Raw genomic sequence first — 72,089 nt, 5'->3', positions numbered from 1 at the left:
AGCTCAAAGTACACATTGCACCTCACACAATAATAGTGGGAGATTTCAACACCCCACTCCCATCAATGGACAGATCATGGAAACAGAAATTAAACAGAGACATAGACAGATTAAGAGAAATTATGAATCAAATGGACTTAACAGATATTTATAGAACATTCTATCCTAAAACAAAAGGATATACCTTCTTCTCACCACCTCATGTTACTTTCACCAAAAATGACCATTTAATTGGTCATAAAACAGGCCTCAACAGATACAGAAAGATAGAAATAATCCCATGCATCCTATCAGACCACCACGGGCTAAAGCTAGTCTTCAATAACAATAAGGGAAAATGCCTACATATACATGGAAGTTGAACAATGCTCTACTCAATGATAACCTGGTCATGGAAGAAATAAAGAAAGAAATTAAAGACTTTTTAGAATTTAATGAAAATGAAGGTACACATACACAAACTTATGGGATACAATGAAAGTTGTGCTAAGAGGAAAACTCATAGCTCTGAGTGCCTGCAGAAAGAAACAGGAGAGAGCATATATCAGCAGCTTGAGAGCACACCTAAAAGCTCTAGGACAAAAAGAAGCAAATACACCCAGGAGGAGTAGAAGGCAGGAAATAATCAAACTCAAAGCTGAAATCAACCGAGTAGAAAGAAAAAGGACCATACAAAGAATCAACAGAACCAAAAGTTGGTTCTTTGAGAAAGTCAACAAGATAGATAAATCCTTAGCCAGAATAAGAGAGGACACAGAGAGTGTGTCCAAATTAACTAAATCAGAAATGAAAAAGGAGACATAACTACAGAATCAGAGGAAAGTCAAAAAATCATCAGATCCTACTACATAAGCCTATATTCAACAAAACTTGAAAATCTGCAGGAAATGGACAATTTCCTAGACAGATACCATATACAGCAGTTAAATCAGGAACAGATTAAACCATTTAAACAACCCCATAGTTCCTAAAGAAATAGAAGCAGTCATTAAAGGTCTCCCAACCAAAAAGTGCCCAGGTCCAGATGGGTTCAGTGCAGAATTCTATCAGACCTTCATAGAAGACCTCATACCAATACTATCCAATCTATTCCACAAAATTGATACAAATGGAGCGCTACCGAATTCCTTCTATGCAGCCACAATTACTGTTTTACCTTTACCACAAAAAGACCCAACAAAGAAAGAGAACTTCAAACCAATTTCCCTTATGAATATCGACGCAAAACTAATCAATAAAATTCTGGCAAACCGAATTAAAGAGCACATCAAAACAATCATTCATCATGATCAAGTAGTCTTCATCCCAGGATTCAGGGATAGTTTAATATACAGAAAACTATCAACGTAATCCATTATATAAACAAACTGCAAGAACAAAACCACATGATAATTTCATTAGATGCTGAGAAGGCATTTGACAAACTTCAACACCGTTCATGATAAAAAGCCTGGAAAGAATAGGAATTCAAGGCCCATACCTAAACATAGTAAAAGCCATATAAAGCAAACCAGTCGCTAACATTAAACTAAATGGAGAGAAACTTGAAGCAATCCCACTAAAATCAGGGACTAGACAAGCCTACCCTCTTTCTCCCTACTTATTCAATATAGTTTTTGAAGTTCTAGCAAGAGCAATCAGACACCAAAAGGAGATTAAGGGGATACAGATTGGAAAAGAAGAAGTCAAAATATCACTATTTGCAGATGATGTGATAGTATATTTAAGCGATCCCAAAAGTTCCACCAGAGAACTACTAAAGCTGATAAACAACTTCAGCCAATTGGCTGGGTATAAAATTAACTCAAATAAATCAGTAGCCTTCCTCTACACAAAAGAGAAACAAGCCGAGAAAGAAATTAGGGAAATGACACCCTTCATAATAGACCCAAATAATATAAAGTACATCGGTGTGACTTTAAAAAAGCAAGTTAAACATCTGTATGATAAGAACTTCAAGCACCTGAAGAAAGAAATTGAAGAAGACCTCAGAAGATGGAAAGATCTCCCATGCTCATGGATTGGCATGATTAACATAGGAAAAATGGCCATTTTACCAAAAGCAATCTACAGATTCAATGCAATCCCCATCAAAATACCAATCCAATTCTTCAGATAGTTAGACAGAACAATTTGCATATTCATCTGGAATAACAAAAAACCCAGGATAGTTAAAACTATCCTCAACAATAAAAGGACTTCTGGGGAAATCACTATCCCTGAACTCAAGCAGTATTACAGAGCAATAATGATAAAAACTGCATTGTATTGGTACAGAGACAGACCGATAGACCAATGGAATAGAATTGAACCCAGAAATGAACCCACACACTTGATTTTTGACAAAGGAGCCAAAACCATCCAATGGAAAAAAGATAGCATTTTCAGCAAATGGTGCTGGTTCAACTGGAGGTCAGCATGTAGAAGAATGCAGATTGATCCATTCTTATCACCCTGTACAAAGCTTAAGTCCAAATGGATCAAGGATCTCCACATCAAACCAGATACACTCAAACTAATAGAAGAAAAGGTGGGGAAGCATCTCGAACACATGGCCTTTGGAGAAAATTTCCTGAACAAAACACCAATTTCTTAGGCTCTAAGATCAAGAATCGACAAATGGAATCTCATAAAATTGCAAAACTTCCATAAGGCTGTCCTGCGCTATCGTCTCGCCAGCAAGAACGCAGGCGGACACCAGATCCTTCTGCAGCAAAGCGTTTACTGCATCTTGAAGAGGAGAGACGCTGAGGCCCCAGAGATCGTTAGCTTTATATCCCCAAAAGCAATGTGTTCCTTCCTGGTTGGCCGCATAGCCGTGATCTCATTGGCACGCCCCGGGGTGGACAAAGACTTGGCGCAAACACACCCTTGCGCATGCGCACTGCGTCCTTCGGGGGTGGACAACCTCTGTGCCCTGTACTAACAGACAACAGCTGGTACGGGTGGCTACCAACATCAGGCAAAGGACACTGTGGTTAGGACAAAATGACAACCAACAGATTGGAAAAAGATCTTTACCAATCCTACAACAGATAGAGGGCTTATATCCAAAATATACAAAGAACTCAAGAAGTTAGATCGCAGGGAGACAAATAACCCTATTAAAAATGGGGTTCAGAGCTAAACAAAGAGTTCACAGCTGAGGAATGCCAAATGGCTGAGAAACACTTAAAGAAATGTTGGACATCTTTAGTCATAAGGGAAATGCAAATCAAAACAACCCTGAGATTTCACCTCACACCAGTGAGAATGGCTAAGATAAAAAAACTCATGTGACAGCAAATGCTGGCGAAGATGTGGAGAAAGAGGAACACTCCTCCATTTTTGGCGGGATTGCAGACTGGTACAACCATTCTGGAAATCAGTCTGGAGGTTCCTCAGAAAATTGGACTTTGACCTACGTGAAGCCCCAGCTATACCTCTCTTGGGCATATACCCAAAAGATGCCCCAATATATAACAAAGACACGTGCTCCACTATGTTCATAGCAGCCTTATTTATAATAGCCAGAAGCTGGAAAGAACCCAGATGCCCTTCAACAGAGGAATGGATACAGAAAATTTGGTACATCTATACAATGGAATATTATTCAGCTATCAAAAACAATGACATTATGAAATACATAGGCAAATGGATGGAACTTGAAAATATCATCCTGAGTTAGGTAACCCAATCACAGAAAAACACACATGGTATGCACTCATTGATAAGTGGCTATCAGCCCAAATGCTTGAATTACCCTAGATGCACAGAACAAATGAAACTCAAGAAGGATGACCAAAATGCGAATGCTTCACTCCTTCTTTAAAAGGGGAACAAGAATACCCTTGGCAGGAAATAGAGAGGCAAAGATTAAAACAGACACAGAAGGAACACCCATTCAGAGCCTGCCCCACATGTGGCCCATACATATACAGCCATCCAATTAGAGAAGATGGATGAAGCAAAGAAGTGCAGGCCAACAGGAGCCGGATGTAGATCTCTCCTGAGAGACACAGCCAGAATACAGAAAATACAGAGGCGAATGCCAGCAGCAAATCACTGAACTGAGAATAGGACCCCCATTGAAGGAATCAGAGAAAGGTCTGGAAGAGCTTGAAAGGGCTTGAGACCTCATATGTACAACAATGCTAACCAACCAGAGCTTCCAGGGACTAAGCCACTACCCAAAGACTATACATGGTCTGACCCTGGGTTCCAACCACATAGATAGCAATGAATAGCCTAGTAAGAGCACCAGTGGAAGGGGAAGCCCTTGGTCCTGCCAATACTGAACCCCCAATTAACGTGCTTGTTGGGGGGAAGGTGGTAATGGGGCAAGGAGGGGGAGGTGAAGCCCATATAGTAGGGGAGGTGGAAGGGTTAGTGGGATTTTGGACCAGAAACCGGGAAGAGGAATAATAATGGATATGTAAATAAGAAATACTCAAGTTAATAAAGATTAAAAGTAAAAAAAAACAAAACCTCTCTTTCTAGTGCATCTGTGATTTGATTATCCTATTTGTTTATTTACATAGTCATTTGTCAGTAGGTGCCAACACTGGAAGTTCAACCAGAAATCCTTTTTTGTTTTGGCAAAGTAACAGTGTAAAAATAAAAAAGAAAATGTGAAGTTCAATGAGTTTCAAGATGACCTCATGATTGCTTTGTGTAGCAATAAACCACACTCAGTATAGGTAACTTATTTATATGACTGCTGTCTTGTTATATAACTGTACTGTGTGTCTAGAATCCCTTTATGTCCATTATACTTGAGTGAAATTTTAGCGGAAGTGACAATGCTTAAATGTATAAACATAGGTAGTCAGTGGCGCCAATGAATAGCTAGAAGGTGACGAGGGTAAAGTGTAGCATGTATTGTGTATAGGTATCTACTGAGTAGGAAGTCCTAAAATAAGCAATTCACAACCAGTGTAAGGCTGCCTGCCCCTCAAGATCAATGTCATGGCTGTGGTCATCCATCACTCCTAACACCAGCAGGAAGCAATCAATGGCAATCCATCTTCTTCCTGTTGGACGATTGATTTTTTTTAAAAGATATGCGGTTGATCTTTTTTTCATTTTAAGGAACTGTCACTGAATAATACAGTAGTCTCAAAGGTAGAAGAACAGGGGTTAGTTGCATTAACAAAATCTTAATGCTATTAGATATAATCATCTTCATCTCTGACTCTCCCAGTGAATAACTATGAAGTTTTTGCCTTTGGTGTTTTCCTGTATTTCCAGTTCTATTTGGCCTATTATTTTAGCTGAACATAATACCTTAAAATACTATTTCTATTGGTGTTGGTTGCTTTTATTAATGATATGACTGGTGCTGGTACTTTAACCTTCACTTAAAAGAGTAAAAACGCTTGCAGAGACAATGAGGAGAAATACATAAAATTTCCCACATACCTGGATACAGAACAAGGGATTTTGAACATTCTGTAAATGTATTTTACCATCAGTTGTATGCAATTCTATTTTCAATAAAAATATACAAGCACTGGATTATAAAGCGACTCTTTTAATTTGTTTCAACCTCATATTCCATGCAGGAATTATGCTTAAAATTATGCTTCATATTAATTTGGTCACTCATTCTAGAGTTTCTAGTTTAGTGGCTGGAGTGGTTAACAATACTTTATATAGAATCTTGCTATACAAACATAAGAACTAAAGTTCATATCCCAGAACATACATAAAAGCTTTGCATAGTTTCAAACACATCTGTAATATCAGTTTTTAATACTGCTATAGCAAGAGGATTGTTAGTGTTTGCTGACAGCTAGCCGAAAGAAACAATGCAAACTTGAGTTTCAAGGAGACCTTACCACCAAGAAACATAGAGGACAGTAATAGAGATATCCATCACTCTTTTCAACATGGTAATACATAGATACACGTAGTGCAAATGAATGAATATATGCACATATATCACACAAATGCATATATATAAACACACCTAATGTATATAAAATATATCCTTATTTTAATTTGTTTTTGAAGATTTTATTTCTAATTTGATCTCTATGTGTATCATGCGTATTCTCTCTCTCTGTGGTGGTGGTGGTGGTGGTGGTGGTGGTGGTGTGTGTGTGTGTATGTGTGTGTGTGTGTGTGTGTGTGTGTGTGTGTGTGTGTAGAAGCACAAAAATTCAGGTTTCTGCAGATGTCCAAAGAGAACTTTGGACTCCATATATCTTTAATTACAGGCAGCTGTGAGTCACCTGATGTAAGTTCTAGGAACTGAACTCTGGTCCTCCACAAGTGCAATCCATGCTCTTGAGCCATCTCTAGAGTTGACGAATTCATATCATGTTTTTATAGGTAACGGACATATTTTTGACTGCCTTGCCAAAACTGTACTCTTCCTCTCTAACTTGGAAGGGTGCTATCAGTGGGAGTCACGGAGGTCACAGAATTTCTCACTTTAGAGAATACTGAGGGCAACTTCCATCCTCATGAATGTTTGTCTCTCGCAATCTTCATTCTCTGTTTGATTTAATACAATGACATCCTAAATCTACAAACTCAAGCCTATGCTCATAGGAAGTGGATATTGAAAACCAGTTTGCATGTTGGATGGAGGAACAATGAGCCAGAAAGAACTCTTGCAATCATGAAGCTTGAAAACACTCAACCAAACTGCCTTTCAACATACTCTTCCAACTCCAGAGCACTCATGATTTGCCAAATAGTGCCTTTTAAGGAATCTGTAGTAGTCTTACCTTATTGTGAGTTTTCCCTGAAACTTGCAACAGAGACCAAGAATGCTTATTTTCCTGCCAACTCTAATGAACACCAGTACTGTTCTTAGAGCGAGAGACTTCATGTAAGGGAAGAAATCACTGAAGCCTGGGGTGGCTGTGAAGGCACCCAGACAGGGAGTAGCCTTATAAGGTTGGATGACTCTGAATACATTCAAAAATCAATGGCTCACATTACTGGAAACGGAACGCATTTTAAGCAACAAAGAAGAAACTGATGGGGGTTAAAGTATTTAGAAAATGGGAGAGAAATTTCAGGGTTCAGTATAGCATGAAGTACAGATTTGGGGAATTTTGTTCAAGGCAGTCACACAAGGGTTCTGATAGCAAGAAAGACAGCACCAAGCGCTAAGACAGTAATGTACGTACCTGTCTGTTTCGTATTAGAGAAACAACTTGCTATCTCCAATCTTAAGCCCAGGAACTTAATGTAACAATATTTTTATTTGTTTTTTTGTTTTCCCATAATTATCTCACCAGTTACTCTCGGTTGACTGTTTTCCGGTTATCCTTGTTTATTTCCATGAGTCTTGCACTTTATCAGCACAGTTTCTGCTTAGTCTTTCTAGTGCTTATTGTTCCTTTCAGGAAAGATGCTGGGAAAATATTGTTAAGTTTTTAAAAGTATATGCAGCTATTCTTACATATTCATTTTAGATAGATATTTTTTCATGAAAGAAACTGATTGAATATCCATCTGGTAAACCTTTAGCTAGATATGTAATTCTTCCCACTGCATGAGTAGCTGCCGAGACACCATGGGGACTTGATGTTTGTATAACATCACTGCTGCAGGCCACGGAAAGTCCAGAGCACAGCTTTTCATACTTGCTTGGCAACAGCTGGTTCTGATTTGTGTGTTTTGGGGTTTTCCAATGCAATTATTTCCTACTTTGTGTATACTAAATGGGTCTGCCTCTTTCCGTTTTAACTGAAGACTGGTTAAATAGGATTTGAAATCTGAATAGAGCAATTATACATTTTCAATGTCCTAATAGACTAGAGGAAGCTCAGAAAAACTGGAGCAGATCTCAGAGAAATGATTCTTAAAGCAAGAGCTACAAAGATTATTAAAAAGCTATTTTTCCACATCAAAGGCTTCTTTATGAGTGTGCATGCTTTTGTTTATTTAGAGTGTACCATTGGAGAAAATAATTATTTCCTTTTTCTGCAGGAAGAATTCTCTCACCAGGAGCATGATGTATTCTGCCCAGACCTGACAGATCCATCCTATTCCTTCTAGATCAATATGTGCCTCAGTCTTGTAGTCACTGTGGCTGTTGTTCGATTTCAGTAATTCTCAGATCGACTCCTCACAAATGCAGTGAGGAGGTGCCAATTACTGTGCACAGCCGCTGGCTTGTTATTCCTGTGCACAATTATTGGAGGAGAGGTATGCAGCATAACCCCAGGGATGGTACCAAGAAGGAATGGCCTTTTCATCATGAGAGTCTCAATAAAATCTGGTATTACTCCATCAGCTGGCCTTTTAAATGAAGGACCGCATCACTTTACTGAAAATATGTGTAAAATGCCTGGCTACTGACAGAGCAGACCCAAGGCTTCTAAGTATGCAAGCAAAGCATTTTATATATTAGCACTGTTCTCCTCTTTGCTGACAATACTGCTGACAGCCAGTGAAATAGATTGGCCTTTTTTCGGCTATGCAAGTCCCACCTGCAAACACGATGATGGATATTTGCTTGGGACACATGTTCTGCTGTTTTCTGACAAGCATGCATTTAGCACAAGCAAATGCTGAATTGTGATACATTAACAGCATGTGTAGAGTGTTGGAGGTGCCCCGTCTTTTAGTTAATAACATGACAGTTATGTAAACAGCACTTTTAACTTCTTCCCTTACAGATTTCCAAAGAAACGTATCAATTAAATATAAAAACAGAAAGACATGTTTTTGAAACAAAAGGAAAGAAGTGCAGATGACAGAAATGCGTAGTCTTCTGAATTCAACACACAACTGAACTAAGGAACAGGCTATGAATGTTCTCAAGAGAAAGATCCATGAGACAGAAAAAAAGAAAAACAACCCAGGAGGTTATCCAAGCAAAACCCTATGTGTCTGTTATCTGCCTGCCTGTCTGTCTTTTTCTCTGTGTTTCTCTGTGTGACTTTGTGTCTGTGTTCTCTCTCTCTGCCTCTCTTTGTTTCTCTGTCTCTCTGTCTCTGTCTCTGTCTCTCTCTCTCTCTCTCGTGTGTGTGTGTGTGTGTGTGTGTGTGTGTGTGTGTGTGTGTGTGTGTGTGTGTTATGAAAGATTATAAGAGAAGTAGAGGCACTGAGAACTCAGAAATCAGATGGTAGAAATCTGAGTACCATTAGGAAACCAATCCTTAGTTAGGCATGGTCACAGAGGTACTTATCATCTATTCACACCTGGCTTGGTTCTTCATCCCAGGCAAACATAGAATTTATACTATGTCTGGCTGGAATGAGCTAAACAATGCCAAGAAGAAGAAAATGGATTAGCCTATACACAGAAGGGTTTTAGCACAAAGAGCATGCCACTGCATGTGCCTTGTATTAGGTTAGGAGTTCTTTTTATTCTGCCTGCTTTTTCAATTAGCTGAGGCTGATCAAGTAAAGAAAATGCTGTATTAATTTTGAATATTGCACTGCTTATGTCATCTGTGCCTGATTTAGGAAAGGCTCACACTGAACTCATGTAAATACAGTTGAGATCAAATGACAATGAGGTCATTGTTTTTAATATGTCTAAATATCTGATTACATGGAACTAAGAGGCAAATGACTAACTTTAAATATCTGGAAGAATCTAATGAAGGATAAAAAAATTAAATTGAATTTTGTATCCACATATTTTTCAAACATAAATTTAAAATGAGTTAACACATTCATCTAGAAAGAACCATAATAAAAAATGAAAAACTGCAGAACAAATTACTGTGAAGAGGAGAAAATAATTTTAAAATATAAAATGATGTGATAGAATTTGGTTTTTAAGAAAATGAAAAAAATGTTGATAGAAGCAACCACGTAATTGTAAATACTACTAACTAATATCTTTATTATGATCAGGAAATATGTGCAAATAATCTCCCCTTATGTAATTATTTTTCCTAATTTTAAATAATAAATGCATGAAAAGAAATGCAAATGTCATATATTTTTCCTCTCATTCAAAAAATCACACACACACACACACACACACACACACACACACACACACACACACACTCACACTCTCATACAAACAGAGAGCAAATGAAAAGCATGTAAACCCTTAAAGTGGTAAGCAGACCGTACCAGCTGTATTGAACTAGGCTGAGTGGTTGGTGTAGGGCACCTCTAATGAAGAGCAATGGTGCCCTCCTTCTAGAAAGCAATTTGTCATGTCATGGAAGATATTATGTATGCATAAGCCTAATTAGATATATGTACTCAGAACTCTATACTAGACTCTATCATACTATTAGTAGTATAAAAATGTATGCTAAATGTTAATTGCTGGGCATTTATTTTTCAGGAATAAAATTTATATAAACTAATGTGCAATTACTAAGATCATTTTAAGAATAAATTTTAATGAAATGACATTATAATTATAACATGATATGAAATATACATCAGAGGAAAAACTTTGCCTATCCTTTAACAGCATGATTCAAGAAGGGAGATCATTCAGTGTTAGCATTCTGCACACAGTGAGGTCAGAAGGTCAGTGGGGTAATGTGCATGAGTGATGATGTCACAATGGATACTTATGGTATTAAACATTCTCAATTATCTGTTTCTGAGTTATAGATCAAATGGTTCTCAATCTGTGGGTCAAGACCCCTTCAGTAGTTACATATCAGGTATACTGCATATCAAATATTTATATTACTATTAATAAAGATAGCAAAATTATAGTTTAAAATAGAAACAAAATAATTTTATGATTGGTGTCTCCACAACATGAGAAGCTGTATTAACAGATTACATCTTTAGGAAGGTTCAGAGCCACTGTACTAACCTGTTTTTTCTTTAGGCATGCAGAGATATTTATCGCTGAGTTAGCCAACACACTGACTTGGTCTCCATTTTCCACAGATATTTAGCCACAAATGTGCACCAATGTCAAGTGTATAATAAAACATTTAAAGAACTCATTACATAATTTTAACATTGATTAAATCAAAATGATAGCATGTCAATAACCAGCTTTGGCATCTGTGGGGTGGGAAATCTAAGAAAGGTAGCCAGTGGCGGTCAGTGCTAAGAGTAGGTGTCAGTCCAGTTACCAACAGGGGCTACTGTCTATGGCAAACCGCAATTAGAGAAATTACTCAGCAGACATTTCTTTGAGGAAACAAAATATTGGGGCAAGCTGTTCCTGTGGCCAGCAAAACTCTCAATTCTTTTAACTCCTGAGGGCCAGCGAGAAGGAAAAGGAAAGAGAAAATTTATACAAACACCTACATACACACTGAGCAAATGAAGCAAAAAGCAGACTTCAATAACTTTATGCCTTCAAATACATACATACATACATATATACAGACAGACAGACAGGCAGACAGGCAGGCAGAAAGACAGGTGGACAGATATATCCTCAGAATGCATATCTATTCATCAGCATTTTTTATCAAATCATACCAAAAAGCTGAGGGCAAAAATGGGTATAAGAAACCAATCATGTGACTCAGTGAGAGTCACATCAGCCAGTACTGTTATTGTTCTTGTTCACTGATCATAAAGGTCCCTGGCCTAACTAATAAGAGTGTGCCTTTTTGAACTTCAGATTATTCCCTAAGATTTTTTACATCAGAGCAAGTAGAAAAGTATATTAACCTAGCTTCACTAACAATGTTATTTTTTCAAATGCTTTCTAAGGGTGGTGGTCATAGCTGACAATCTACATTTATAAGTTCTCTCCTAGGGTTGTGGTTGAATCATTAATCTGATCCAACAGCAATGTCTGAGAGAGATCAGGTATTATTGTTTTGAGTAGCAGAGATGCTGCACAGTGAGGGCCTGGAAACCCCCTTAGAATTTTCATGCAATTCGTAGATTGAGAGGGAAGTGAGGGAAGCAAGCAGAGCAGAACTCCGTAACAGCATGAAGTCCTCAGGATACATAGCCCTCAGGTCATGCCTAAACCAAAGCACACCTATAGTGGCTGTGCTAACCAGAGGACTGCATTCTGTGACTTCTAAAGCAGTGTATTGTGCCTTCTGCATGACCCTTGACAATAACATGTTTTTCATATAAAGTGAAATATTAAATGATTAAAGAAGCTCCACACATTTATTTTTCCTGTCCATATGGCTATAATAAAATGTCTAAAAATACCTATATGATCTCCCTCTCTCTGTGTATGCAGACACACACACACACACACACACACACACACACACACACACACACACACACACACTGGAATGCATGCTCGGTAAACCTTTACGTACATCATATGTGTTTTCTCCAAGCATTTAGCAATCTTTCTTTAAGTACTATTAGCTCTTGGAAGGTTCTTTAGCTGAGGAAATAAATATAGAAAATTGAGCTGGCAAGATTTTTAAAATTAATTTTGAGAAATTGTTACCTTTCACATGAATGGACATTAAGAACTGTTGTTTCCTAAGTTTCCACAATAGAATGTGAAGAAGAAAACTTTGTAAAACTAGTCATAGTTTTATCTGGCCTGTTCCTTCTTGGCAAGTTCATTAGTTTTTAGTCTTTAATATATAATGTCTAATCTGATAATCAGCAAGTCTTAATACCTCTTGGACTTTCTTTCCCTTTTTTCATTCTAAGAGGAATAAAAAGTTCATCAACTGTAAATATGAAGAGATGACATTCAAAAAGTTGTCAGGAATGTCGATATATAAAAGTGATTAATATGCATATAAAATTAATATACTTCATCAAAGATTGCTAAGTTTGTAAATTCACATACAAAATCTTATGTTTTTTTTGTTCAAAACTTCAGCACATGAGTCAGGTTATAGACATGATAAAAATGCCAATTATTTCAGCTCTTTAGGAGGCTGAAGCAAAAATGAGACCCTGATTTAGAAAAAAAAATGAAAGTTCTTAAGAAAATGTGACCTTATTAGATAGACAGCTCATACAAGAAATTAATAGCATAGGCTAATAGCTTCCAACTCTGGTGGCTCACATAGAATCTGAGTTTTCTTTTCTTCTCTATACAGTGAAGTTAGAGGAGTGAAGGGGATAAGTGGATCCAAGACTTAGCCTACTGCACTGTACAGCTAAACACCTAAGTTGTTTTCCCTCATTGCTACTCTTGGGGAGAAACTTGCCAACAGATCCCTACATGCTCAGAGAGAACAAATAAAACCACCTGAAACATGGACAAATATCGTGTATGGTGTTCCCAAAGTAAAATTGGGAGGGTTCTTATTTACAAACTTTCTGAAGTCAGGCAGAGTGCCTGGCTAAAGCTTTCTTACACAGGATCTGTGCAGGCCAGAGAGGGATGTGACTGTAATTGCATGTATTTAATAAGCGTCTATGTGATGGTGAGGATGCTGATTATTCTATCAGTCAAAGGGCAAACAGCTATAGCAATGCTATCCACCTTGATGACAGCAGTCATTAAGATAGGCTAAGAGCAACAAATGATAGCCCGTCCCAGTTTCCAGTTTCCACGCGACTGCTCACACTGAGATGCATTAGCTTTTTCCTCTTTTAATTGAGTTCATCTCATAAAGTTGGACAGGGTGGGTCACCATTCTGTTACAGAGATTATAATTCTAAAGCATTCACAATTCATGAAGTATGTTCCAAGTTGCGTGTCAAATAATTATATAATAAGGAATAACTGGCTCAGACAAAATGTAGCTTGCTGAGACAAACAATTCTTTTAATATGATACATTGACTGGACCCTTCTTTACCCTGTGTTTTCTTAACACTAGCCATTGAGTTAGAAAACTTCTCATCATGTCAGTGTGTAAAGAACTGTGCAGGTGAGTTGGGATCTCTCAGATGATTTTCACACACCTATATATTTTCTTAAATCTTGTAAAACAGAGGAGTCAGAATTAAAGCTTTTCAAGTGCTAAGCACCCACTGTCATTGCAAAAATTCAGCTTCATCTCAGCAGTTGTAAGGAAGCATTTACTTTGCCAATATTTTGTTTGACATGAAATGTGCTTATCCTGACTTTGATATCAAGATTACAAGAATATTGTAAAATTATTTGGGTGGACTCCCACAGTTCAGTCCCTGGGTGAGATTATAAAGGATTTGTTCCTTGGGTGTTACCTTTCATTTTCAGCAATGTAGATTACACTGAAGTCCAGGGTGGTTTGCTAACGTCCTCCATATTTACAGAGCTCACCTGTCCAACAAGTTTTAGTGCAATTTGATTTCAGGTACAATCAAGCTTTACATTTGGAATCGGGGTGGGAAAGGATGCTGAAGACTGTAAGAGTCAGAGGTAGTAGGTGACAACAGTAACCCAGTGCTGTCCGAACTCAGCAGTGTAGCTCCACTTGTGAGCTCACAGTAGTTCTGACCTGGGCAAAATCAAGCTAGACAAAGTCATACCCAGCAGTGCCGTGCTATTAGCAATTGATGGCAGCTAGGAGGGGGAAGATTCAACTTTCTTCAGGAATGTGGCCCCAAAGAGACTAACATGCCCCAGTAAGAGTGCCTACTGTCATGAACATCACTAAGTGGATTCTAGTGAATTTGGGACTGAATAGAGGATAAGAGGATTGTGAAAAGAATGGAAGAAGGAATGGTGGGTACATTTAATGCATGAAAAGGCTCAGACAATAGAAAGAAAGAAAGAGAGAGAGAGAAAGAAAGGAAGAAAGAAGAAAGAAAGAGAGAAAGAAAGGGAAAGGGAAGGAACATATATACATATATCTTCTTAGATAACATATATCCAATATATAATTATATTATAATATAATTTCTTATAATGTGTGTGTGTGTGTGTGTGTGTGTGTGTGTGTGTGTGTGTGTGTGTGTGTGTGCGATTTCTGTACGGGTGTCCTTGAACATGCTTGACAAGCCCTTGTGAATGTTAAATATCCACTTGTACTTAAACATAGATGATGAAGAATCCTTTCGTCCCACAGGATCTTCAGAAGCAATTGCTGCAGGAAGAATTATCCCAAGAGTCTACTCCTCCGCCTTCCCAAACAATCACTTTTGCCATTATTTATTTAGTTGGCCAAGTTCCAAAGACTTCATGCTCATTTATTATCTTCTATAATCCTCACTATTACCCAGAAAAAGAAGAACTTTTTATGTTCTCCTTTGGCTCCAACAGCATATTGCACATCAGAATGGCGATTTCTCGGTGTTAAAGAATGTGGGAGTGAGGACTGCCCATACCCAGGTCTAGAATATGGAGACTTGTAATCTTAGTACGAGTTTAATGTTGATGCACTACCGACATTTCCTCACCAGTAGTCATCAAGAAGTCCAAGATTATTGGTCTAGGAATGCTAGGGTTGGGATCTTATGGGATGGACTTTTGACTGAGTCTACTCATTTTTCATGCCTATTGACACCCTCGTGTTTTGTTGCAGATCACCAGAAACTCAGAAGATAGCATACAGTGAGGACCGACTGCCAGCCCACTCACTCACTGACAATGATATGCTCCTTCATTCAGACATTTTCCTCAAATCTTCTGAGCTTAAATTCTAATGTCATTCTTCATCGCATTTACAATGCTGAAAGCTATATTTTGTTGAAATGAATAAATCTAAGTAAAAATGAGGGGTGGGATGGCAGCAGATAATTGAAATAATTACGAACATGTAAGCTTCACTAAAGCTTGACCAAAGAAGCCAAAGTAAGGGTCCTGTAAAGAGAAATGGCTCTGAATGGCTCATACTACTTGTCTCCTTGCAAAGATGCCTTCTAATTTCAAATGCTATTGCATTTACATTCCAGTCAATTTTCCACACTATAAATGTCAGTCAACATTGGTTCATCATTTCTGAGGATGATTTAAAAAAAATTTAACAACAGTAAAAGTCATGTTTGCATTTTCATTACGTGCCCAAGCCTTTGCATTGTAAATATTCCCTCTGAGCTAATATCTTAGAATTCAAGGTCATTTACCAGGGTGTTTTCTTTCCCTGCTAATTATAAAATAGATTACTCCACTTGAAATTATGTAAGTGGAAATTCTTCCCCAAGGAATCCATTTCTTTCAGATGTATTTGATCATGTTCAATATTTTTATCTATATTATATTTGTTTTCCCCTCTCACTACAGACATTGCCCAGAATGCTTAAAGATTTGAACTTATTATTCTGACATTAGTAATAAAGTCATATTAAAAATAATGTACTAGAAATCTTTCACCTGAATACAATTTTCCTTATTCGATTTAGTTATTATTTCACTTGTCAAATTTCACTGCATCTAATGCTCCTTTTGTATATTTATAAAAGAGGCTTTATTGCAGGCATGTCTAATCACTATGGAAATTAGGTAGTTATTTGGTGAATATTAACATTTTATCCTATACAAAATAATTTGTATATTTTGAGTCTTCTTTGCTTTTGGGAAGAGTATAGAAATTAAAGCAGTTTTTGAACCCTATTTGCATGCAAATGAGGCAAGAAAAATAGCATATCAGAATATGCAAAATATATTTAATTTTCAATTTATTGTGTACTTTTTTTGTTCTCTAATCTACAGTATTTTCCTGAAATTTTCTTTGGGTCTTAGGATCATGTTTCATAAAAAGTCTATATTTTTTTGGTGACTACTTGTTAGTATGCAGGGCTTTTAATTTCTATAGAGTATTTTATGTGAAGAGAAAATAAATGTCCTTTCTGTATGAGTGATCATCAGCATGTTGCACTGATTAATAACCAGACAGCATACAGTATGGCTTAATATTATATTGGATTGCTCGTTTGTAAAGCTGAGAAATTGTTATTATGAGGAAAATGCTGATTTTTTTCTACGAGGCAATCATAAAAATTATTGATCAGAGTACTGCTTCTCAAAGAAAATAATCCTTATGCCCCTGGGTAAATGGTGAGCAGATGTAAACAAACTGAGGCCTTTCTTTGTTTTCTTTTTTTTTTCTTTTTTTTTTTCCGGAGCTGGGGACCGAACCCAGGGCCTTGTGCTTCCTAGGCAAGCACTCTGCCACTGAGCCAAATCCCCAACCCCGAGGCCTTTCTTATAAAAAAGAAAACTTGTGGTATTGATAATTCCATAAATGTGAATGGTGTAGATAGTAAATAATACTTGGATCTCAGATGCTGTCAGTCCAGAAGAATGGGCATGTATCTTGGCTTTAAAGAAAAGTATTACATTAGAAAGTAACAAAAGGATTAAAGGAGGGAGGAGCTGAGGGATGCTGGACCTCAGTCTTTAGTAAACTTGAATGTATTCAAGCCTTGTGTGATCAGTCTTCTAGTGTGTCTTTTAAATTTCACTTAGAGGAAGTTCAAGTGTGAGCTGAATGCTTATCAGGCCCTTCATACAACAGTGATATTTCTGTGTGGTTGTTGGAAGGCATATGCAGAATTCCTGAACAACCCACCCTGCCTTGGTCCTGTGCCAGAGTTTGTGAAATTGCTATTTTCATAAAAGACAGAGCACATTTCTCATGTGGTTGGCTCATGTGAGTAATTTCACCTCCTGTATTAGACATTGCCCAGGAATCAAAATATCATTCCATAATTAATGATCTATTGTAGAAGGACAATGAAGAGGTTGGGGAACAGCACTTGTTAGAAATGGCTGAGACAGACAGCTATGCCTCCAGAGAGCAGTACCTCTCATGAGGGAAAATAAACTAAAACTGATTACCAAGATATTGGAAGTCACTGAGGCTGCTATGAGGCCTTTCCCCAAATTCTCTTACGTAATACTATGTGTAAAAAGTTCACAGACAAGAATGATAGGTCTAACCCAGGGTCACCTGAAAGAACAGAGGAGAAAGAGAATATTTCCTGAAATAGAACTGATAGCAGAAGATACCAAACACCAACAAAAATCTTTGCATTGTGTCCCTGGAGAATCTATGCCCTTATTGAGGCAATCAGAATTGTCTGAAATAACTTTCTGTTGCTTAAGCCTGCCAATCTGTAGTACCTCCCTTCTTTCTTCTTTTTCCCCTTCTCCTCCTTTTCTTCTCCTTCTTCCATACCTGAGTGTGTGTGTCTGTGTGTGCGTGCACGCGTGTGTGTGTGTATGTGTGCACATGCATGTGCGTGTGTTCTTTCTGAACACTAGAGCAAAGGTCATTAAATTGAGAGTCTTTAGAGAGAAAAGTTTCTCACAGTGCTGAAGTCTGGCAATGCAAGGTGTAGGTCTAGCAGAAGACTGTTTGATGAGTACACACTGTGTCTGGGTCATAGATGGCAGCTTCTGCCGAGCCCTTCTTTCGATAATCAAGGTCAAGAGAGCTCCTTTGGGTCTTTTCCATAAAGGCATTAGTCATTCTCATGGGAATTCATACTTCTTGCCTTACCTCCTAATATATTTCAGAGACTGGATAAAGCTGTAGACTGTGCTATCGAGGGAATTGAGACTCAGAAGTACATGTATCATGGTTTCTCTTATTTGCTGACCCCTAATCTTATAGTGACACAAACAAGAACATATGTATGCATGACTTTCAAGTATGAAGAAAACCCTGTATGATGGCAGAGATGATGAATGGGAAAGTAAAAGGGTGGAGAATGGCTAAGGCACCTCATATACTTATGTGAAAATAGCATTATGAAACTGAGTACTAAGTGCAATTATAACAGTAACGTGCTTTATGTGAGTAAAAATATTGAAAGAAATAAAAACAAGAGTGAACAAGTAACTATTTACCCATAGGAATTCAATGGGATTGTTGGGGAAACAGCATTGCAGTATCCTCTTGTCTTCACAGAATACCACAGGAAACCATCAGTCGTTTGTTTACCATGGGAGCTGTGCAGTATAAAGGTGATTTCATTTCATGCACTAAAAAGTGCTGAATTTATTAGCTCCTCCCTTCATTCTTTTCTTAACTTCAGTTGCAATTGCCTCCAGTGAACTCACTGACTATCAATCATAAACCAGCTCATTATTGGTGAAGAGGCGAAATAAGGTTAACAGGGGATTTGCTTATAAATTGAGAAGAGATAAATCTTGGCTCCCTCAAGGGTAGGAATATATTTACAGGTTGGAAGCAGTAGCCCTTTCCAAAAGGCACTTTATAGGAAGGTAAAGTCTTCAAGACCTTGGTGTTTATGAGCTCTGAAGCTTGTGTATCTGTAGAATTGTAAAGTACACTAATAAAATAAAATTGGAGGTTGCCTTATATTTGACTGTGTTACCACCTGGAGTACTTGAATGCGTCTTATAGAGGCTCTATAAAGCAACTTTACAGCTGAAATTGAATTCTTTAGATGTAGGAATAGGAGACTTGCTATTTTTCATTTAAAGATCTATAAGCTTTATAGATAAAAATAACTAAGAGAAGATATGATGTAATTACAGTCTAACCCCCCCTCCAAAAAAGCCTTACAGGAAACAGCATGAACCTTTTTCAACTCATTTTACTATGTCCAGGTTGCTGAATGGCCAGAAATAATTTCCATCCCATAAAGATACCTGCAATCACTGTTGAGTTGAATATATGTAATTAATCTCATCACTAGTATGACTATTCATGGAGTAAAGGAAACATGGGAAAGGTCTTGAATCTAGTTTGTTTGTGATTGGTTTGTGACACTGGAATTTCAAAAAGGTTGTATATTAAAAAACAAATTTGTTATATAAAATGGCATTAGAATTTCATAGAAATATTCAAATATATATATTTTTAAACCAAATACTAAACATAGGTACCAGGTACAGTAGCTCAGGTCTGTAGTCTCTGCACAGCGTGAGGCTGAGACAGGAAGATTGCTCTGCCTTTAGGGACAACCTGGTCTACAGTGTGAGTCTCTAAAATACAAAAGCATAAACCAAACCAAGTGACTAACCTAACAAAACCCCTGTATATCCTGCAGAACAATAGTTCAGAATTTTTAAAGTTGCCTAGATTAAAGTTTGAGCAAAATAAGTCATTTTAATTCCTTCTTTGTCAGCTTTTTGAATAACGTGATCTATTTCTGTTCCATTCTAAGGCATTAAAACAAATATAACATCTGGTAGAATATTAAAAATTTGAGTTGATGAATCTTTACAGATATGTGCACTACATCACAGCCCCAGGCTGTGCTTTCCTTCCACACACTTATGAGATGATCTGTTGATTTCATAGGGAGGACGCCAATGTTGCCCATGCTGCATATCCCCTGATGTTTCTACTTGAGAGATCAAACTTAAGTTATTCAAACTGTGCTCCAGATCTGCTCCTTTGGAAACCTGTTTCACTCACTGGCTTCCCATCTATGTGCTTCTTCATCTTTCAACTGTTCAGTCCAAAGAATGACGTCCTTAACATAGTCTTTTTCTTCCTTCCAACATTTAACTATCCTGTTGGCTCATGTTGCCTTTGCTGTCATGACATTTTCCCAGGCTCCTTTCCCAAACTACTTTACAAAATCCTTCCCACACAAATGGTAGAAAGATTATATAAAACCTGGGAAAAAACATGCCTTTCTCTGTGTAAATCTTTCCAGATTGTCCTCATTAGAAACGATAACCTAGTCCATCTTTACCTTTTTGACTCTATCCCCTGCCTCTTGCCTGCACCCTTCAATAACACCATTTTAGTTTCCCTGCTCTGCTATGTTAGAGAACACTGATTACAAGATCGTCTCACTACACCCTTCACCTGAAGATATCCAGTGGTTACAATCTTTACTCCAAGGTCAACTGTTGTCTTAATGTGGCTGACAAAAACAACAAAAATAATAAAAATTCTCATGTCTGGTCTCTTGTTGACTTTTATTTTTATAACTTTAATATTTCCATTGTACTTACAAAATTGAGAGTTTATTCTCATTCATTATTATGTGTTACATAATGATTCATTTTTGCACCTATTACAATGCAATCTTACTGAAAACCCAGATATCTATTGGGTTGACTGTCTGTCTGCCTATCTTCCTGTCTGTCATTCTATCTACGTATCTATCTATACGTCTATCTTTTTTTCTTCACACATAAATACAGCTTTCTTTTCCCATTATTTCTTCCTTCTTCTTCTTCCTTCTTTTCTTCCTAACTTCTTTTTTTCTCTCTCCCTCCTTTTTTCCCTCCTTATGTGCTACTGTTTCCTTATATGTGGACATCTTAAAACTGAACTCTTCACATAAATAAAGCTTAGTATCTATTTATTCTGTGATGGTGTAATACTGAAGCTGTATGGATCTATGAGCTGTACCATAAACCAGTTATGTTCTCTCATTGTCTTACACTAAGCAGGCTCAAGTCTCTGGGCACCAAATTTGTCTAGAAAAATGTTTTTAAATTGGATTTTGAAGGATATTTTTAAATATAGTTTTTCAAATGAAGTCGTAAGAATATCAAAAATAAAAGGAAAGATCATCTCACAGTGACCACCACACAATATTTATGCCACATTGTCATCAAACAATGACCATCACACAGTGGCCATTATTCAGTGGCCATCACAAAGTGATCATTGCACAGTGATGATTATACCGAAATGATTTTATTGGAGAGTCGAGGTAAGAGGCAAGGGATAGAGTCGAAGCAGTAAAGATGGACCATGTCACTGCTTCTAATGATGAGAACTACCTGGAAATACTTGCACAGAGGAAGGGCATGTTCTTTCTAGGGTTTTCATCTTCCTACCAATTGTGTGGAAAGGATCTTTTAAGAGTAGGTTGGGGAGGGGGCCTGGCAAAAGTGTCATGACAGCAAAGGCAAGATGAGTCAGTGCTTTATTTCATTTAGTATTTTCCATTCTATTCGATCTAAAAGCTATTGTTCATTAGTATTCTAGAAAACAACCTCTTTCTGGGACAGCTCAGCTTCTATTCTTCCTCCATTTTATTACAGTTAGGGGCCTCTATTCCCTTTGTGGTGGTTTTTTTTTTCAGTTCAAAATGGCTTCCTCTGCATATGATATCCCTTCTCCTCCAATTGATATCAGTATGGTATGTTCTCAAACACCTTTGGCAGGATGACATACCTTATTGGCTTAAATGATGTTCTTTGCCCCCCCCCAAATAAAACAATGAGAAGATAAATACAATTTGAAAGCCCATTTTCTTTCATTTCCAGCTTTATTTTCTTCTTCCCCACTGACATGTGGTGAGCTGAGTCATCACTGCGTGGATCTGGGGACTGAGATGGAGCATTCACTCACCACAAACCTGGCTCCTCTTTATCAGTACACGGTAGAAAGATAATTAATCAAGTAGATTGGAAACATCCAACTTCAATGTTTTGTTTTAAAAATATTGCTTAATACTGAGTCTATACTAAGTGTCCATAATATATCAATGTATTGAGTACAGGGCTTGAAGCATGATGCCAATGTGGTGCTGAAATGTCTCAGGGCTTCTCTGCCTTTCCTGTCATTTCCATCTTCTATCAGTATGCTACAGAAAAAAGGAAGGAAGGAAAGAAGCAAGGGGAAAAGGAAGAAAGGAAAGAAGGGGGCAGAAGAAAGATTCTTATAAGCATTATTTTATGAAAAATCACCCCACTGGAAATTCATAAAGAACTACTTGATCATTTCTAATTTTTGATTTTTAATGAAAACTCTCAGTGTTCATATTTTAAGACACTCTTGTGAATAATATATCCAGTATTCATTTTGGATTAAATAATTCTTCGTGTTGTAAAACCCACAGACTATGTATTTTTGTTGGCAGCTACCTTATGACTGGTATTTATTTCTATCCGGTTAACATTGATTGAACCTGTCTACAGATCAAGTGTAAAATAAGAAAATTCTGAGTGAAAGGGCAAGAGGCTACTCTCCAGAAGATGGTTTTTACTCTTCTTGTTTTTAAATAGCTTTCTCTGAAGAGTTTAAAATCCTAGCAAATTTTTATTTGGAAACCATTTACATTCTACCCTGTCTGTGTGTTGCCAAACATCTGGTCTGAAAAGTGGGAAACAAAATTGCTCATTCAGAGTTTCTATTAAATCCAGGATATAAGCACATTACAAACCAAATATCCAAATAAAATATAAAACACCTAAACTTACAATTGGCAATTTTCTAGATGTTACTGTATTAGAAAGAAATTATTTCATATGTAAAGTGGATTGGAAAAACTAGATGCCCAGATATTTGCTGGAAGTCTTTCTGTTTTTATCTGTGAGGCATTTTGAACAAAATCAAGAACTGAATTTGCACTCTGAACAAAATATATTGACCTTCCTAATATGGATGGACCATATATAACCAGTTAAGGATCTAATAAGGGGTAAATAAGAGAGAAATCTGTGACAGATTGATAATCTGTATGGGGGACCACCAATGTTGGCCTGCCTCACTTGGACTCCTATGAGATATTAAGCTAACAGTCCTGGTTTTTGTTTGTTTGTTTGTTGTTGCTTTTCTTTCAGGTAATGTCAGGGCAGGGAGGTGAGAGGGAATGGGCGGGTGTGTAGGTAAAAGAGTACCCTCATATAATCAGGGAGGGGGGATGGGATAGCAGGTTTCTGGGGGGAAAACTGGGAAAGGGGATAACATTTAAAATGTAAATAAAAAATCCAATGAAAGAAAAAAACAGAAAAATTTATATATTCAAGCCTTGTACAATTCACAGTTTGTATATAATTATACTCTTCTCTCCACCTCCTTTTGTGTGTGTGTGTGTGTGTGTGTGTGTGTGTGTGTGTGTGTGTGTGTGTGTGTGATGTAGATGCCAGAAGAGAGCATTAGTTCCCCATTAGCTAGAGTTCCTGGTGTTGTGAGCACCTCAACAATGGTGCTTGAAATGGTACCAGGGTCCTTTGACAAAGCAGCAAGTAGGTATTAACCACTCAGACATCCTTCCAGTCTTCTAGTTAAGATCCTAAATGTCCCTTTGAATGTTGTATAAGTGGGCGTTTGTTGGTATTTTCCATAACAAAACCATGAAGATTATGTGATTGAGGGTTTAAAACACTGGTGTCAATATTTACTCTTATTTCCTCTGAATGTATTACCAAGCTAATAATTTCATTAATACTCTTAAACAAGTTTTGTTTGTGAATTACAGCAAAATCAAATATCAACTTTTAAAATATCTTGAATTAGAAGATGCTTTTTACTTCTAATTACAGTTTTATTTTGTAAAGACAGGAAGGTTTACCCCAGTTTAGTCAAGGATATGCTTGATATATTTTAGCCCTTTTATTGCATAATGGTTTTGCATTTAGTAAAAATAAACTCTAGTACAGGGAGAATGGCAAAGAAAGAAACCATACTTTAAACTGTGTTGCAAGATGCACATCTCACCAGTGATTGTTATGTCTCCATAATTCAGTTATGAAATTTGTCAATCTAGTCTATGCAGGCTGAGTGTCTTTTCCCAGAAGCATAAGAAAACATTTTAGCTTTTATTGCCATGTGTATCTCTCTGTCTCTCTGTTGCCTCTGTCTCTATCTCCGCCTCTGTCTCTGTCTCTGTCTCTGTCTCTGTCTCTCTCTCTCTCTCTCTCTCTCTCTGTGTGTGTGTGTGTTTGTGTGTGTGTGTGTTTGAAATGTAGAATGATGTACACACATGATACTTTGTCATGCATCATGTTCATTTTGAGCATGGTTTCAGCAGAACACTTGAGCCAACTATTTCCACACTCATTTTTCTCATGTAACATAAAGGTTAGTAACAGACTCCTGGTTTGGTAAAGTATGTAGAACAAAATGTTCAATAGTTCTGTCATGGTTGGATTTTGGTCAGAAGATAATGAGTAAACTGGTTAGTAGCTACAGACTCTTTAAAATATTCTCCGGCTTCATCCTTCCCTTTATCTCTCTGCCTGCCCAACATGTGTCTTTCCATTTTCTCTCTTCCCCTTCCCCCTTCTCCTAGTCTTCCCCCAATCCCCTTTTTCTTTTCAAATGTCTTTATTTATTTTAGACAATGTATTTTAATCATGGTTTTTCTGCTCCTCAAATTCCTCTCTGATTTTCTCGATCTCCTAACTTACCAAACTTCATGCCCCATCTCTCGCAAAAAAAAAAAAATAAATAAATAAAAAAATAAAAAATTAAGACCAACTCACAAGAAACTGGTAAAACAAAGAAGCAAACAAATAAAGCAAATAGTGTTCAACAAAATTCTCACAAACAAAAATCAAAGAAATGAACTTGGACTTTAATTTTTTTGTGTTGGCCAACTGTTTCTGGGCATCGGGCCTTTCTTTTCCAGAAGATATCAATTAAAAATAGCTTTTAGGTTAGGGGGAGTGTAGAGAGCGGCGCGGCGAAACAAAGATGGCACCGACATCCAGCCTTGTCTGGATATAAACGACTTACTGCGCATGTGCAGGCTTGTCCCCTTGCTAGGGCTCCCTCTAGTGGTGAACAGCGGTACTGCACATGTGCGGTTTATGCACCAGGTGTTAGTTGACCGTTAATATGCTAATGAGGTGATTCATTCTCCGCCAATCCCTGGAGGACAAGTGGTGGGGTGATCCAAGCCCCACCAATCCCTGAGAGATAATTAGCATACTGTTGTCTATATAAGCCCAGCGATTTTGCTGCTCGGAGTCCCTGTTCAAGAGAGCTGTAACACTGAGAAGAGCTGTAACACTAAGAAGAGCTGTAACACAGTAAAGGCTTGCTCGCAGAAGAATCCTGTTGCCACGCGTCGTTCTTGCTGGCGGGACATTGGGCGCGCGACAGGGGAGAACTTGTGCTTCCTTCACCCTCTCAACACTAGGACTCCATCTGGTTTGAACCTGTCCAGGTCTTAGGCATGCCATCCAAGTCCTTGAGTTAATGTGCACATCTGTCCTGTTCTGTGTGGATGACAGTGTTTCCTTAGAGTCATCTATCACTTCTATCTCCTCCGGTCTTTCTGGATTCTAATCTGTATAGCTCTTCAAGCTCTAAGGGGAGGATTTGCTAGAGACATCCCATTTAAGGCTGCGTCTCTCGCTCTCTTCACACTGTCCAGTTATAGGTCTCTCTGTTGATATTCCATCTCTCTTCAACCTTCTTTTATTTCTACCAAAATTGTCAGATAGTTTAGCCATGCATTTTAATTCTACTATTTTCAGGAAACCTCTCTAGTTGACTATCAGTTTAATATGAAACTAAATATTTACACATATCAAATATAATATAAATTCTTAACTCTTATAAGACAAAGAATTTAGCAGTGCTCTCTTCACCAACTTTTCTTTTATTCTTTAATATTACAATCTCATCTTTCCTTAAGAAGATATTTTAAACATCGAATTGAATTTTATATGTGAATATGCTTTAATACTAGGACATTATGTTAATTAGTTTAAAAATTTTATTTTTATTTTTATATGTCACATTATGATGTGTGTTGATCTTTTTTTGAGATTACAATATAATTATATAATTATTCATTTTAATTTCTTGCTTTCTACAGGTATTCCAGGATTTGTACTCACCTCCAAAACTTTGTAGGTATGATCCGTCAATAAAGGAGACTATGGGATGTTTGTTTTTGGGCCTGGGTTACACTGTCACTCAATACAATCTATTTGGGTTCCATCTATTTGCCTGAAAAGTTCGTGATTTCATTTTTCTTTACAGTTGAATAGTTTCCATAGTTTAGACGTATTAGATTTTTATTATCTATTCATAAGTTGAAGGGCGTTTCCTAGCTATCATGCATAGAGTAACAATGAACTTGGGTGAGCGAGCATATGTAGAGAAGAATGCCATGCCCTTTGGTTGCAAGCCAGGAGGTTATATACCTGGATCATATGTTAGACTTATTTTTATTTTTTGTAGCACTTTCCACACTGAACACTGATTTATGAATAGATCTGGTTTATTTTGTTTTTTGCTTGTTTGTTTTTTTATTTTTTCTCAGAAATATTTTTGCTATCCTGGAATTTTATGGTTCAATGTAAATTTTAGGATAGGTTTTTCTACTTTGTAATTTCAGTGAAGAAGGAGATGGGTGGTGGTTGACTGTAATTGCACTGATTTGCAAATAGTTTCTAGTAGATTGCTCATTTTCACAATATTAATTTGACTGATCAATAAGCATGGAATTCCCCTTGCATTTTCTAAAGTCTACTTTCTTTATTCAAAGGTTTAGTGCTTTTATTGTAGAGGTCCTTCACCTCTTTGATGATTCCTTGATATCGTATTTTCTTTGATGATATCGTCAACTAGAATGTGCTCAGGATCTCTTTCTCTGTATGTTGCTCGCTGATACTTAGTAAGATTACTGATTGGTGAAAGCTGATTTTAAATCTCTCCAGATTACTGAAATTCTTTATTGTTTCTAGATTTTTGGTACAATTTTGGGAACCCTTTATGCAAATAGGGATAATTGGGTCTATTTTTTTCCTTAGTATCTTGTTAATTTTTCCATCTCATCTTATTGCTATATCTAGTGCTTTGGGTGCAATAATGAAAAGGAGTGAGGATCAAAGACAGTCCTGCCTCATTTCTGACTTCAATGGGATTGTTTGAAATTTTTCTCTGGTTAGAAGTATGCAGGTGGTGGGCATCTCATAAATAGCTTATATTATGTGGAAATATGTTCTTTCCAGTCCAAGTCTATCTAAAACTTTTATCATAAAGGAGTGTTGAATTTATTAAAGAATTTCTTGACATCTATTGAGATGTTCATATCCTTTTGTTTTTAAGTCCATTCATGCGGTTTATTACATTTGTTGACTTGTTAAAGTGTAGCCATTGCTGCATCTCTGGTGTAAAGAAACTCAGCCATGGGTAGATAATCTTTTATTTTCTTTTATTAATTATCTTTAATATTTTTATCCCCCTCCAGGTCCTCCCTCTAGACAGTTTCTCATTTCCTCATTCCATTCCTCTTCCTCTGTTTCCAAGAGGATGTCCCAACCCCACCCGAATAGACCAGGCCTCCTCACTCCCTGTGGCCTCAAGTCTCTTGAGGGTTAGGAGGATCTTTTTTCACTGAGGTCAGAACAGGTAGTCCTCTGCTATACGTATTCAAAGCTTCATATTAGCTAGTTTATGATGCCTCGTGGCTTAGTGTCTAAGAGATCTCGGGGGACCAGGCTTATTAAGACTGTTACTCTTCCTATGAGGTCACTCTTCTTTTCAGCTTCTTTCAGCTTTTCCCTAATTCAACTACAGGGGTCACCAGCTTCTGTTCATTGGTTGGATGTAAATATCTGCATCTGATTCTTTCAGCTGCTTGTTAAGCCTCTCAGAGAGCAGCCTTACTAGGCTCCTGTTTGTAAGCACAGCATAGGATCAGTAATAGTCTCAGGCCTTGGAGTCTACCCTTAAGCTACATCACAATTTGGGCCAGTCACTGTGCCTCCTGTCCCTCAGTCTCTTCTCAATTTTTGTCTCTGAAGTTCTTTCAGACAGGGTCAGAGTTTTTGACTGTGGAATGGTAGCACTACTCCTCCACTTGATGCCATGTCTTTCTACTAGAGGTGGACTCTACAAATTCCATCTGCTCACTGTAGGCCATTTCATCTAAGGTCCCTTTGAGTCCTGGTAGGTTCTCTCACCTACCAGATCTCTGGTACATTCTAGAGGGGCCCCTACCTCCTGCCTCCCCAGGTTGCCTTTTTCCATTCTTTCTGCTGGCTCTGAAGACTTCACTCATGTGCCCCCAGTACCTGATTATGTCCTTTCCTTGTCCCTTCTCACTCCCAGTTCCCTCCCTCCCTCTGTGACCCTGTTGTTTTCTTCTCCTTCCCGAGTGGGATTGGGGCATCCTGACTTGGACCCTTCTGCTTGTTAGCTTTCTTGAGTTCTGTGGATTGTATTCTGGTGTTCTGTACATTTTGAACTAATGTCCATTTATTAGTGAGTATATACCATGCATGTATTTTGGGGTCTGAGTTACCTCACTCAGAATGATACTTTCTAGTTCCATCCATTTGCCTACAAAACTCATGGTGCCCTAGTTCTTAATAGCTGAATAGTATTCCATTGTGTAAATGAACCACATTTTCTATATCCATTCTTCCATTCTAGGACATCTGGGTTCTTTCTAGCTTCTGTCTTTCACAAATAAGATCATGATTAACATAGGGGAGCACATGCATCTGAGGCATACTGGTACATCTTTGGGTATATGTCCAAGAGTGGTATAGCTGGGTCTTCAGGTAGATCTATTTTCAATTTTCTAAGATCCTCCAGGCTGATTTCCAGAGTGGTTGTACCAGTTTGCCATCCCATCAGCAATGGAGAAGTGTTCCTCTTCCTCCATATGCTCTTCAACATGTCCCGTCACCTCAGTTTCTGATCTTAATCATTCTGACAAGTGTGAGGAGGTATTTTGGTGGTATTCATTTGTATTTTCCTGATTACTAAGGACTTTGAACATCTTGATATATGTTTGTATTGGTTTGCCAGGAGAATTATTGTATTTATGCTCACTAGAAATATTGATATCTCCTTTTCTTTTAATGTTCTCTGTATCTGATTCGTGGGCCAGCATTCTCTTGCTTCATAAAAGGAGTTTTACTTCATAAAAGTACTCCTTCTGCTTATTTTCTTTGTTTCTCCGTAGTCCTCTTTCTCCTCAATCCCTCCATCTTTTCCTTCTCTTCTTCTTCTTATTTTTTTTCCTCCTCATCCTCATTCTCTTCCTTTCTTCTATAGTTTAAGAGGGATTGACTGTAGATCTTTGAAAGTCTGTCAGAGTTCTGCTAAGAATCTATCTATCCCTGAACACTTTTCTATTTGGAAGGCTTGTTATTACTATTTTATTTTAATCTCCTCATTATTTATGTGTCTCTTCAGGTTTTGATATTTTCTTGGCTTAATTTTGGTGGTTTGGCTGAATCAAGAAATTCTTCCATCCTATTATATTCTCCAGCTTAAAGTTCAAGATTTTAAATAAGATTATAATATTCTAAACTTTTTTGGTTTCTAGTATAATGAGTTTTTTCTATTCTGGTTATATTACTCTCTCTCTCTCTCTCTCTCTCTCTCTCTCTCTCTCTCTCTCTCTCTCTCTCTCTCCTTCCCTTCCCCCTTTGTGTGTTTCTTATGAAAATTTTTCTATTTTGATTGGATGGGTTTGGTCAAGTGCTGTCAAATTTGTATATATTCTAATAGAAAAGCTCTGAGATTCATGGAGTCTTTGTTATGTTTGCTGTTGTTGTTTTGCTTTCATTAATACTTTTAAAATTTCTTAGTATCAACTGAATAAGGAATTGGTTTCTTCCTAAATTTTATGTTGAAGCATTTAGTCATTTATTTCTGCTCTTTCTTTATTTTTTGTAGGCACTTCAAACTATAAATTTTTCTCATAAGGCTGCTTCTAATGTGCCTCAAAGGTTTTATAGGTTTTTTTCCATTTTACTTAGTATCCAGAATTTTTTATTGATTAATTCCTTGACCCGTTCAGTATGCTTATATAAGAGTTTTTATTTTTTAATTTTTTTATGTTTTGCTACTGATTTTAAATTTTATTGCAATATAGTTAGATAGACTATGTTATTGGGGAATTCTTTATTTGCCATTTTTGTTTAACAGTATACTAGGTCTCCAGACAATGTGGCCTCTGGCTTCTAATCCTCTGGGCAGTGTCAGGGATGAGATCCTTCACTGTCTAAAGCTAGAGCAGTCATTGCTTAGCCACTCTTAGAATTTATGGGCCATCTTTACCCCAGCACTTCATGCTGGCAGGACAAATTGCAGGTTTTGTGGCTGGGTTGGTACCAAACCTTCCACTAGATGTCTTGTCTAGTTAAAGAAAATGTCTGGTTCAGACTCTGAACTCTGCTTCTTCCTTGCAGTACTAGGACTTTCAGCTATGACCACCGTAATAGATTTCTGAGATTTCCATTGCACTAGATTTCTTTTTATTATAAACATTTTTTGTATTATTTACATTTCAGTTATTATCACCCTACCTGGTTCCCCTCCACAAACTTCCTATCCCATCATCTTCTCCCTGGTACTTGGAGAGTTCTCCCTCACCCACCCACCCACTCCTGCCTCAGCGACCTAGCATTCTCCTACACATTGAGCCTCCACGGGACCAAGGGCCTCCTTCCCATTGATGCCAGATAAGGCCATCCTCGGCTACATATGCAGCTAGAGCCATGGGTCCCTCCATGTGTACTCTTTGGTTGGTAGTTCAGTCCCTGGGAGCTCTGAGGGGTTTTGTTGGTTGATGTTGTTGTTCTTCCTATGTGGTTGCAAATTCCATCAGCTCCTTTATTCCTTCCCCTAATTCCACCACCAGTGTCCCCATGCTCAGTGCAATGGTTTGGCTGCGAGCATTCACATCTGTATTGGTCAGGGTCTGGCAGAGTCTCTCAGGAGACAAGGATACCAAGCTCCTGTCAGCAAGTGCTTCTTCACATCAGCAATAGTGCCTGGTTTTGGTGTCTGCAGATGAAATGGATCCATAAGTGGAGCAGTTTCTGAATGGCCTTTCCTTTAGTCTCTGCTCCACTCGTTGTCTCTGCATTTCCTTTAGACAGTAGCAATTCTGGGGTAATATTTTTGTGAAGGGTAGGTTTACCCCTAACTTACTCTTCAATTCCAGCTGTTTCTCAGTTACCTCTTCCTCCAACCTCTCTTTACTGGATCCCTCCTGTTCCCATCCCTATTCACATCAGTTCACCTATAATATATATTTTTATTCCCCCTTTCTGGGACATCCATGCATTTCCTCTGTGCCCTCCTTCCTATTTAGCCTCTCTGGATCTATAGATTTTAGCATAGTTATACTTTACTTTATAGATCATGTCAACTTATAAATGAGTTCATGCTATGTTTGTATTTCTGTGTTACCTCATTCAGGATAATCTTTTGTAGTTCCATTATTTTGCCTTTAAATTTTATTATGTTATTATTTTTTAGCAGAAGCATAATCCATTTTGCAAATATAATCTATTTTTAAAATCTGTTCTTTGGTTGAGAAGATCTAGGTTATTTCCAGTTTCTGGTGATTAAAAAATAAAGCTATTATTACCATAGTTGAGGAAGAGTCTTTGTGGTAGGATGGAACTTCTTTAGGGTATATGCCCAGGAGAGGCATAAGTAAGTCTTGAGATAGAGACGATTCCAATTTTCTGAAAAACTGCCATATTGATTTCCAAAGTAGCTGTACAAGTTTGTATTCTCATCATCAACAAACACATTGTCCACATTCTCACCAGCATATGTTGTCACTTGAATTCTTGATCTTAGCCATTCTGGCAAGTGAAAGATAGAATCTCAGAGTGGTTTTTATTTGCATTTTCTTGATGACTAAGAATGTTGAACAGGTCTTCAATTGCTTCTCAACCGTTTAAAAGTTCTCTGTGGAGAATTCTCTGTTTAGATCTGTTACAATTTTCTAATTAGATCATTTGGTTTGTTGACATCAAGTTTCTTGAGTTCTTTGTATATTTTAGAAAATAGTCCTCTACGAGGTATAGACTTGCTGAACATCACATTGCATAGGGTACCTTTTTATTCTATTGACAGTTTTGTTTTTGGGGTTTTTTGTTCGTTCGTTTGTTTTGCCTTGCAGATGATTTTCTGTTTCACAAGGTCCCACTTATCGAATATTGGTGCTAGTACCTGCACTAATGGCATTCCATTCAGAAACTTGTCTTCTGTGGCAATGTATTCAAGCCTATTCCCTGATTTCTCTTCTATCGTGGTCATTGGATCTATTTTTTTTTGAGGTCTCTGATCCATTTGTATTTGGCCTTTGTGTAGGGTGATAGATATGGATCAATTTGCATTCTTCTGCATACTGACATACATCTTTGCTGAAGATGCTCTTTTTTCCATTGAAAAATTTGGCTTCTTTATCAAAAATTAGGTGTTTTATAGGTATGTAGATTTACATCTGGGTCTTTGATAAGATAACAACTGATCAGTCCATAATTTTTATGTCAATACCACATTCTTTTAATTACTATAACTTTGTAGTAGATCTTAAAATCAGGGGAGGTGGTATCTCTGGAAGTTCTTTTACTGCGAAGGATAGTTTTAGCTATACTGGGATTTTTAGTTTTTCTACATGAAATTGAGGGTTTTTTCAATCTCTATAAAGAATTGTGTTGAAATGTTAATGGGAATTGTGTTTAATCTGTAGGTTGCTTTTGGTAAGATGACCAGTTTTACTATGTTAATTCTACTAATCCAGGAGCATAGGAGATCATTCAAGATCCTGATAGCTTCAATTTCTTTCTTCAAAGACTTGAAGTTCTTGTCATATAGGCCTGTCTCTTGTTTAATTAGAATTACCCCAAAATATTGTATATTATTTGTGGCTATTGTGGGGAGTATTGTTTCCCTAATTCCTTTTGCCATTAGTGTAGAAGAAAGCTACAGTTTTTTCGAGTTAATCTTGTATCCAGCCACTTTGTTGAAGGTGTTTATCAGCTGTGAAAGTTCCTGGTTAGAACTTTTGGGATTACTTAGATATACTATCATCATCTGGAAATAATGATATCTTGACTTCTTTCTTTCCAATTTGAAGCTCCATTAATTGTCTTATTTCTCTAGTAAGAACTTCAATTACAGTAATGAATTGACATACAGAAAGTGGACAGTTTATTCCTGATTTTAGTGTAATTGCTTTGTTTCTTTCCATTTAATTTAGTGTTGGTTATGGGATTGTTATAAATTGCCTTTTTATGTTTAGGTATGTCCCTTGTATATCCAGTCTTTCCAATATTTTATCATGAATAGGTATTGGAATTTTTTTTTTTTTTTTATTTTTTTTTTTATTAACTTGAGTATTTCTTATATACATTTCGAGTGTTATTCCCTTTCCCGGTTTCCGGGCAAACATCCCCCTCCCCCCTCCCCTTCCTTATGGGTGTTCCCCTCCCAACCCTCCCACCATTGCCGCCCTCCCCCCATAGACTAGTTCACTGGGGGTTCAGTCTTAGCAGGACCCAGGGCTTCCCCTTCCATTGGTGCTCTTACTAGGATATTCATTGCTACCTATGGGGTCAGAGTCCAGGGTCAGTCCATGTATAGTCTTTAGGTAGTGGCTTAGTCCCTGGAAGCTCTGGTTGCTTGGCATTGTTGTACTTTTGGGGTCTCGAGCCCCTTCAAGCTCTTCCAGTTCTTTCTCTGATTCCTTCAATAGGGGACCTATTCTCAGTTCAGTGGTTTGCTGCTGGCATTCGCCTCTGTATTTGCTGTATTCTGGCTGTGTCTCTCAGGAGCGATCTACATCCGGCTCCTGTCGGTCTGCACTTCTTTGCTTCATCCATCTAGTCCAATTGGGTGGCTGTATATGTATGGGCCAAATGTGGGACAGGCTCTGAATGGGTGTTCCTTCAGTCTCTGTTTTGATCTTTGCCTCTCCCTTCCCTGCCAAGGGTATTCTTTTTCCTCATTTAAAGAAGGAGTGAAGCATTCACATTTTGATCATCCGTCTTGAGTTTCGTTTGTTCTAGGGATCTAGGGTAATTCAAGCATTTGGGCTAATAGCCACTTATCAATGAGTGCATACCATGTATGTCTTTCTGTGATTGGGTTAGTTCACTCAGGATGATATTTTCCAGTTCCAACCATTTGCCTACGAATTTCATAAACTCGTTGTTTTTGATAGCTGAGTAGTATTCCATTGTGTAGATGTACCACATTTTCTGTATCCATTCCTCTGTTGAAGGGCATCTGGGTTCTTTCCATTTTCTGGCTATTATAAATAATGCTGCGATGAACATAGTGGAGCACGTGTCTCTTTTATATGTTGAGGCATCTTTTGGGTATATGCCCAGGAGAGGTATAGCTGGATCCTCAGGCAGTTCAATGTCCAATTTTCTGAGGAACCTCCAGACTGATTTCCAGAATGGTTTTACCAGTCGGCAATCCCACCAACAATGGAGGAGTGTTCCTCTTTCTCCACAACCTCGCCAGCATCTGCTGTCACCTGAGTTTTTGATCTTAGCCATTCTCACTGGTGTGAGGTGAAATCTCAGGGTTGTTTTGATTTGCATTTCCCTTATGACTAAAGATGTTGAACATTTCTTTAGGTGTTTCTCAGCCATTCGGCATTCCTCAGCTGTGAATTCTTTGTTTAGCTCTGAACCCCATTTTTTAATAGGGTTATTTGTTTCCCTGCGGTCTAACTTCTTGAGTTCTTTGTATATTTTGGATATAAGGCCTCTATCTGTTGTAGGGTTGGTAAAGATCTTTTCCCAATCTGTTGGTTGCCGTTTTGTCCTAACCACAGTGTCCTTTGCCTTACAGAAGCTTTGCAGTTTTATGAGATCCCATTTGTCAATTCTTGATCTTAGAGCATAAGCCATTGGTGTTTTGTTCAGGAAATTTTTTCCAGTGCCCATGTGTTCCAGATGCTTCCCTAGTTTTTCTTCTATTAGTTTGAGTGTGTCTGGTTTGATGTGGAGGTCCTTGATCCACTTCGACTTAAGCTTTGTACAGGGTGATAAGCCTGGATCGATCTGCATTCTTCTACATGTTGCCCTCCAGTTGAACCAGCACCATTTGCTGAAAATGCTATCTTTTTTCCATTGGATGGTTTTGGCTCCTTTGTCAAAAATCAAGTGACCATAGGTGTGTGGGTTCATTTCTGGGTCTTCAATTCTATTCCATTGGTCTATCTGTCTGTCTCTGTACCAATACCATGCAGTTTTTATCACTATTGCTCTGTAATACTGCTTGAGTTCAGGGATAGTGATTCCCCCTGAAGTCCTTTTATTGTTGAGGATAGCTTTAGCTATCCTGGGTTTTTTGTTATTCCAGATGAATTTGCAAATTGTTCTGTCTAACTCTTTGAAGAATTGGATTGGTATTTTGATGGGGATTGCATTGAATCTGTAGATTGCTTTTGGTAAAATGGCCATTTTTACTATATTAATCCTGCCAATCCATGAGCATGGGAGATCTTTCCATCTTCTGAGGTCTTCTTCAATTTCTTTCTTCAGTGTCTTGAAGTTCTTATTGTACAGATCTTTTATTTGCTTGGTTAAAGTCACACCGAGGTACTTTATATTATTTGGGTCTAGGTATTGGAATTTTTCAAAGTACTTTTCAGCATTTAATGAGATGATCATGTGTTTTTTTTTCTTTCAGTTTGTTTTTATGATGCATTCCATTGACAGATTTTCATATTTTGAAACAACTCTGCATCTTTGGAATGAAGCATATTTGTTCAAAGTGGATGATCTTTTTGATTTGTACTAAAATTTCATTTGTGAACATTTTATTGAGTATTTTTTGCAACAATGTTCATGAGGAAAATTTGTCTGTAATTTTCTTTCTTTTTTGTGTGATTTGGTTGTCAGGACGAATGTAACTTCATAAAATGATTTTGACAATGTTCCATCTGTTTTGATATTGTGGAATAATTTGAGCAGTATTAGCATTAGCTCTGCTTTAAACGTTTCATAGAATTCTACACTAAAACTGTCTATACCTTGGATTTTCTTTTTCTGAAGCAAGACTTACAATGACTGCTTCTATTTCAATCAGACCACCATGGATTACAGCTGGATTTCAACAACAGAAAGACCTAAAGCCTATAAATTCATGGAATCAACTCTCTACTGAATTGCAGCTCTGACAAGGGAGAAATAAAGAAAACAATTAAAATCATCCTAGAATTCAATGAATATATACACAATATATTCAAATTTATTGAAAACAATGAAAGCAAAGCTAAGAGGAAAGGGCACAGCACTAAGTACTTCCATAGGTAAGTTAGAAAGAGCACATAGTATGACATAAAAGCACATGTGAAAGCTATAATACAAAAACACAGCCAATAGGAGTAGATGGAAGGGAAAAAAAGGGCTGAAGTAATCCAAATAGAAACAAAGAGAACAAAATAACGAATCAATGGAACACATAGTTGGCTCTTTGGGAAAATCAAAAAGGTAGACAAACTCTTATTTAAACTAACAAAAGGATGGTAAAAGACCTTCCAAGTGAACAAAATCAGAAATGAAAAGAGGGGGCATAGCAAAAGACACTGAAGAATTAGCCAAAGAATTATTAGCCTATACTTTAAAAACATATACGCCACAAAATTGGAAAATGTAAACAGAATGGAAAATTCTCTTGATAAACAGCACTTACCAAAGTTAATTCAGGATAAAAAAACACTTTAAATAGACCTATGACCCCTAACATATTTTAATTTTTCTGAATCAGTCAAAAATATGTTCTGTGTAGCAGAATGTGGTCTAATTTAGATTCACTTCTGAGAAGAATATATAATTAATTTAGTAAGTTGTTTTTGGTTGGTATTTAGGTCAAATATCCTATAAATATATGTTAGGTGCATTTGTTCTACAATATTATTATATTTTTATCTTTTTTAACTTGAGTATTTCTTATTTACATTTCGATTGTTATTCCCATTCCCGGTTTCCCGGCCAATATCCCCCTAACATCTTCCCCTCCCCTTTTATATGGGGTTCCCCTCCCCACCCTCCCCCATTACCATCTTCCCCCCAACAATCACATACACTGGGTGTTCAGTCTTGTTAGGACCAAGGGCTTCCCCTTCCCCTGGTGATCTTACTAGGCTATTCATTGCTACCTATGAGGTTGGAGCCCAGGGTGAGTCCATGTATAGTCTTTGGGTAGTGGCTTAGCAGCTGAAAGCTCTGGTTGGTTTGCATTGTTATTCATATGGGTCTTCCAGTCCTTTCTCTGATTCCTTCAACCAGGGTCCCCTTCTCAGTTCAGTGGTTTACTGCTGACATTCGCCTATGTACTTGCTGCATTCTGGGCGTGTCTCGCAGGGGAGATCTACATCCGGATCCTGTCAGGCAGCACATCTTTGCTTCATCCATCTTACGTAGTTTGGTGGCTGAATATGTATGAGCCACATGTAGGGCAGTCTCTGAATGGGTTGTTCCTTCTACCTCTGTCCTAAACTTTGCTTCCCCATTCCCTGCCAAGGGAATTCTTGTTACCCTTTTAAAGAAGGAGTGAAGCATTTGCATTTTGGTCATCCTTCTTGAGATTCATGTGTTCTGTGCATCTAGGGTAATTCAAGCATTTGGGCTAATAGCCACTATCAATGAGTGCATACCATGTGTGTTGTTCTGTGATTGGGTTGCCTCACTCAGGATGATATTTTCCAGTTCCATCCATTCACCTATGAATTTCATAAAGTCATTGTTTTTGATAGCTGAGTCATATTCCATTGTGTAGATGTACCACATTTTCTGTATCCATTCCTTTGTTGAAGGGCGTCTGGGTTCTTTCCAGCTTCTGGCTATTCTAAATAAGGCTGCTATGAACATAGTGGAGCATGTATCTTTGTTATATGTGGGGGCATCTTTTGGGTATATACCCAAGAGAGGTATAGCTGAGTCCTCAGGTAGTTCAATGTCCAATTTTCTGAGGAACCTCCAGACTGATTTCCAGAATGGTTGTACCAGTCTGTAATCCTACCAACAATGGAGGAGTGTTCCTCTTTCTCCACATCCTCGCCAACATTTGCTGTCACCTGAGTTTTTGATCTTAGCCATTTTCACTGGTGTGAGATGAAATCTCAGGGTTGTTTTGATTTGCATTTCCCTTAAGACTAAAGATGTTGAACATTTCTGTAGGTGTTTTTCAGCTATTCGGCATTCCTCAACTGTGATTTCTTTGTTTAGCTCTGAACCCCATTTTTTAATACAGTTATTTGTCTCCCTGCCATCTAACTTCTTGAGTTCTTTATATATTTTGGATATAAGCTCTCTATCTGTTGTAGGATTGGTAAAGATCTTTTCCCAATCTGTTGATTGTCGTTTTGTCCTAACCACAGTGTCCTTTGCCTTACAGAAGCTTTGCAGTTTTATGAGATCCCATTTGTCGATTCTTGATCTTAGAGCATAAGCCATTGGTGTTTTGTTCAGGAAAATTTCTCCAGTGCCCATGTGTTCGAGATTCTTCCCCACTTTTTCTTCTATTAGTTTGAGTGTATCTGGCTTGATGTGGAGGTCCTTGATGCACTTAGCCTTAATATTTGTACAGGGTGATAAGAATGGATCGATCTGCATTCTTCTACATGCTGACCTCCAGTTGAACTAGCACCATTTGCTGAAAATGCTATCTTTTTTCCATTGGATGGTTTTGGCTCCTTTGTCAAAAAATCAAGTGACCATAAGTGTGTGGGTTCATTTCTGGGTCTTCAATTCTATTCCATTGGTCTATCTGTCTGTCTCTGTACCAATACCTTGCAGGTTTTTTTTATCACTATTGCTCGGTAATACTGCTTTAATTCAGGGATAGTGATTCCCCCTGAAGTCCTTTTATTGTTGAGGATAGTTTTAGCTATCTTTTTTTTTTTATTCCAGTTGAATTTGGAAATTGTTCTGTCTAACTCGCTGAAGAATTGGATTGGTATTTTGATGGGGATTGCACTAAATCTGAAGATCCCTTTTGGTAAAATGGCAATTTTTTACTATATTAATCCTGCCAATCCATGAGCATGGGAGATCTTCCCATCTTCTGAGGTCTTATTCAATTTCTTTATTCAACGGCTTGAAGTTCTTATCATACAGATCTTTATTTGATTGGTTAAAATCACACCGAGGTATTTTATATTATTTGGATCTATTATGAAGGGTGTCATTTCCTTAATTGCTTTCCCGGCTTGTTTCTCTTTTGTGTAGATGAAGGCTACTGATTTATTTGAGTTAATTTTACACATAGCCACTTTACTGAAGGTGTTTATCAGGTTTAGTAGTTCTCTGATGGAACTTTTGGGATCACTTAAATATACTATCATATCATCTGCAAATAGTGATATTTTGACATCTTCCTTTCCAATCTGTATCACTTTTATCTTCTTTTGTTGTCTGATTGCTCTGGCTAGAAGTTCAAGAACTATATTGAGTAAGTAGGGAGAGAGTGGGCAGCCTTGTCTAGTCCCTGATTTTAGTGGGATTGCTTCAAGTTTCTCTCCATTTAGTTTAGTGTTAGCTACTGGTTTGCTGTATATAGCTTTTACTGTGTTTAGATATGGGCCTTGAATTCCTATTCTTTCCAGGACTTTTATCATGAAGGGATACTGAATTTTGTCAAATGCTTTCTCAGCATCTAATGAAATAATCATGTGGTTTTGTTCTTTCAGTTCGTTTATATAATGGATTACGTTGATAGTTTTCCATATAATAAACCATCCCTGCATGCCTGGTATGAAGCCTACTTGATCATGGTGGATGATTGTTTTGATGTGCTCTTGGATTCGGTTTGACAGATTTTTATTGAGTATTTTTGGGTCAATATTCAAAAGGGAAAATGGTCTGAAGTTCACATTCTTTCTTGAGTCTTTTTGTGGTTTAGGTATAAGAGTAATTGTGGCTTCATAGAAGGAATTCGGTAGCCCTCCATCTATTTCAATTTTGTGGAGTAATTTGGATAGTATTGGTATGAGGTCTTCTATGAAGGTCTGATAGAATTCTGTACTAAACCCACCTGGACCTGGGCTTTTTTGGTTGGGAGACCTTTAATGACTGCTTCTATTTCTTTAGGAGTTATGGGGTTGTTTAAATGGGTTATCTGTTCCTGATTTAAGTTTGGTACCTGGTATCTACCTAGGAAGTTGTCCATTTCCTGCAGATTTTCAAGTTTTGTTGAATATAGGCTTTTATAGTAGGATCTGATGATTTTTTGACTTTCTTCTGAATCTGTAGTTATGTCTCCCTTTTCATTTCTGATTTTGTTAATTTGGACACACTCTCTGTGTCCTCTTGTTAGTCTGGCTAAGGGTTTATGAATCTTGTTGATTTTCTCAAAGAACCAACTTTTGGTTCTGTTGATTCTTTCTATGGTCCTTTTTGTTTTTACTTGGTTGATTTCAGCTCTGAGTTTGATTATTTCCTGCCTTCTACTCCTCCTGGGTGTATTTGCTTCTTTTTCTTCTAGAGCGTTTAGGTGTGCTGTCAAGCTGCTGATATATGCTCTCTCCTGTTTCTTTCTGCAGGCACTCACAGCTATGAAATTTCCTCTTAGCACTGCTCTCATTGTGTCCCCTATCTTTGGGTATGTTGTAACTTCTTTTTCATCAAATTCTAAGAAGTCCTTAATTTCTTTCTTTTTTTGTTCCTTGACCAGGTAATCATTGAGTAAAGCATTGTTCAACTTCCATGTATATGTGGGCATTCTTCCCTTATTGTTTTTGATGACCAGCTTTAGCCTGTGGTGGTCTGATAGGACGCATGGGATTATTTCTATCTTTCTGTATCTGTTGAGGTCTGTTTTATGACCAAGTATATGGTCAATTTTGGAGAAAGTACCATGAGATGGTGAGAAGAAGGTATATCCTTTTGTTTTAGGATAGAATCTTCTATAAATATCTGTTAAGTCCATTTAGTTCATGACTTCTCTTAGAACATAGATTTCTGTCTATGTCTCTATTTAATTTCTGTTTCCATGATCTGTCCATTGATGAGAGTGGGGTGTTGAAATCTCCTACTATTATTGTGTGAGGTGCAATGTGTGTTTTGAGCTTTAGTAAGGTTTCTTTTATGTATGTAGGTGCCCTTATATTTGGGGCATAGATATTTAGGATTGAGAGTTCATCTTGGTGGATTTTTCCTTTGATGAATATGAAGTGTCCTTCCTTATCTTTTTTCATGACTTTTAGTTGAAAATTGATTTTATTTGATATTAGAATGGCTACTCCAGCTTGCTTCTTCAGACCATTTCCTTGGAAAGTTGTTTTCCAGCCTTTCATTATGAGGTAGTGTCTGTCTTTGTCTCTGAGGTGTATTTCCTTTGGGCAGAGGAATGCAGGGTCCTCAGTGCATATCCATTTTGTTAATCTATGTCTTTTTATTGGGGAGTTGAGTCCATTGATGATGAGAGACACTAATGAATAGTGATTGTTGCTTCCCGTTACATTTGTATTTGGATGTGAGATTATGTTGGTGTTCTTTTCTTCTATTTATGTTTGTGTTGCCAAGTTGATTAATTTCTTTCTTTTTCTAGGGTGTAGCTTGCCTCCTTATGTTGGGCTTTACCATTTATTATCCTTTGTAGGGCTGGATTATCTTAGTTTCTCCATCTATGTTAATTGAGAGTTTTGCAGAATACAGTAACCTGGGCTGTCATTTGTGTTCTCTTAGGGTGTGTATGATACCTGTCCAGGATCTTCTGGCTTTCATAGTCTCTGGTGAGAAGTCTGGTGTGATTCTGATAGGTCTGCCTTTATATGTTACTTGACATTTTTCCCTTACTTCTTTTAATATTCTTTCTTTATTTTGCGCATTTGTGGTTTTGACTATTAGGTGACAGGAGGAGTTTCTTTTCTGTTCCAATCTACTTGGAGTTCTGTAGGCTTCTTGTATGTTTATGGGCATATCTTTCTTTAGGTTGGGGAAGTTTTGTTCTATGATTTTGTTGAAGATATTTACTGGTCCTTTGAGCTGGGAGTCTTCACTCTCTTCTATACCTATTATGCTTAGGTTTGATCTTCTCATTGAGTCCTGGATTTCTTGTATGTTTTGGGCCAGTAGCTTTTTCTGAGTTACATTATCTTTGACAGTTCTGTCGATGATTTCTATGGAGTCTTCTGCTCCTGAGATTCTCTCTTCTATCTCTTGTATTCTGTTGGTGATGCTTGTGTCTGCGGTTCCTTGTCTCTTCCTTTGGTTTTCTATATCCAGGGTTGTCTCCCTTTGTGCTTTCTTTATTGCTTCTATTTCCATTTTTAATTCCTTCACCTGTTTAGTTGTGTTTTCCTGGAATTCTTTCAGGGATTTTTGTGATTCCTCTCTATAGGCTTCTACTCATTTATTTATTTTTTCCTGCATTTCTCTAAGGGAGTTCTTCATGTATTTCTTGAAGTCCTCCAGCATCATGATCAAATCTGATTTTTAAATCTAGATCTTGCTTTTCTGGTGTGTTTGGATATTCAGTGTTTGCTTTGGTGGGAGAATTGGCCTCCGATGATGCCATGAAATCTTGGTTTCTGTTGCTTGGGTCCTGAGCTTGCCTCTCACCATCAGATTGTCTCTGGTATTAACTTGTTCTGCTCTTTCTGACAGTGGCTAGACCTGGCCTGTGTGTCAAGAGTACTGTAGACCTGTTTTCCTGTTTTCTTTCAGCCAGTTGTGGGAACAGAGTGTTTCGGGTGTGTAGTCTTTCCTGTCTTCTGGTCTACAGCTGTTCCTGTGGGCCTGTGTCCTGAGTCCAGCAGGCAGGTCACTTGGAGCATAAAAGGTGGTCATACCTGTGGTTCCTCAGCTCAAGTTGCTCGTGGGGGGCTGCTTTTGAGTTCCCAGTGAGGGCAGCAACCAGGAGGGCCTGCGCTGCCTTTTCCAGGAGTCCCCATGCACCGGGGTTCCAGATGGAGTTAGATGTTTTCCTCTGGAGTCAGGAATGTGGGCAGAGTGTAGTCTCTTCTTGCTTCCCAGGCATGTCTGCCCCTCTGAAGGTTTAGCTCTCCCTCCCACGGGATTTGGGTGCAGGGAGCTGTTGATCCGTCCCTTCAGGTCTGGGCGGTATCTTTACAACATTATTTAATTCTGATTTTTTTCCTCCTTCTTTATTTTTTTGTCCAGATTGTCTGTCTTTTGGAAAAAAGTGGTATCTTGAAATCACCCATTTTAAATGGGTTGATTTGGATTTGTTTTTAACTCTAGGTGTACACTTTAAAAATGAAATTTGGTGCATATATTTTAAATTAGTAATAACTTAGTGATTAACTGTTCATTTCATTAAAATAAAATGACCCTCTTAATATTTCTTCTTTAGTTTGAAGTCCAGTGCTTTCTTTTTAATATTAGGATAGTCATACCTATTTGCTTCCTTGTCACATTTTATTTTAGTATTTTTTCATCATTTTACTTTAAGTTGGTTCCTATCTTTAAAGCAAAGATATATTTCTTATAGAAAACAATTTTATTTCTTAATCCATTTTCCTAACCTGTGTATATTAAAGTTATGGAAAGGTATGTGTTGTTTATAGCCAAAGTTTTGTTGGATTTTATTATTCTTGTTCTCAATAATACTTTTTGGTTAAGGAAAATAGCTTCATTTTTTACAGTCTCCTTGTTATGCTCATTCAATCTCTTCAGTCTGAAATATTTGTTTCTATATTTTCTTTCAGTTTAGCTCATTGTGTATAGTATTTAAAGGTTGGTGACCTGATAACAAGTATATGCTTTTTTTAGTTATTACAGATTGTTTAGCTGGTTATATTTTTTGGTTTAGCACTCATGGACTTTTATTTCTTTGGATACATTGATCTAGAATCTTCTTGCCTTGTTTTTGGTATGTAAGTTTTGACTAAGTTATGACATGTGGACTTTGTTTTGTGAAGTTCAGATTTTTTATTGGATTTTTTAATTTACATTTCAAATATTTCCCCTTCATAGTTTCCCATTCATAAACCCCATATCACATTCCTCTTCCCCCTGCTTCTATGAGCATGTTCCCCCACCCACACATGCACCCATTCCCACTTCACAGCCCTGACATCCCCTACACTGGGTATTAGAACCTTCTCGGGACAAAGGACTTCTCCTCCCATTGATGCCCAACAAAGCCATCCTCTGCTATATATGTAGCTGGAGTCATGGGCCTGTCCATGTGTACTCTTTTAATGATGGTTTAGTCATTGAGAGCTCTTGTTGGTTGGTATTATTGTTCTCATAGGGTTGCAAGCCCCTTCATCTCCTTCAATGCTTTCTCTAACTCCTCTACTGGAGATGCTGTTCTCAGTTCAATGGTCGGCTGGGAGCATTTGCCTCTGTATTTTTCATGCTCTGGAAGAGTCTCTCAGGAGATAGCTATTCAGCTTGCATGTCTTGACATCAGCAATATTGTCTGGGTTTGGTAGCTTTATATGAGCTGGCTCCCCATGGGGGGCAGTCTTTGGATAACCTTTCCTTCAGTCTCTGCTCCAAATTGTGTATCCATATTTCCTCTGGTTCCCCCTTCTAAGAAGGACTGAAGCATCTGCACTTTGCTCATTCTTCTTCTTGAGCTTCATGTGGTCTGTGGATTGTATCTTGAGTAATCCGAGCTTTTGAGCTAATATCCACTTATCAGTGAGTGCATACCATTTGTGGTGTGGTGTGTGTGTGTGTGTGTGTGTGTGTGTGTGTGTGTGTGTGTGTATGTGTTTGTGTTACTGCAGTCAGGATGACATTTTCTGGTTCCATCCATTTGCCTATGAATTTCATGAAGTCATTGTTTGTTATTGCTGAGTAGTACTCCACTGTGTAAATGTACCATATTTTCTGTATCTATTCTTCTCTTAAGGGACATCTCTGTTTTTTTCCAGTTTCTGGCTACTATAAAAAAGGCTGCTATGAACATAGTGGACATGTGTTTTTGTTATGTGTTGGAGCATCTTTGGGGACACCCTGCACATAGTCAAAAATATTATAAAATACTTTGGTGTGACTCTAACCAAGCAAGTAAAAGATCTGTATGAAAAGAATTTCAACTCTCTGAAGAAAGAAATTGAGGAAGATTTCAGAATATGGAAATATGTCCCATGCTCATGGATTGGCAGAATTAATATCATAAAGATGGCCATCCTGCCAATATCAATCAATAGATTCAGTGAAGTCACCATCAAAATTCCAACTCAATTCACAGAGTTAGAAAGAGCAATTTGCAAATTCATTTGAAATAACAAAAAAATCCAGGATAGGGGAAAGTATTCTCAACAATAAAAGACCTTCTGGGGGAAATCACCATCCCTGATCTCAAGCTGTATTACAGAGCAATAGTGATTAAAAAAAAACTGTATGGTATTGGTACAGAGACAGGCAGGTAGATCAGTGGAATACAATTGAAGACCCAGAAATGAACCCACACATCTATGGTCCTTGATCTTTGACAAAGGAGCTTAAACTCTGCACTGGAAAAAAAAACCAACAAACTAACAAACAACAAAAAATTTCCTAGCATTTTCAACAAATGGTGTTGGTTCAACTGGTGGACAGCATGTAGAAGAATGCAAAATGAACCATTCTTTTGGTTTTTTTTTTGACATTTATTTACATTTCAAATGTCATTCCCATTCCCAGTTTTCTGTCCATAAGCACCCTATACCATCCCCCTTCGCTTCTTCTATAAGGGTGTTTCCCGCCCCATCCACCTCCCTTCCTGTCCTGTCAATCCCCTATACTTGGGGGGTCAATTCTTGGCAGGACCAAGGGCTTCTCCTCCCATTGGTGCCCAACAAGACCACCCTCTGCTACATATGCCCCTGCAGCCATGGGTCTGTCCATGTGTACTCTTTCACTAGTAGTTTAGTCCCTGGGAGCTCTGGTTGGTTGATACTGTTGCTCATATGGTGTTTCAAAACCTTTCAACTCCTTCAATCCTTTCTCTAACCCCTCTATTAGGGGCCTCATTCTCAGCTCAAGGGTTTGCTGCTAGCATTCACCTCTGAATTTGTCACACTCTGGCTGAGCCTTTCAGGAGACAGCTATATGAGGCTCCTGTCAGCATGCACGTCGTGACTTCATCAATATTGTCTAGTTTTGGTGGTTGTATATATATATGGGCTGGATCCCAGGATGGGGCAGGCTCTGAATGGCCATTCTTTTGGTCTCCACTCCAAACTTTGTCTCCATATTTCCTCCTATGAATATTTTTGTTCCCCCCTTTAAGAAGGACTGAAACATCTGCACGTTAGTCATCCTTCTTCTTGAGCTTCATATGGTCTGTGAATTGTATCTTGGGTAATTCAAGCTTTTGGGCTAAGATCCACTTATCAGTGAGTGCATACTATGTGCTTTTTTGTGATTGGGTTACCTCACTCAGGATAGTATTTTCTTGTTCCATCCATTTGCCTATGAATTTCATGAAGTCATTGTTTCTGATAGCTGAGTAGTAATCCATTGTGCACATGTACCTCATTTTCTGTATCCATTCCTCTGTTGAAGGGCATCTGGGTTATTTCCAGCTTTTAGCTATTATAAATAAGGCTGCTATGAACATAATGGAGCATGTGTCTTTTTTGTATGTTGGAGCATCTTTTGGGTATATGCCCAGGAGTGGTATAGCTGGATCTTCAGGTAGTACAATGCCCAATTTTCTGTGGAACCTCCAGACTGATTTTCAGAGTGCTTGCATCAGCTTGCAATCCCAACAACAAAGGAGGAGTGTTCCTCTTTCTCCACATCCTCACCAGGATGTGTTGTCACTTGAGTTTAGCCATTCTGACTGGTGTGAGGTGGAATCTCAGGATTATTTTGATTTGCATTTTCCTGTTGACTAAGAATGTTGAACATTTCTGTAGGTACTTCTTTGTTTAGCTCTGTACTCTATTTTTAATAGGGTTATTTGACTCTCTGGAGTCTAACTTCTTGAGTTCTTTGTGTATATTGGATATTAGCCCTCTATTGGATGTAGGATTGGTAAAGATCTTTTCCCAGTCTATTGTTTGCTGTTTTATCCTAATGACAATGTCCTTTGCCTTACAGAAGCTCTGCAATTTTAAGAGTCCCCCCCCAACAAAATTCCAACTCAATTCATAGAGTTAGAAAGAGCAATTTGCAAATTCATTTGAAATAACGAAAAATCCAGGATAGCAAAAGTATTCTCAATAATAAAAGACCTTCTGGGGGAAATCACCATCCCTGACCTCAAGCAATATTACAGAGCAATAGTGATAAAAACTGTTTGTTACTGGTACAGAGACAGGCAGGTATATCTGTGGAATACAATTGAAGACCCAGAAATGAACCCACACACATATGGTCACTTGATCTTTGACAAAGGAGCCTAAAACTATCCAGTGGGAAAAAAAGCATTTTCAACAAATGGTGCTGGTTCAACTGGAGGTCAGCATGTAGAAGAATGCAAATTGACCCATTATTAATGCCCTGTACAAAGCTTGAGTACAGATTTTCAAAACATGTGCTAATGATTATATGGAATCCCTCAGTGTATGTTTTATGCCCCTCTTTTCTGATTTTCATTTCTGATTTTGTTAATTTGAATATTCTCTCTATGTCTTTTAATTAGTTCAGTTAGATTTTTCTCAAAGAGACAACTCATTTTGTTGACTTTTTGGCTTGATCTCTTTGTTTCTATTTTGTTGATTTTAGCCCTGTATTAGATGATTTTCTGCCATCTACTCTTGTTGGATATCCCTCCTTTTTGTTCTAAACCTCTCATGTGTCCTGTTAAGTCACTGTATGAGATCTCCCTAAATTCCTTATGAAAGCACTTAATGCTATGAATTTTCCACTCGCCATTACTCTTGTTGTGTTGGCTAAGTTTGGGTATGTTGTTCATGTTATTCCGTTGAATTCTAAGAAGGCTTTAATTTGTATTTCTCCTTTGTACAGTGATCATTCAGTAGAGAATAGTTTCCATGATTTTGTAGACTTTTCGTTGTCTCTGTAGACTTTCCTTTGTCTTTTCTTGTCATATTATGACCTTTTCAATCCCATCTTCAGTTCATCTTGCTTCCTCTTCAATGGTTCTTACCTTTGTTTATTTCCAGTTTAAATCCTGGATTGCTTTCACTGTTTCCATCAGCCTTATATTTATGTCTTCTTAGGCATCACTCAGATGCTTCTTCCCCTTAAGTTCTTTGAACAGTTTCTTTATGTCTTCTTTAAATTAATTGAGGCATTTGATAAAGTTTAGGATTACTCCTTTAAATTCTGTGTTTTGGGATTCATCTAGTTAATTTTCATTGGCAGATATTTCTAGAGGACTAGTGGAATTTATCTTACATACTGTTTGTATTTTACTGACTTCATCTGGACAAATAGATATTTTTTATTAGTCCTATATCTTATGTGAACAAAGCAAGTTAGAGCAATAGTAAAGACGTTTGACATAATTTGAGCCTAGCAGTTGGATATAGCTTATGTAGAATGAAGGTACAGTGACACGGGGAAGTGCACTAGTGTGTAGCAAGTGTGTCTTTGTCCAAGCTTGGAGTTTTAGAATTAGTCTTGGGGTTTGGAGGAGATTCAAGGAGAGGAGGATATGTTGGACTCAATTAATTTGAATCTGGAGAAAGAAGTATAGAATTTGGCTTGTGAAGTGTTTAGATGGAATATGATAGAAGCTTGTAGTCTGACTTGAGGCAGAACACTTTCTGTTGGAGACATAGATGTTGGTAGCAGTGGAGGTAAAAGTGACCAGACTAGCCTGAGGCATTGGATATAGAACCAAGGCTAGTTGTCCAGGATACAGGAAAGCATGTGGAGAAAGCAATCAGGTGAACTAACCAGGAAAGTTCTTAGAGAAGGTTGTTTTCATTTATTATTATTCTGTGTGCATGTATTTTGCCTGTATATGTATACACACACATGCATGCAGTACCAGAAGAGAACAATAGATCTTCTGGAACCAGAGTTACATATAGTTATGACTCAGGGTGCTGGAAATTAAAGTTGGTTCCTCTGGAAATGTATCCATATACTCCTCAAACTCATTTCTCCAGCTCCAGATTTGTAAATAAAGTCACCTGGTAAGAGAAAACCTCAAGTGAACAATTGTCTCCATTAGACTGACCTGTGTCCTTTTATGTGGGAGCTCTTTCTTAATTATTAATCAATGTAGGAAGGCCTAGCTGACTGTGGGTAATGCTATCCTTAGGCAAGTAGATGTTTATGCTGTTTAAGAAAAGTAGCTGAGCATAGCATAGAGACCAATGCACTAAACAATCTTGTTTCAGTCTGTGCTTTATTTCCTGACCTCCAGATTCAGGATGTGAGTTATTTCCTTGGCCTTCCTTCTTGGAAGAGTACAAGATATAAAGAGAGATAAAGTAATTTCTTCACAAGTTGCATTTCCTTATTGTCTTTATCACAGCAGTTGAGAGCAAAGTAGAACAGTCATTCAGTAACCAGCATGTGCTTCACTTACTAATCTGATAGAGCAGGTCATTGCTTCACAGTGATGAAAGTGCATTAAGAAATGCAGAGAAGGGGTTGGGGATTTAGCTCAGTGGTTAGAGCGCTTGTCTAGGAAGCGCAAGGCCCTGGGTTCGGTCCCCAGCTCCGAAAAAAAAAAGAACCAAAAAAAAAAAAAAAAAAGAAATGCAGAGAAACTGGTGTTAGGATGGTGCAATTCTAATTCAAAATGATATTTGATTAAATAATAAAATTAAAATTAATAGCAAGAAACCAAATCTTAGTTCCTAAACTTTTTTACATTATAGGTGGATGATAATGACATAATTAATGGAGCTTCAGAAAACTAATGTGATTTACAGGATTGCTTTTATTAGCAATCCCATTGTTAAAATACCAGACTAAAACAAAAAGGGGATTTGTAGTTCAGTTGATTGGTCAATCAACTAGCTTGTTTAAAACTCTTGTGTCAGTATTCAATGACACACACATACACACACACACACACACACACTTCATAAAATCCCCCAAATTATGGTTATTAGACTTGCATTTATTATTATATAAATCATGCCTCTACATTGGAAAAGTCAAGCTCTAAGATGAAATAGTTCGTATATTTGATAAAGGTTTTTATAGAGATGGCTAAAAGACTTACATACCACAAAAACAATTTATATTCTCATACAGTTAGTGCAGTTTACATGGTAGAATCAATTTCCTTACCACAGTTATGATTTATATTTTCAGTGACTATATTTTAATGTTTTAGTTGTAGTAATCCATTCTGAAAATTCGAGTATCAGTGAAATGGATGAGTGAGGTGCTGTGGATATTTGGCTGAAAGCATTATTTTGTGAGAAAACATGTCTCTGTTGATTTTTTATGGAAAGTCTAACATTCCCCTGAGAAAGCCTTCTTTGGCAAAGAGCCTTATGATATTTACCAGATAATTTTGGAAGATGGAGAGAAATTCACCTGCAAAATACCCCAAGTACAACATGCCCACACATCATTAGTCATCCTCCTAAGGGACTTTTTAGATTACTAAATTAAAACCAGGAGTTATTTTTCTTTCCTCCTTTTGGAATGGACCATTTCTGGGTTCTTAGACTTCACAGAAAATCCAAGTTAAAGACCGTAGACTCGGAATCTGAGGATAAGTTTCCTGGCCCTCAAGACCCATAGGTTAATTAATAAAATCCCTGGTGCCATAGGTGACATACCTCCCTAGAAACTATTGGTCAATAAGTGGACATGGATTTAAAGGAAGTAGTGAACAGAAACAAAAATTTTGTTAAACAGCGAAACCTAAAGAATGTGCAGAACTAGCCAATGAGTTGATGCATCATATAAGTGTCCTTGCCACCACATATAACAACCTGAGTTCAATTACAAGAACACACAATAAAGGAAAGAGGGAACCTGCATGCTGTTCCCTGGCCTGCATAAGCACAAGCATTCATGAGTCCCTTCATATATATATGCATAAAATTAATAAACAAATAAATAAATGTAAAAATGTAGAAAATAATGTATAGAAATAATTAAATAAACATATTAAATTATCTAATATACATGTTACAGAAGTACAAGAAAAATAAAAATGAAACATGAGGAAAAAATCAATATTTGAAGAAATAATGTCCAACCTGTTTTGTAACACTGTATGATGTAGAATTTTAAGAATCATTACAATTTGCAAAAATAAACAGTGTAAAGAAGGCCATGCTTATGAAGTTTCAAGAAAAAATACGAGTGCTAAAATTATGGGGGAAGATTTTTAAAGCAGATAATAAAAAAGGGGTATTATAAAAATTTAACCTAGCTCTCAGATTCTTATTAAAAAAAAACTTTAAGAAGAGACCAGTGAATTGATATTCTCTAAGTTAATCTAAAAATTCTGGATGTTTCCCATCCTTCTAAAATGAAAATAAAGCAGATATGGCAGTGCATACCTATAATTGCAGCATTCAGAAAGTTGAGCTGGAGGATCAGGAGTTCAAGCCCAACCTTTGGAGTTGGAAAGTGAGATTATGCTGAGCTGCATGAGAACTGTCTCTCTCCCCTAAAAAGAAAAGACAAGTAGAGCTTTTTCAAACAGAGAAACTTAAAATGCCTTTTTCCAGTACACATGAAATACATAGAGAATTAAGGACACTCTTTAGTTTAACAAAATGAGGTCTAGATGGAGGAAACTATCAGGAACATTTGCATGTATTACTAGGTAATTATAAGATATTTTCATTTTTTCTTATTTTTTTAATTGTGTAGACTGACTTTAAATAAGCAGTGCTATATTCTATGGGAACTATAATTATACCTAACTGACATGTACACATGCACCATAATAGATGGCACAAAGTATTATATAGTCATTATGTAATGACATACCAATAATCCATGAATTACATTCATATGTGGTCATGAAAAGAGAAACCACTAAAAATGTGTTTGGAACCATTGTCATAGAATTGTAAAGATACTGAAATCATCTGAAAGAATACAGGGAAGCACAGAGAAGCAGTGGGAAATAAAAAGAAGTAGCAAAGGGATAGATTTAGATTACAACCAAGTTAGGAATAGATCAATAATATTGTATAAACATGACAACTAATAATGACTAATGGTGTGGCTAAAAACCTACACACCAACACAAGGACTTGAATATTTGCCTTTTTACATGAGATTCCCATAAACATAGCACACAGCCTTTCTCCAAGATTCGAAAGAACTGGAGCAACAAGGGAGGGAAGAAAAGAGAGACATGCTGACACAGTAAAGCTGGTATTAGGTGGACTGGGCTCTTTGGTGGGGAAAAAAGTCACAGCACCTTCAAATCTCATTGTATTTATTATATGCATGGTCCACAAAGGTGTGGTTATTGCGTACAGTTGAACAGGAGGCAGGGTGGTTTAGTTCATCTCTCAGGAAAAGTCTGTGTAGGGGAGTCATCATGCCAGACACACTGTAGGAGACAAAAGCAACGGTGGTAGCTTTCTGCAAATACTGTCAACATCCATATTTGATTCACCAAGAAAGATTTTGCCATCCCTCTGAACTCCAGCCTATGTGGAAGGTTTTGGCATTTCCCATCTTTCTAGAGGCTTTGGGCTCCTTAACGTAATTGTGTACATATGAACAACGTATATTCAATCAAGTCTTTGCTCATTTGGGGATTTCTACAATAAGGACAGAGATATGTTGAAAAATTTAGTAGTATATGTTTGCTAAATTTTAGTCAAACTTCACATACTCTATCACTTAGTTATACCTCAAGACAAGAAAGATTTCTACTCACAGAATGTTCAATGCATCAAAGAAAAATACAGTCATGGTATTTCTATGCCAAATATCAGGACTGGCAGGAATTTCACAATTGCAGTTAGAGATTTTAGCACTGTTGTCTTATTGGCTGATGGAACACCTGGTCTAAAAGATCACGAGACAGATTACATCAACAACCTTGTCAATCACCTTGACTGAAAGGGTATTTGTAGAAAAACACATCCAACAATTACATGAAAACTTCATTATTATCATAATTGTTTACACAGATGGTCCATCTGTAGTGATATGAATTAAACCCCAATAAATTAAAATACTAAATTGCCTAAAGTACATTTTTCTCACATGAAAAAATTCATAAAAAATTCAAAGCATATCTAAGATAGGCATGACTTTTCTAGTTTAATAGGATACTCTCAATCATCCATTAAAAAAGATCTATATAGTATATTTGAAATTTGAAATTTAATGAGTTTCAGTTCGTTAAAATTTGAGTGTCACCATTAACCCATAGTAGGATGGACTGAAAATTTTGGATATATATTCAGGTTTGAGATGAAATAATGATTAATCCTATTTACTATCTTAAAGCTTCATATTCTAGAAGCCTGGTCTCCAGTGCAACAGTTTCTGAAGGCAGTAGAATCTTCACAGCCTCCTGGAAGGTGAGCACGTAATTGGGTCATGATCCTCTTGTGAAGGCGATAATGACAGTCTTACCTCAGGGGATTTTTTTTTCTGAGAGCAAGTTTTAATAAAAGGAAAACAAAATCCACTTTGGCTCTTAAATCCCCTCTCCCAGTGTGAATTCTTGCATGTTCTTTTACATATGATGTCACCAGCCATGTTGTAACACATGTAGTGGCTGTCACCAAATACACTTCTCAGTCACCAGTATTGTGGATCAAATAAACTTCCTTTCTTTTTGATATTACTCAGCATTAGACATTTTGTTAATGGAACACAAAAGAGATGAAGGAAAACTAAAACCAACTGACAAGATTATTTTTATCGGTTATTTTATTTATTTACATTTCAAATGTTGTCTTACTTCCTGGTTTCCTTTCCACAAACCCCCTATTCCATCCTCCCATCCCCCAGCTTCTATGAGGATTCTCCTTCACCCACCCACCTGATGATATTAGCCGAAATATCCAGCAAAGGGAAAGATAGAACCTGTAGAGACCGCACCAGTGGTGAGTCATGGCTCTGGTTGAGGTATGGGGCTACCGATCCAACTCAAAAATATTAACCCAGAATTGTTCCTGTCTAAAGGAAATGCAAGAACAAAGGGAAGAACTGACAAGAATTTTAAACCTCACCAACAATAAAAGGTAATCTTATATATAATATACAACTATTTTAAAATTCAGGCCCATTTATTACTGCAATACACCTTTTATCAATTCCAGAATAGATCCAGTGTTGCATTTGGGTGAATGACATTTTGTTAGTTTTTCTGACAGTAGTAGTCACTGAATCACATAGTAGTCACTAAATATTTAAGTCTAAAACATCATGAGTTACATTCAATGATTTTGTTGTTCTGATCTTTATAGTTCTCATAGCAATATAAACAATAGAGAGACTAGAATTTTCCCTCTAGTCAGTCTTTACTATGGCCATGCCTTACCTTCAGGAGCCGCAACATAATGTGAATCTGATTCAGAAAATGTTCAGAATCTTCCAGTGAAGCTAAGTATGAAGCTCGTCCCATTTACAGATAGTTGTCCAAATTTAATCTTTTAACCTACTGATTAAATTGTCCAGACTTGTTGAATCCAGATACAACAAAGACTTCAAATGGATTTTGCATCCACTGATGATGTCTTTTTGCATCGACTTGTCATGTCTGAGTATGGAGCAACACTTCAAAGCTTCATCCTTTCCTAGCTATGGGCACAAGTCTCATCAATGTTTGAATGACTTTTAACAATTTACATGGAGAAGAAAGATGAAGATGTCTATGAAAATAATGAATACAACATGAGAGGTCAGTTTCTTTAATTAGTCCAAACAGCAAAAATACAAATAGAATAATAATGGAATGGAGACACCCCACTGTTTATGACACTGAACCATGTGCACTGATTTACTTATGAGCAGTGTTTATCTTTATTGATTAATTCAATTTAGCTCTCATAAAGAAAGGAAACTGTGTCCAAAATAAAAATAGAGAGATTATGAAAAGAACATACATTAATGCAAAATTCCATTATATTATAAACAATTTTGCCAAAAAAACAATAGTCTTCTCACAGTGCACATAGTTTGAAATTATCTTTCTTTAAATGAAGACATGTACCTGTCTTGAAATACATGTTTTATTAAATTTGACAGTCTCAGCATTGCAGTGTGCAAGCTTTTGTTCAGTACTATTTGGGACTGTGCAGTTATGTATTTTGAATGTATCTATCCACAGGGAGTTATAGAAAGCCACTGATAGGGACAGTCCCTGGTCTGTACACCTTTCGCATTTTAGGGATTTTTATCTTACTGACAGTATACTCCTCATTTATAAAAGAAAAAACTATCTTTTCCTAAATGATTTTAATATAGCATTTATTTGTTTATTCTGTATGTAGGAGTATGAATACTATGTAGGAGTATGTAGGTGACTGAATACTAAATCAGACTGCATTGTTTAGAGCAATTTCAGTGAAAGTGATTGAAGCCCCATCATTTAAGTATCCATAAGATTTAATTCTATTAGACTGAATATCTACCCCTCCTTGTAGTGGGATATCCATGCCTTCTTTTCTCTTGTGCTATTCACATCCATTTTTTCCTCTCTGGACAGTTTTCTGGCTCAGCTCAATTAAAGGACAAATCCAGTGCAGTGTGCAGCCAAAGAATTGTAATGAAGTCAGCTGTCAAACTCCCAGCTTACAGAAGCCTCTCTGTGGGGAATTCGATAGCCTCTTGTCAGCTGTTTCACCCACTCCAACACAGACAAAGGGTCTCTGATGGCCTGCTTTATTCTAATAAATCTACATGGAGACATATGTAGAAATCCCAACAGAATAATGTGTAATTTGATTTAACATTTACAGTTGTCGTCTACTACTGATCTATCTCTCTGTGTCTGTTTCCTCCCTCCCTCTCTCTCTCTCTCTCTCTCTCTCTCTCTCTCTCTCTCTCTCAAAACAATATTCTTCACAACCACAAGGAAGAATATTTTAAGTTTATTAATGTTTCTCATTTTATCCTTAAAATTAATGCTTTAGACTCTTTGGTAGTAAAGAAATTTGCTCAGTGGAACATTCCAGAATGCATTAGTATTTCAAGGTAGAGAATCTCGATGTTTTAGATGCTAATGTTTACATTATTTAGCAAGTATGTTGAAGTCAGCCAGAAGAATCAAAGAGTAATTGCTTCATTCTTTTATTATTTTTCCTTCTATCAATTAGATGGGCATTAGAGAGAAAGAAAGAGAAAAACCAATATTTTTCTTTAGAAGATCAAAGAACAAAGTAAGAAGTGACTAGGGATGTGCCCTAGATTCTCTGTTTTCCAATGGCAAAATCATAGTTAAATTGCTGGTTTTCCTAATGTAACTTTTCTCCGTTCATAGAGAATACATTAATTCCATATACCCACTGTTAATTGTACTTACAACTTTTTTAAATGTGATTTTAATTACACAATTGTTATCACTCTACAACCTTAGCCACCACATTTCCTAAATTCCCTGTGTGAGCCTCCTGATACATATGATGCTTCAAATGAGAGTGATAGTCTATGAATAAATATCTAACATTTTTATTTCTGATGTTGTTGTTTATTCAGTAAGTGCTTTTCAATGATGCAACATTAATAACATATACATATGTATATTATTTTTCAAAGACATGACTGTACAAATGGTTTGAGTAGTCAACTGTCCTATAATTTGCATTAAATAAGAATTAAAATATTCTTTATTGCAAATGTGGAATGTGGTAGAATTTTTTTGTAAATATGACTTTTTAAAATTGATCATCCATTCATTTACATCTCAAATGATATCCCACTTCCTGGTTACCTCTCCACAACCCCTCCATTCCATGTCCTCTCTCCCTGCCCTATCCTCCCTCTCCTTTTGCCTCTTTGAGGGTACACTTCCCCATCCACCTCCCTCTGCTGCCCCACCACTCCAGCACCCCCCCCCATGCTGGGGCAGCAAATCTCCACAGTACCAAGAGCTTCCTCTCCCACTGATGTCAGACAAAGGCCATCCTCTGCTACTTATGCATCTGGAGCCATGCATCTCTCCCTGTACACTCCTTGGTTGGTGGTCTAGTCCCTGGGAGCACAGGGTGGTCTGGCCAGCCAATATTGTTCTTTCTATGGGGTTACAATCCCCCTCCACTCCTCCAGTCCTTCCACCAGCTCCCCCACTGGGATCCCTGAGATCAGTCTGATGGTGGGCTCCAAGCATTCACATCTGCATTGGTCAGTTCCTGTCCAAACCTCCCAAGGAAGAGCCACACCAGGGACCTGCCAGCAAGAGCCTCTTTGCAAAAACAACAGTGTCTGATTTGGTGTATGCAGACAGGATGGATCCCCAGGTGGGACAGTCCCCAGATGGCCCCTCCTTCAGCCTCTGCTCCAATTTTTTGTCCCTGTTCTTCCTTTAGGGGACAGAAACATTTTTGGGTTAAAAACTTTGAGATGGGCAGGTGGCCTCATTCATTCACCCAGTGCCAATCTACTGGAGGTGATCTCTACAGGTTCAATTTCCCCTTTTCTGTGCAATTTGGCTAAAATCATCTTCATTTGATCCTCGGAACCTCTCATTTCCCTGGCATCTGGTACCTTATAGTGGCTATCCCTAATTTCTCGTTATAATGAAAGTTAACATAGCCCTATGCTAGGTTATGTTATGGTTAAGTAAATCACCTTGATTCAGCTATTGTCTAGATCATTTTGATTTAAGTGTGTTAGTAAAAATTTTATTCTTTTAGGATAGTTTTCAGAAACAAACATAATGTTTAAATTGTAATCTATTAAAGCAATGACTATTTTCCTACACATTGAATTATTGAGAGTCATATTTCAATGGCTTAGAGTTCTAGCTTTGCTTATACATAGTCTGAACAACAAATCAATGAACTAAGAATCCAACTCAATGTCAGCAGTAACCAGAAAGGTATAGACGGCTCTGGATGAATGTGTAAGTGGTAAGACACAGAAAGTCAGAGGCTGGGAAAAGGCACCACACACTATGGAATGCAGGCAAATTGCCCTTCTCTGACGTGTTTGGTTTACTTAATTTCAGAATACACAATCAGGAGAAAACAAATGCTTGTTTAGGATGGTTTACTTACACATCTGCACCCATTTCCTTATAAAGGAAGTGCAGTCTAGTACTAACTTGACTTCATTGCACTTTTAAGAGCACCAAAGCAATGTGTCTAACATTACAGAAACTATGAAGTAAGTTACTTTTTATTTTATTCATTTTATTAAGATGGACTTGAGATTTGAAGAAGTTATCTAATTTATCAAGGTCAAAACTTTTATATGCTAGAATTGGAATTTAAATCCTCATATTCAGATTCTAAACTTGTGCTAATAATTTCTCTGTTCCACAGCCTTCCCAGAAGGGAAATGCAGAAAAGGAATGTAGGATATATGATAGAGTATGATAGAGTATTAATCAGAAAATTTTGCTTAAATTTTGAGTCTAAAACAAAATGAAGTTTCAGGTATGTGACACTTCACACTCTGCTTGCAAGAATTTAGTCAGTTAATCAAACCAAATATTACTGTTTTCATCCCACAGAAAGGAGAATTGAAATTGAAAATATTAAGGACTCATTGAGGGTTAAAATGTTAATGGCTGAGTCTCTACTGAACCCAAGTTTTCTGAGTAAACATGAAGGAATCGAAATGGAGAAAATATTGGTTTTTGTCATAGGTGAGGTCTGTTCAAAAGTCTTTACATTATTTTGCAAGGATGTTAGGTTTATAAACTTAACTATATAGGATTTTCTGTTGAGGTAGTCTTCAAACATGGTATTCTAATGGGGTCCTTCAGTAAAGGAACAAATGACAACTATTTCAGCCTTTGCAGGCAAAGAAAAGTACCTTCTGTTGCAACAATGCCAAAACCAAACTTGTAGCATACGCGCGCGCATGTGCACGCACACACACACACACACACACACACACACACACACACACACACACACACGATGGTGACAAATTATCTGTTGCTGGGTGGGTTTGATTATGCTTTAACAATAATTTATTTCTAAAAAGAAAGGTAAAGTGGAGAACTCCATGTATGGTGTGGTGATTATTTATCTTTTTTAGAGGATGAGTATTATCTTGCTTTTTGTTTCTTATGGGTTGGTACATACAGCGAGTTGTTCAATGTTTATTTATATATTAACACATTAAAGCTAAGTGGCAATGTTAATATCAATACTCAGTGAATATTTGTTGAAAACCTACTTTTAACAGACACTTTTCTAGGTTTAGGGTTCTAATAAATCTTTGAAATATAAATGATGTGATAATTTAAATGAGAATCTCAGGCCACCAACGGGGCCTTGTACTTGTTCCTAGTTGATGGACAGTTTGGAAAAATTAGCGGTGTGGCCTTGTTGGAGTAGTGTCCTTGTAGAAGGAGATTTGCCTCTAGGGGTGGGCTTTGAGGTTTCAAAATATCATCCCACATGCCCTTCTCTGCTTGCTGCCTTTGTCACCTTCTTGTTCAATGCTATACCTGTCTGTTCCTGCCATGATGATAATGTATGAGCCCTCTGAAACTGTAAGGGACCCTCATTTAAATGGTTTCTCAGTTGCCTTGGTCACGGTCTCTTCACAGCAATGTAACAGTAAGTGAGACAGTGTTGGTCCAAGGACTGACACATTGTTCTGATAGGCCTGATTATTCTGTTGTTTGGAATAGTAACTAAGACAGATAAGATATCAAAATGTACTCTATGAAAAGAACTTTAATAAAAGAATAGCTCAAAAAGTGGTTGAGATGGTTTCTACTTTGGGAAAGATGATGATATATAACCCTACTGGACAATCAGTGAGCAGATTGAACACACACCAAACTAGTTATACAGTAGGACAAAAAGATGAGGTGGAAGAAAAAAAAATAATATGTTTGAGATACACAGTGCACTCGAATCATAATTAAATTACATAGAAATAAACCCATAGTAAGTTGAAAATACTAAGTTGTAAACATATTTATTAAACTTGACCTACAAAGCTTCACAATTTAATCACACAATACATTGAAATATTCATTATTCATGCCTATGATCTTGAAACTTACTGGGGGATAGCACAAAGACAGTCTCATATTGCTTTGGGGAAAAATCAAATTCAAAGTACAATTTCTACTTGTTCTTCTTGTACCTAGGTAGGATGGCAGAATTGTAAGTTGAACCATGGTAAGTTAGGACCCATATAGAGTGTAGTGATGAGTTTATGTTTTAGGTATTGTAGTTAGTCAATTGCTTTCTAAGGAGGTTTCCTTAAGGTGAGATAAGAGACAAAGTGCTTTAGGAACAGCATCTTAGGGAGCACACTCCTCAGTACAAAAGTGCTTAGTTTTCTGATCGAAATAACAAAATAATTGGGAAGCATGGTGCAATATACAGCAAAAACATGACTGGTCAACTTTTGTACCATGTGGGGGACTTTTTACTCTAATTTTGAAAGAAATGTTGAAAGGCGATTATGCTAGAGAACTCTAACCTATGCAATATATTCTAAAAGCCCATAGGGTGCTTTAGCAGTAATGAGCTGCAGGAAGTTAAACCTGTTATGTGATTATTTCCTTTGAATTGAAACATTTCTGCCTTAATGGGACCCTAGAAACAAATAAAGCTTTCCAGGCACAGGAGATCATGAAACTTGAAAGGCTTAGTAAATTCCCAAAATTAGTAGATTAACAAGGACACTCTGAAAGTTATGTAAGGTATAAACAATTGACGGGGGTGCAAAACATCTGCAGTGGAATGATGGACAATGGTCATGGGCCTCTATGGATACAGGTTTTCTGAATCATGACCCATACTTGGGTGGAATTGGGATGATGCAGCATCCTTTTACCATCCCATCAGTGTTCCTGAATCACTCATGTCCCACGTTTCTATAATTGATCCAACTCTATCTTTTACTGAGCTAGATTTTGGTAGAGTAATTTTCTTGGTCTGTTTGGGCTGTAAAATCTAGGTTAATAGGATTTTATTTAAATATCTGCTAGAAAAGTCATATAACAATTACCAACAATAGAAATATCTCAAGTTTACATGAAAGGATGTTTTGGACTGGAATGGTAAGAATAGAATAAGCAAATACAGAGGTGAATGCCAGCAGCAAACCACTGAACTGAGAATAGGACTCCCGTTGAAGGAATCAGAGAAAGAACTGGAAGATCTTGAAGGGGCTCGAGACCCCATATGTACAACAATGCTAAGCAACCAGAGCTTCCAGGGACTAAGCCACTACCTAAAGACTATACATGGACTGACCCTGGACTCTGACCTCATAGGTAGCAATGAATATCCTAGTAAGAGCACCAGTGGAAGGAGAAGCCCTGGGTCCTGCTAAGACTGAACCCCCAGTGAACTAGACTGGTGGGGGGAGGGCGGCAATGGGGGGAGGGTCGGGAGGGGAACACCCATAAGGAAGGGGAGGGGGGAGGGGGATGTTTGCCCAGATACCGGGAAAGGGAATAACACTCGAAATGTATATAAGAAATATTCAAGTTAATAAAACAAAAAAAGAGTAAAATAAAAACAAAGGAAGAAAATTGGAAAAAAAGAATAAGCTGAACTTTGTAGAAGGGCAGTACTTGTCAATGGTTGAAGAAATAATATAAAATTCAGAGTACAGAGATGAATAAAATATTTAGAAGTCAGAAGATTATTCACATGTTGTTAAAACAATGGGATAGCAGATATTCGCCTCAGAGGCATTGAGATACAGAAAAGGATATTTTTGGACTGAAATGGTAAGGATAGAATAAACTGAACTTTGTAGAGAATGTAGATTATAACCTTGATAGCTACACTATCAAGACATACACTAAAGCCCTCCTCCCAAGAAGTAGCTCTAGAAGATATTAATTTAGGAGATTTTAAAAAAGGCGTCTCAAGAGAAAGAAAATCAAGAAAGAACGTGATTGTAGAAGATGAAGAGAACTATGTGCTACCTTGGAGGAATCCTCTACTATGGCCAAGGCTATAACAAAGACCATGAATAACCAGTATAATGAACCATGTGCTTTCTTTGCTATCTATGAACATCTTTGACCTCTATTGAAAGACACTGGCATAATGAAGAGAATTAAAGGTATGGAAAAGAGGCGAAAAGGTAAGGACATTCATATGAAATTATTCTGCAAACAAATAATTGATGTTTGAGAGCAGAACTCCAGAGTCATCGTTGGGTATATTTTTTAAAATGAGTAATACAATGATCTGTTTTGATTCAACAAATCCAATAAAGAAAGGGAAGATATTTCTATGGTTACCAAGCAGAAACTGTGCCTGTAAGGAACTATAGAAAGATACCTTTGCAGTCAATTATTTTGTGGTCTAATTGGATTTCAAATTTTGAGGTAAGTGCAAGAAATAGAATCATAGAAAGGAACTAATTGAATATAAGAGCATAGCATGATATTTACAAATAAAATTGATCTTCAAATCACAGACAAATAGAATCCTATTCTAAAAGGATATCAATTATGGATACTTGAATATGAAAATGAAAATATTTTTTCTTTACTGTATTTCTTTATTGTTATTATGACAAAATATTTTTACTTGACATGAAGCAACTTAAAGGCAAAAGAGTTTAATTTGAGCTCACAGTTCAAGGGATACCACTCATCATAAAAAGGAGTGACTGCTGAAACAGAAGGCAGCTGGTCACACTGCATCTGCAGTTAGAGAACAGATTATAATGGGGTGGAGCCGTGAGAATTCAAGGACCACCCTCAGTGACCCATATGCTCCAACAAGGTTCTAACTCATAAAAGTTCCTCATATTTCCCAAACATTACTGCTTGCTGGAGAGTAAGTATTCAAATAGATGACTGTACTGGAACCTGTCACATTCAAGCCACAACTTATAACTAGCACAAAACCCAGCTATTTGAAATATTTGCAAGTCATTCCTTAAAGTTCTATAGAATCAGTTTTCTTTTCTAAAGAGTTAATTGAACTCCTCTTACACATACACAAATTTTGCTTTTGATTTTCTTATCCTGTGCCAGAGTTAAACATCAGTCATAGCTATCATTGAAACGGGACAAATTTGACGGAAATAGTCAGTTCTTATGAATGCTTCATGAAGAAGGGTTTTATGCCAGTTCAAATTATAATTATTATGATGATGGTCAATGTTTATGTTGCCTAAGCCAGTTGCTCTAGCACATTTTGTGGAATTATTTATAGCAGTGGTGTCTACAGCAAGCTGTTATGATACCCTACACGAATAAAGGCTGAGAAATGACTGACTCTACCTCAGCAGTGACAGAGTTGTTAATGGCTCTGTATCAACAAAAGCAGAGGAAGCTTGCTGTTTCCATTTGTTGGACACCATGTGCTGGTGTCACCTTTCTGTCTCCATGTGTTGTTTTCCAGGTGAACTTAAGGAGAATATAATTGGGAACTTGACAGGTCATACTGTTGTTATAGCTGCTGTTTTATTTCCAGTTACCTTACAAGATGCTCTTGAGATTTCGCTGTTTGGTTTTTTATTCATTGAAAAATTTACTTTGTCTTTCTGGGCATAGTAGTACATACCAGCAGTGTCAGCACTTAGCAGGCACAGGCAATTTGGAGGTTAACATGGCCTACTTGGTAGTTCTAGGACAGCCAGAGCTAAACAATGACACAACGTTTAATCAAAACCAAGCAAACTAAAGTTTAATTTAACTCACTTCTCACAAAATCAAGTTAGTTACACATATGTCAAAAATCCTGGCATTTGACTAAAATAGTAAGGAATCCCCAGAGACCACCTTATAATGTGGAGATGCCCAGCCATCATGAAGGAAGTCAATGTGGACTTGCACAACGATAGATCCAATGAGGCCTAGAATTTCTTCCAAAGCAAACCGTGCTCTGCAGAGCAGTCACCACTCTCAATGTGGTTACATGCCATTTGGAAAATTAATGGGAAAAACACGAGTATCCACCTTCCCGCGGTACTTGCCTTACTCTTGCTGGCATCTGGAAGGACGGTCCACCCCAAGCAGAGAAGTATTGGGTTGGGATGGAATGCTACCTCAGGCTTCAATACCAAATAACCCATCTTTGAAAACAAGCAGTTGCCTCAGAAAAAGACAGATGAGCCAGGATCACGGCACAGTTGAGCACGGCTTCCCGATTAAGATCTGCAGCTTGTTTGTAATTGAGATGGGTGAGAACACACAGCCCCTTTACTTGTTCAGTTTGTACATATTTATATCTGCATCTCAGGTTAAGATCCTCTCACCTGAATGCAGTTTTACCTTGAAAGAGTCACTTGACATCTCTGAACTTGAGCTTGTTCTATGAAAAGAAAGGACATTTATCATCTTGCTTGTGTAGCTTCTGCTGACTGGGTGAGCGATTAAACAAGATAATACTTGTAAATTGGCCAGTAGTATATCTTTCTAAGAGGATATGTTCAATAGAATGAAGCTTTGATTGGTTGGTTGGTGTTTTTCCTCTCTCTCTATGTATATGCATATGTGTGTGTATATATGTGTGTGTATATATATATATATATATATACATATATATATATATATATTACTTCAGCTGTTCTCCCTTCTCCTAAGCTTGTCAAATCAACTCAGTAGAATAGTATAAAGAACTGAGATTAGATTACAAAAGAAGTGGGCTTCTTCCAAAATATCTCTAGAGCTCTAATACAAATGGAATAAATGGTTTGAAGAGGAAATAAAGTCTTTAAAGGGTTACCTTATCTTTCTGTGTATTAAAATCATATACAATCATTGATGAAAACTTCTACACTATGCAACACACAAATGGTGGATGTTTTATTTTGTAAATAATGAACCTGAGCCATTTTTCTTTGCTGCATTCAGGTTTCTGAGTACAGTACTATAATGCTATGAATTATACTCTACTGTTTCCCCAACAAGAGCACTTAAGTATTTTCTTTAATACATACTAATACTGTTGAAGTCTTTTTCCTAGACAGGACACATGGGACAGATTATTTAAGCAAATTGAATTGTATCCACCAGTCTTCATTCAAAAAGGATGTTTTCTGAGTTCAGGAATAAACCCCATGGTAAGTGATATCCTAAAGATACAAGTTAAAGTAGAGGGAAGTGAGGATTGATGCCTGTTAGCATATTATCTTTGCCATTGTTTTCATTTTAGTTTAATTCCAGCTGCTTCCTGCACATAGTGTTAACTATGTTGTCCTGTTCTCAGGAGTCTGCAATTTGCACTGAGTTTTTCACAATATTAGAAGAGTTATTGGAAGTTTCCAGAAGGTCTCTGAAAGAATCAAATTTGTAGGAAAAAGTAACCACTGAAATTTTATGATAAGTTCCATAACATGAGTGGAATTTCAGATGAAAACCTGAGAGGTGGCATTTCAAGGCCAAGCAAACTATGACTAGGATCCAAAAGAATGCACAATGCATGGTTTGACTGAGGTAGGGAAGGTTGCAGCATAGGCTAAGGAAAGGACAGGAGAATGTATCCTTAGAAATAGAATGGCAGGCATAATTATCTAGAACCAGCTGTTTTGTTCTGGTTCTAGATAATTTGTTCTTTGAGACTGTAGGGAAAGGAATGGTTCTGTTGCTTACACTTGTAACCCAGTTTTGTCATGAGTTGAAGACAGTTGCTCTCTTATTTTTGCACACTCCAGGAAATGTACAAATAGCTGATTTTCAGGGAATCTGAGCTCAGTTTAGTGTCTTATTTTGAAGTGTGCAGTTGAAGTTTCCCCGATCACCTTTTAATGTCTGAACCACCCCCTGCTATTCTTATGTCACCTTTTAACTGGGGTATTCACACAGGTAAGCTCTTGGTCACTCCAGGCACATCACCCTTTCTGAGTGCTATAGTCAAGCCTGCATCCTCTCCACAGCCCACACTTGCACCTATTCTTGGATTAAACTTCCTGGCAGCAGTTACATTCTGAGAAGGCACACACAGTGCTTCTCATGCTCATTTTATTTTCCAGAATTTATAGTGAACTGAGTGTCAAGATATATTGTATGAATAAATGAAGAAACAAGCAAAACCAGTTGAGGATCATCCACTGTAGATGTCAATAACTCTTACATATGTATGACCAGCATAAGAACATAATGACTTTGGATTGGGAACTTAAATCCTGCTTTATAGCAGATGTTCATCTCCATGAGAAAAAGGGCACTTTATGAAAACAGTTTTAACTGATGTTTTCTTAAAATTCCTGTTTTATATTTCCATAAACTTCTTGAAACTCTTATGAAACACTCACAAGATATGTTAGCTTAAACTAAATACCTGAGAAGCAATAGTGAAGCTTGTATTTCTTAGGTGATGATATAATCAACATTGTAAGTTAGAAAAGAAAGTTTTCAAGCATATTCTAAATAGTTTTGGTTCATATGAAATATAGACTTTATTTACATTTAGTTTAGTAGTTATGAAGTGGAAAAATAATATTCCTAAGGAGATTTAGTAATTATTTTTCTAGACTTCTTGAAATTGCATTCTCTATAAAACTATTTTTTAAGGAACAACAGAAAAGGCAAGCAAACTGTAGTCATCAAATATTTCGCTCTATATTTTAAAGAAACAATAACAAAATTGTTTACAAAATCAAAGACTAAAAGCTTCAGGTTATAAACAAAAAGAAACAAAAAAGAAATAAAATTCTCCAGGGACTGGAGAGCTGGCTCAGTGAGTAAAACTTTACCAAGCAAGTATGAAGCCGTGACACACTAAAACAAACACGCAACAAAAATAGGCCACGTGGTGTGCCTTTGAAAGACCAGAACTGGTAGGAATGGAAACTTGGGGCTTCACAAGCCAATCAGTCTAGCTGAATCTAGAGACTCAGATTCATGGAGAGACTGCCTCAGAATAAATACGATAAAATAAGGTGAAAAAATTACCAAGGAATCATCCTGACATTTACCTCGGGCCTCTACTGACATAAGCACCTGTGTACATAGTAATATGTACAAAGAGCACACACATAATATACATTATATACTGTATACATGTAATAAATATTGTACTTAAAATAGGCATGGAAAAAAGTTAAATTGGCTGACATTTCTAGGAAAACCTTTAAAAATTAGTGAACTAAAATTTTATACATTCTTCTGCTAATTCTTTCAGTTCAATGATTCTTACTAAGAATCTAAATATGACTGTTAGACTAATAATCTAATTTCAAAGACTCTTGGTAAAATCAAGCTTTTTTATCTACCCTCAAATATACTATGTTTTAAGAGGAATAAACAATCATGAAAACAGAATTTTAATTGTAGTTTCTTACAGTAATATTTTAAGTAACACATAGCAAGCAAACAATGCCAGGTTCCTTGAAATAGCTGCACACCAAGACGGCCTTAGTCAGTTTAGGAGACATGTACATATTCTAAAACCTACCCTAAGAGACTAAGGAAGAGAGCTCTCCCTCTGTATTCCATAGATTCAACCAACCACAGAAAAATGTCCAGAAAAAATATAACAGAATTTCTGTTAAATATCTATGAAATATCATGAATATTTCCCAATTATAATTTACAAGACAAAACTGTGTTGTCAAAACCCAATTTTAACTTCAGAAATTATACTGAAATGCTGTGCCATTTTAAAGAGTGATCATGGGTGTCCATAGGTTTTCTGTCTGTGGATGTTGAGGATTGATGCTTCTTGAGAACTGCTAAAATGACATATGATACAGATGAGGATGGTTAAAGCTAACGATTGGACTGAACAAGGGAGCCCCATTTGAGGAGTTAGAGAAAAAAACTGAAGGAGCTAAAGTGTTTTACAATCACCATAGGAAGAACAAAAATATCAACCAACTACACCCCACCAGCGCTCCCAGGGACTAAACCACCAACCAATGAGTACACATGGAGTGACCCATGACTCCAGCCCCATATGTAGCAGAGGATGGCATTGTCCAACATCAATAGGAGGAAGAGCCGTTGGTCCTGTGAAGGCTCATTTCCCCAATGTAGGGTAGTGCCAGGGTGTTGAGGTGGGAGTGGGTAGGTGAGAGTGGGAGAATCCTCATAGAAGCAGGGGGAGAGGGAGGCGGTATGGAGGGGAGATAATATTTGAAATGTAGATACATAAAATATCCAAGAAAATTAAAATTATGTAAAAAAAAGTAAAAACATTTTTCAAGCCCTAGAAGGTTAAGAGTTCTATTTTCTTCTAGATTTCTGGAGAATGGATGACAGGTGTGTGATGGGCAATGTGTTTGTAATCTTCAACCACCAAGTTAGCATGCTTTACTGCCTTCCATTCAGTCATCCAGCCACTTTGGGTGTTGCTTTCCTCACTGAAGACTGAGAAGTGGAGACATAATATCCAAAGTCTCTCCTGGGTGGAAGATCTCTTTATATGACAGAAAAAATATAAAAGACTGAAGCTGTCCATTTCACTCAATGTTTTCCTGGTTTTACTTTGGTTGAGTTTGTCCGAATATCTTGGCTTAGAAAAATGAGCATTAAACTTCTAACAGTGAATCCATAGTGATATTGTTCCTCACCAGCTGAACATATTGCACCAGGCAATTGCAGGGATTCATAAAATATCTTTTTTTCTAAAACTGGTTCTGAAACTAGAAGGGCAGAGTCAATTGCACATTGACTCTTCTTAGCAGACACCTGGCACTATCATTTATATTTGATTGTTTATTTTAAGTTCAAAAACATGTTTAATTCAGTACAATGAACTGTTAAAACTTTTTGTGGTATTATGAAAAGAAATGTACAAAAGTATGAGAAGCCTGATTATTAATCCAGACATTATGGAGGAGAACATGATTGGCACTGGCTTGCTCCCCAAGAGTAATCACCACAGTGTATGTAATTTGGCCAGTTACTTGTGTGCAATGAATTGACAAATAATAAAAACTTACAGAGTTCATTAATGGATTATATTATCTTTATATTATTATTGACTGCCATAGAATCTAACATTTATGTTCTCTTAAAAAGAGAATTATGAGGTTTGGAAAAATGTCCAGTGGTTAACAGCACCTGCTGTTCTAGCAAAGGATTCATGTTTGGCTCCTAGCACCTGTGTTACACTGTATACAATTGCCTGAAATTGTAGCTCCAAAGAAAAGAGTGCATTCCTCTGGCTTCTGAGGACTCTCTCTCTCTCTCTCTCTCTCTCTCTCTCTCTCTCTCTCTCTCTCTCTCTCCCTCTCTCTCTTTCTCAAAATATAAAATTATAAATATTTTAATGTTTTAAAAATGAGACTTGGTCTCCATGGTTAACTGTCAGTTTTACCAAGTAGATATTATGTAAAAGGTGATATATTACCCAGCAAGCAAATGAGTTCCTGAACCCTATAATATTCAAAATATGAGCAAGTCTAATATGGAAAACTCATAAACAGTTAACATAGATATTTAAAAAAAACAAAACCCTGCAGCAACTTCATTAATAGGAAACAGTCTAGTGAATTTTATAGAGAATTTTATGCAAGTATACAAATAGTAATATATTATTTTAAGCTATTTTAAACAAATGGTGAAATAAAGTTATTTAAAAAATGAGTCCCAACTGAGAACTTATCACCAAATTACCTGTACAAACTTACTTTAAAATAAAATAGTGTCACGGGAAGAAAATATAATCCAAAGAAAAGGGAATGAAATAAAACAATAGATGTGCAAATGTATTAATAGAAATTTATTAAATATAGTGTAGAACCTAACGACAAAGCATTTTTCACAGGAGAAAACACCAATACTTAAGTGTAACTTTAACTTGTAGCTATAAACTAATAGAATCATAATACACATTTACTACTCTGCCATGCTACTAGGGAAACTGAAAATTTTTCTCTCATTTAGTACAGGTTTTACATTAACAAATACTTGGAAAATTAAACCCTGACTTGACCTTGTTACTTTATTTCTCATGTTTTTCTTCTTAGAGATTTTGTTAACACCTAACTTCAATACCATTACAATCAACTATTTTATCAAGGAAGTAGCATAAAAAGACCTTAAAGCTACTCCGCGGCCTGGACTCCATACCTGACACTACTTGGTTGACCAAGGCCTGAAACTAGATAGTCAGCATTCTATGGGAAGACAAGTGCTTCTTACTGATCTAAAAAAAGTGTAGCAATAAAAACTATATAAACCCTATATTCCTTTATAGGAAGATCCTGCAGTATCAATATTCAGCCAACACTTAGTCCTTTATGTAAAATTAAACAAGCATGTCATCTTATTAATATGCAAATTTGCTTTTTATGTTTAATAAATGGTAAAATTCTATCTATATCAAAATACTGTTTCAAATTGAATTCTTTATTCTTCAATAAAAATACCAATAAAATGACTCATAATGACATTCTCCTATTGTGGTGGTTTGAATAAAAATGACCCCCAGTTATAGGGAAGTAGCATGATTGGAGTATGGGGTGCATTGCTGGAAAAAGTGTTCCACTGTGAGGTAGCCTTTGAGGTTTTAGAAGCTCAAACCTGGCCCAGTGTTATGTTCTCTTCCTGCTACTGTGGATCCATGTGTAGAACTGGGATCCTTCTCCAGCATCATGTCTACCACGTTTCCCTCCATGACAATAATGGGAGACCCACAGCCAGGTAACATGCAGAAGTGAGAGACCTTGGAACATGTATCCCTAAATGGGATGACTTTATCAAATTCTTATTCTCAGTATTCAAAGACAGCCTGGAGAAGATGAAGTAGAAATGCTGGAAGAACCAGAGGGAAGGAGATCACCAAGAAAACAGGGCATTCTAAATCAACAACACTGTCAGACATATGAATTCAACTGATCTTTGGGGTTTTTTTGTCTCATAATGTTATCTGTTTTTTTAAATCTAATTGAAAATGTTTTTTATTTATATTCTTTCTTTTTACCAATCAGGTCCATTGTGCACATATTATGGCTTTCTCTATGACAATATCTGTTTCTCATGCCTTTTCTTGGATTATTTTCCTTTTGTTTGCTTTGTGTGTTAGGTGTGTCTGGTGTGTTAGGATTTGTTTTATATTGCTTTGTTTTATTATTACCTCTTCCAAACCTGTTTTCTAATGAGATACATAAAGGGAGTAGATTGGGATCAGAGGGAGGTGGGGAGGCACTGTGAAGGGTAGAGGGAGAAGAAACTGTAACTAGAATATGTATTATATGAGAAAAAATCTATTTTCAATAAAAATGTAAAATAATTATTTGTGTGTTTGTGTATGTACCTGCACACGTGTGCACACACATGAACATGCTCATGACTGGCTATATGTTCACTACATGCATGCACAAGTTTTTAGATGTCAGAAAGAGAGATGGATGCCCTTGACTTTGAGTTATGAATTGTTGTGTCATGGCATGTGGATGAAGGGAATTGAACCTGACTCTTCTAAAACCTGCCAAGCCATCTTTTCAGCACTATAATAAAAAGAATGTTAAAGGACATGAGCAATGTCCAACAAAGTGGAATAAAATAGCATGAAAAGTCACTTCAGTGAGGCACTGAGCAAACCTTGGTGCATCAGACAGAACACATATTTGAAAGGGTTTTGCAGAGAAATGATACTCTGATTACAAACCCTTTGGAGGTTTGTAAATATATCTCAGATATTCTATGTACTATCACATTAGGTGACAGAGTTCACATACATGTGACACACACACACACACACACACGCACACACACACATCATACACACATATGTATATATGTATATATATACATATGTATATACATATGTGTGTATGTGTGTGTGTGCGTGCGTGTGTGTGTGTGTGTGTGTGTGTGTGTGTCATCAAAAATACAAACTACACAAATTATATTAAATGTTTCCAAGAAGATATGCAGGCATTATAGAGTTAAATGGAACAAAATCCAGACAGAGTGCTTTAACATATGCATCCTTTCCTTCCATCGCCTTCTAGAATAGACGTCAGGAATTACATCTGCAGTTCCATGGTCAATTGCCAAACATCTTTTAAAAGACCATATATCAACAATCCAAGTGCCTATTACAACCCTTGGGGGAGAACATGAATAAAAGTGATCCAGTCCCATGTTTGGTTATAATTCTAACAAAAGAAGAGCTCAATAAACTTAACACTCA

The 72,089-nt window shown here is 37.2% G+C and overlaps 1 long non-coding RNA gene across 2 annotated transcripts; it reads left to right on the top strand.

The window, feature by feature from the left end:
* Nucleotides 1–25,325: 25,325 nt before the first annotated feature.
* Nucleotides 25,326–56,562, top strand: LOC102547708 (uncharacterized). 2 transcript variants are annotated; one of them, XR_005495570.2, is made up of 8 exons: nt 25,326–25,541; nt 26,199–26,236; nt 36,197–36,419; nt 53,392–53,465; nt 53,902–53,996; nt 54,076–54,134; nt 54,571–54,793; nt 55,601–56,562. It is a non-coding gene; the product is annotated as an uncharacterized LOC102547708 (long non-coding RNA). The 2 variants fall into 2 exon arrangements; XR_596777.4 differs by lacking the exon at nt 36,197–36,419.
* The last annotated feature ends 15,527 nt before the right edge of the window (nt 56,563–72,089 follow it).

This window comes from Rattus norvegicus, chromosome 17, assembly GCF_036323735.1.
Source record: "Rattus norvegicus strain BN/NHsdMcwi chromosome 17, GRCr8, whole genome shotgun sequence".
NCBI classification, from domain to species: Eukaryota; Metazoa; Chordata; class Mammalia; order Rodentia; family Muridae; genus Rattus; species Rattus norvegicus.
The sequence above is the reverse complement of the archived record's forward strand: the minus strand, read 5'-3'. Positions and strand labels throughout refer to the sequence as shown.